Source organism: Triticum aestivum, chromosome 2B (assembly GCF_018294505.1).
Source record: "Triticum aestivum cultivar Chinese Spring chromosome 2B, IWGSC CS RefSeq v2.1, whole genome shotgun sequence".
In the NCBI taxonomy this organism is placed as follows: Eukaryota; Viridiplantae; Streptophyta; class Magnoliopsida; order Poales; family Poaceae; genus Triticum; species Triticum aestivum.
The window spans coordinates 670,175,492-670,247,580 of NC_057798.1; the positions used below are offsets into that span (position 1 = coordinate 670,175,492).

The window sequence follows — 72,089 nt, forward strand, 5'->3', positions numbered from 1 at the left end:
ACAAGTTGCACAAAGGGGGCTGCCCGGTTGCACAAAAATGGCTAAAAAGGAAACAAATCTGCAAACTCCTACAACAACTAACCCTAAGAGCTCTCACATCGCAAACCCTATATAACCACCGCATTTCTCACCAAGCTCCATAGGTCATATACATCCACAAAATTCACTCCTCCAATAACACAAAAAATGAAAACCAATTGCTTAGTCCAGTGAGAAGCCAACTAGGTAGAGCCTCTTGTGCAACTGCACAAGCCTGACTAGCCAACTAGGTAGAGCCTCTTGTGAAACTGCACAAGCCTGACTAGCCAACTAGATAGAGCCTGTTGTGCAACTGCACAAGCCTGACTAGCCAACTAGTTTAATCAAGCACACCAATGCACATAGCGTTTTGTGTAAACAACAGAATCAACTCACCCACCCCGTGAAACACCCAAAAAACCTGCATAATCGGTTAATTTCATGAAGCACCCACAACAAAAGCATCCCTAGATCCCCTGTGGCAAATTGAACGAGAACCCACACGATGTGCCAGCTCCAGCTACAACTCCCACATGCATGGCCGCCTTCCATTTTCGCCGTTTCACAAAGTGAAATTGATCACCGACCTAAAGGAGGCATGGAAAAAGTTAATTGTCTGTGTGTGTGCGCGCGCACAAAAAAAGGTAAACGCACCCACACTACTTGCTTGATACTTACCTCATCATCCTCTGCCTCCCCGTCGATATCAGCACGACACGGCTGCCACTCGGCGGCCGTTTCGAGTTCCGCCGAGAAGAATGGTTTGTAGACCCCTGCAGATAGAACAAATAAAACACAAAACATGGTCAGGAAAAAACCCCAAAAAACAGTTATTATAATTGCGAAACAAAACTGCTATAAAAAGCGACATACCTCTCCTTCACTTGGAATCGCATCTCCTTCCATTTTTGGTCTGTGAAGAAAATGTGAACAAAAAAATTAGTCCTAGCAACCAAACCAAATATATAAAAGAAAAAATGAGCAAAAACAATTGATGTAAAAAACATTGCCATGAAGTAAACAACTAATGCTGATTTTTCAAAGCACGCCTACAAAATAAAACAAAATGTGTGCAACTTGATGCACTTTATGGCCAACAGGGCACACATGAGTGTGCAACCAAAAAATCAGCATACACACTTTTTGAACATGATTTAGGCACTGGAGCCAAAACTAAACTAGCCGTCAACCTTGTAAGTACATAGGCCTTCCCTCTACAAAAGTGTGACTAAGCGCAGCGGACAAGGATATATACTGCTTTGATCTGCAAACTCTTGCATGAACACATACCCTTGACAACAAAGCACACACTGCTTGAACATAGTTTACATAATATCCATCTGAATACCATCAATTGTGCAACGGATTAGCCCTCACTGTGCAACTTCTTAAGTTGGTTGGACAACTGAGATATGTATATATTTGATCCAACTACATTTGCGTTTCTATGCAACTAGCACAAGAAACTAGTCAAGTGGTCACTCATATGCATGGAATGTCAGCGACCCAATTTCCACCAGCAGGAGCCCAAGCAGCAAGGCCATCAGCTCATGGGACGGGCCTAGCTGGGTGCCAATCGAAGGAGGACGGACTACAAGTATCCAGGCTATCTCGAGGAGCCATCTTTAGAAGTAAAAAGCATCCAGAGACACCTACAAAAAGCGATGCAATGCTGGTTATTTGGTATCTCTGCAAGTTTCAAAACGGTAGAGCTGGAGGAGATTTTTTGGCCCTGGAACCTTTGCTTTTCATGCTGGGTGTTTGATTTATTGGGATTGTAGTAACATGAGACCGGTAGTCTCAGCAGCAGAACAACACGGAAAAATGAGCTATCAGGCTCGACAGTCTGACTCATGCTATATCTTGCAGCTGAGGGACGATGCTGAATATTTTATCCATTATGATGCTTCTTTTGAAATCTATTTGAGGAAGTTTACTCTGCTGTGGAACCTGCAGAAGAGTGATTCAGATACTTCAGTTCTTAGTGTCTTTGCTCCAACTACATTTGTGTTTCTATGCAACTATTACAAGAAACTAGCCAACTGGTCACTCATATGCATGAAACTTATGAGAAAACAGAGAACCACACAGATGCATTTTGAGAGGGTTGAGGAAAAACAACGGAACTATCCTCTTATGTACTTCCTTCCTTCTATTCCAACTCAAAATCGCCGTCCAAAAAATCAAAAAATCGCCACACCGGATCTCGCCGAATATGTGTGATATGGAGGTGAGTCGCCATGAAACCCGTATCCACTAAAACACGCACCCTTGACTCCCGATGACGAGACATGAACTCCCAAAATCCACCGGACATGACTAGTTGGTCATGGGCACGGCCTTCCGTGAAAGCTACCTCGTACTCGCCGGACATCCACCGGAAACCCTAGAACCCCTCTCCGACGAGCCCACGAAGGGGGACCCCGACCACGACAGGTGGGAAAATGGGGAAGCAAGAGATGTGAGGCAAAATTGGCGGGCGACCATACCTGCGGCGGCGACGAGAAGCGGATCCCCGCCGCGCTCCAGCCCTTCCCCTTCTCTGCCCCCCGCCTTCGGCTGCGTCGGCGACAGCGGTTGCCTCTCACCGCTGGATTTGGGGAACGAACAGGGCTAGAAGAGAGGGAGGTGGAACAGGGAAGGAGACAGAGGCGAGGCTCACCCTTCGTTGTGTCTATTTTCTCCATGCCAAGTGGGGCCTGTGCCACGGGTGCGAGGCGACGCGAACCATCTGGAGCAGGAGAGCGGCACTTGCGGGCGGGCCCAGCCACGTGCGCGTTCGGTCGCGTCCCGACCAGGTACGACCTGATGCCGAGGACCGCACTATCTGGGCTGATCGAGCAGCTCGCGTTCGGCCGCTCGTTTCGCCGACATAGTGCGTCGTGCACTCTGAAGTATTTCGGCAGAATCAAGGGTAGGCTCAAAATGAAGATTGATAAACTAATGTAACATAAGACGGTAATATGATCTCATGTAGTTTGCATTCACATAAACACTAGACAAATAATGACGAGTAATGTGATCGTAGTTGCTCTCTAACACACACACTCATGCATGTGCATCGCTGTAGACATGCATAGTTAGCTGAATATTATTTGTACAAAATACTTTTGCAATATTTGGAGGGCAGGTTCAAGCCTGTTAAAGCCCCCCTACAAGATTCGCCCCTGCACCCATCCGTTTCCCTCAACAACAACAAAAAGGCCTCCACCCGTTTAAGAAAACAACAAAAATCCCTCTTCCATGTGGTGCGATCTTCTTTAACCAAAATTAGCACTCATTTTCCATTACAGAGTCTTACTAAAACAATTAAGCTTTGTAGGGAATGGCCCGAAAGAAACATATAACGCGCCTAGCAGCCTGGTTATGGGCACTCTGTCTGAGGCCTAAAATTCCAGATTGTAGACTTGATTTTTTTTTTCCATTCATGCGTCAAATTGGGATTTATAATTTTTACAGATTGTAGACACATGTCTTGTGAACATTTACAATTGTTTTTTAGAAGATAATAAAGCATTTAAATTTGTTTTCTTTAAGCTCATAGCGTGGGAGCATTTAAGGTTTCGTTTTTTGGAAAGCCGGAGGCATTTCACGTGTGGGAGTACCTGATATTTTCCCAACCAGATTACCTTAGTTATGGGTATTGTATTGTACAATTACCTCTGTCCTAAATTACCTGTCTTAGTATCTAAATACAGATGTATATATGTATCTAGACAAATCTAAGACAGGTAATTTGGGACCGACGAAGTACCGTATTACGTGTACCAAGGCCATACATATACATAGGGACACTGACTTGTGACGAGTTTTGGGCTCTATTGGCGGCGGTCGATTGGGGGGTGCCCATGTTAAGAGGCCCACACCGACACCGCGGCCCGTGAAACCAAGTTGAGGCATTTGAGGAGAGAAACTAGTTGACGAGCGCTTCTTTGGAAGCCTCCCAATGATCACTTGGTGTGGGCGCTCTCAGCCGCCGTCACACGTCGCGCTTTGGATGCTCCCTCCGTTTTTTTTATTTTTTGTGCATTTTCGCTTTTTTAGATGTTTATTTTACGGTTTTCCACCGGTCTTACTTAGCTTACAGACAAAAGAAATTTGATTTTTTTGCGAAAAAACATGTTTTTTTTTCTTTCGCGAGAGACACGTTTAGTTTTCGCGAGAGGCACGGAAAAAAATACGTGTTCTCTCTTTTTTTTCTTCCATGACAGGCACGGTTTGCTTCCGCAAGAGGCACGGCCGTGCATCTCGGAAACGAAAAAAAACATGTTTTTCTTCTTTTTTTTCTGTGAGAGGCACGGTTTACGAGAAAAACACGTCATTTTTTTCCCTTCTGTGAGAGGCATGGTTTTGCATCCGCGAAAGGCATGATTTAGCTTTCGCGAGAGGCACGGCCATGCCTCTTGGAAACGGAAAACCAAAACGCATTTTCTCGCGGACAGTGTCTCTTAGAAACGGCTTTCAAAAAGGAAAAAGAAAACGTGCTCCCGGTTCAGTTTTCTCCTCCGGTTTATTTAGGAAAAATAGTTCCTTAAACCTATCAACGGGAGATTTAATTTTAAAAATCTCAATGCGAGAAATGCAACGGTGAAAATGGTTCGAGATTTGGACGCTCGGTTTAATGATTAAGCATTTTAAAGAAACAGATCTACGAAAAAAAAGAAGAACTCCCGGGTTGCGACAGGTGGGAGTGATCTTGGAAGGAGTACTCTTTAATTAGTAATTTCGGTTTTTGAGGCTTTCTAGCCTAAAAAAGAGAGAGAAAGAAAAGCAAGTTGATGCTTTCCCTGCCTCAAACAGAGGAACAGTTGAGTCTTCCATTTCCATGCATCGATTTCCCTCAACACCAACAAAAAGCACTCATCTTCTTTAGCAAAAAATATTGACCCTCCTCATTTCAAATCAGAAAAAGAGAATGAAAAGAAAATATTAACCCTCCCTTTCGCTTCTAAAGTCTTCCATAGTTTTGTAGTCTTATAGATAATGTCGTCGAAAGAAACATATTAAGGCGGCAATCAGTGCCCAGTGGCCTGAGCCTGACGATGGGCGCCCTGTCTCAGCCGTGCTGAAACCATGAGACACCAGGTTACGCGGGGCTTACAGCAGCAGTATGTCATTTCACGCATCCATTCCAACCCCACCCCCAACAAACTCGACCGACCCGTCAATCAATCGATCCATTGTCGAGGCGAAGGACGGAAAATCCCACCAAATTCCCTCACATCCAACGACACATCTGGACTAGTTTAATCAGTGAGCCCGGCGCGCCAAGTCACTTTTACCTAATCCCAGCTGAAAGCACTGTGGCGCTGGTAAGGCTGGTCACAGTGAAGAGGAACTTAAGAGTAACATCACACCAATACAACTTTGCTTATGTGGCACGTATTTAATGAAAAGAGAGATGCTTGTGGTAACTACCTAAGTTACCGGAACATCACACACTCCAAGAAACAATGAGTCTATAACCTAATAAATACATCGTTGCATGACACTACATAGATGTTCCTACCCACTATGAAGGTAGTAACATGGTCTAGGGAAGTGTGAAATTACTAGTTTATGTTCTTGCCCATTGTGACCAGCCTAACGCTACCCCTACTGTCTACCTAGTTGAAACTGAGACTTGGATAGGGCGACACGGCCGTATTTGTCAAAACGCTAGCTTCGCAGTTGAACAATAATCATTTGCTGAGCGGTGCCGAGGTTGAAATCTCCTGGACCCTTTCACTCACCTAATCACCTGTACCATGTGCCACGTACTGTCACAGGTTGCAGATGCTTTTGCCTGTGGTGAAAACTCAGGGCTGTTAGCTGTCTTGATCGGGAGTGTCCAAGCTGTGAAACTTTCTACTGGATGATCATTGGCTGCTACTGTCGGTCGGGGCGTCGGCACGAACCAGCAAGTAGCTGGCTAGCTAGGCAGGCAGCTAGGCGTTGCGTGCTCGAGTTACATACAGTACCGAAGACGAAGATGCTCGAAGATGCTGCCCCCTTTTTCACCCCCTGAAAGGAATGTGAAACGGCGAGTTAGTTTTCACCCGTCACTTGGACAAGGTCCTACTGCACCAGTCACTGGATTAATCGATCTGAGGATCTATCTGATTACTACTAGTAGTAAACTTGCTAGTAGACCGAAACCACCGCCGATCACAGGTAGTCGGCTAGTGCACACTATCTTGCACCGCAATGCTGTCCTCTCTCCATTGGTCCTACTGCTGCCGTTGCATGGACGAAACTCATCACGCCGCGGTAGACGACGGTGCGAATAAGGCGCAACAACCTGAGGAGAAGAAATACCTGCGTGATAGTACTACACAAGGAGAATCTGGCCATGCTTGCTAGCTAGCTAGCTAGAGAAACTCTGCGAAGTCCCAAAGTTGCGGATCGGGGTGACGTAGGAGCGGCGACGATGGACACGCCGCGGCGCGCGTCAACGTACGCCCGCCGATGGAGATGGCCACCGGAATCTTTCCGACACCTCGTCAGCGTCCTAGCCGGGAAGCCCTCGCCGTGTTTTCACATTCCATCGTCCGGTCGCTCCCTTCCACTCGGTTAATGATCATTAAAGCATCTATAGCCAGACTTGACAAATTTCATCCCTCAAACGTCCACGGACGCGATCGTACGCGTCCGCAAACAGTGCCTGCTCATGCCTCAAATTAGCTAATATGCATTTCTCTCATATTTCAACCTCTGGATCCATACAAAGCATGCAAAAATATATATTTATGTGTACTACATACCTTAGCTAAGCTTCATCGTTAGAGATGACCACGACATCGGTGTCGCGCACCGTGTGGGCGGGCACGTAGGAGGGCTCCGGCTCCACCTCCTCCTGCTCCGGAGGTAGCCCCGCGGCGATTCGGGCTTCTCGCCTTACCCGGATCTGCTCAAGGAGCTGCAGCCGGTGCTTCAGCGTTAGAAACGGGTAGTCCCTTATCCGGCGGCGTGGGGGCATGGCTACTAGTGGTGGTGGACGGGGAGTGAAAAGTGGCGGCGGCGCCGGACGTGCAGGGGAAAATGTGGAGGGGTAGGTTTTTCGGTGCGGCGGTAAACGGGCTAGGCACCACGCGGCCCGCCGGTGCGACGCCACGCGGCGACATTGGTCCGACAGAGAAGGCGAGCTTCGGACCGCCGGGTTTTCGGGCGATTCCGCGTGGGATCCTGTTGTCAGTCCAACGTGGCGAACGCGCCCGGGCGCCCCATATCTGCCTCATATTTGGGCTGGATATGAGGGATGCCGATCTGCCTGTTGTTTGAGGCCAGTTTAAGACACCAGTTTGGGTCAAATTTTCACAACTTGTCAATGATCGAGTGACCCAATCTAACGTATGATGCGGGTTTGAGGAGCCCGGCCATAGATGCTCTTATCGTGCGAAATTGCCTTCAATCCTGGGTGCCCGGATGCATCAGTTGCAACCTTTGCCACCAACGGGTTGCATGGGAGTCGTCAAGTGATTGTGGAAGAAATGTTTTCTAGGATGATGGTTGTGGGGAAATGTCACTGCTAGATAAGTAAACCACTTTGTCTCTGCCCAACGTGGCGTTCGGCCGTGGTTTAGATACAAATTTACGACAGCCAGTGGGAGACGTGCCGTGTTTCTTCTACCAAGGATAGAATTAGCCATCTCAAAACAAGTTGCCCCATTTAGTCAATCAGGAAATTTTATATTTGTACGGTTTTTAATTATTCTAATCGTACAGACTATTATTTTTACAATTTTACAAGATTCCTGGTACTTGTACAGAATGACAATTGGTTTTTGAACAAATCTCGTCCTTTTCTTTGCTCAGTCTAAGTGGCCTTTCCCCCCTTCTTTCATTAGTACGTAACACCGACAATGTTTAATTGTACGTATACTTGTTGAATTCCCTGAAATATATACTAGTATAGTTCCAGAGTTTTTTGTACAATAAAGAAAAGTCCGCTATACGTGCATCTTGGCTGCAAGAATACAAGACAACTCCAACTTGTTTTGAAGATGGCGCACAACACATGATTAGAGAGAACTAAAGAAAGCTGCCAAGTTGTGCTAGAAAATTCTTCTAGCAACGCCGTGTGCTTCCTTATATGGAGTGACCTGTGAGCTTCCGTAAGTAGACATTCAAACGTCTCGTTCACATGGAAACGGTCGCTCCAAACTCTTAAGATTTTTTATTTTATTTTGGCGGGTAAACTCCTTTTATCGAGTGAAACTCTAAGAATTTCAAAGTACAGACTTGGCTGTCATGAAATTTGTGGACTTGGCCATAGACTAGATTTCCGAAAGTAAACTGGGGTACTATCATTGGTTCGTCGATTCCAACTCCAACTTGCTGAAGATGATTAGAAAACTGAAGCTCTAGTTGGCGAGAAAATGTAGCGACGCCATGCTTTGCTTACGGGGGCGTGACCTCTCAGCTATATCATCGCTTCCGTCCGTAGACACCCGAGCGTTGCGTTCCCATTGAAACGGTCGCGCGCTCCAAAACTTAATTAGAATTTCAAAGCACAGAGTTGGCTGTCATGAATTTTCTGGACTTGGCCAGAGACTTGTAGATGCAGTTTTGTCGTGAACATTTGACCTCCAATGCTTCGGACAAGTTACTTAACCCCTGACGTGCTAAATGATTCATAAGCTTATGTCCTAGCTTTGCTTTGGCACATATAATCATTTCCATAACTACTCAGGACCCACCCACCTGTATTATGTAGCCTCTTGTGCACCTATCTCTCTCCATTGTAGGCAAAGCATATTTCTTTGTGCACTTGTCTTTTTCCATAAATGATGCCAGATTATTTTTGAGTGCATAAGTAATGCCCAGATTGATCTGGTTTATAGGGCTTGCACATATCTTTAGGTTGACAAATAGACCAACGTAATACAAGTTATATATATCACAAAAATATATCCTTAGAAACTTCAAACTGTATACTTTCCAATGGTATAATTTCTAGACTATACAACTCATTTTATGTTGGTCAAATTATAGATCTAGGGATACGCACAAGCCTTATAAACCGAAAAGGGGGTAGTACCAGAAAGTAACTATAGAATCTGTAAAAGATTTCTAACATTTTTATATCAAATATGCATCTAATATATATACCATAAAAAATTTATATGCCCATATATACCACAAAAGTTAGGAGCACTATATATGATTTCTCTGGCTAGATACAAAATACAACACTACTTGAGGGCATATGTCGTGGCATGTGATACAGTGATGCAGACATCAAAAGGTGGTATATATAAATTATCATGAAAGTCTAGAGTTTTTCTACAACATCTCCACAATACTAATGTTAATAGTATTTGTCATGTCATACCATCCAAAAAATCATGTCATAAACTTCAAACCATAATTTGATCGACATTGACAAAAAAATAAAATAAACTATTGAAAATATAAATCTCGAAAAACAGAACATCTTTTTCACTGGAATTTGTGTCATATCAGTGCCTTTGATATACATCTCGGTTATGATTGAAATGTTGTAAGACGCATCATTATATCATGACATATCTAATTATGAAAAAAAATCAATTATTTTGAATGTCGTTGTCAAGACAACGAGAGATTAAGGGGTATCTCAACTTTAGTGGTTACGACACGTTACTGTTGTTTCTATAGATGATTAATGCTACCTTGAGGTGGTAGTAAGAGGGGCAAAGTTTGGTACTCCATGGTGAACAAGGATGAGAGCGTGGTGCATAGTCCATGGTGAACTGCATCTATCTTCAGCTTCTTTCATTTGGGCTTCCATGTTGATTTTTTATCTCTTCTTCTCTTTGACTTATTGACCATAGCTAGGTATTTGAACTTATATTTTGCTAGGTCCTCCTAGGCCTCCAATTTTGTTACCTTGATTGGGGTTTCACAACAAATAACATCCCGCAAATTGGGTGTAGCTCAGATGATTAATTGTTGCGATGGAACCAGCCCCACACTCGTGTTCAAGATTTAGTCTTGCCACGGGTGCTCGCATTCCCCTTGACTACGAGGCTTTCATGGTGACTTCGTCAAGCACAAAGATGCAGGCTTAGTCTCTCGAGGAAGCTCATAAAAAACGAAAATGTATGTGTATTTATAGAGGTGAGTGTTCGTATGTGTATGTGGGAGTTTGCATTTGTACTCCATTTCTAGAACCGAAAAAGGCTATCGCCCCGCTTTATACATAAAGCAACGACCATACAACCCAGCACTTACACCCGACAGCACACCACATGAACCCAAGGGAAGATAGAATGGTACACCACCCAAACCACTAAAAATACACAAACAATAGTTGTGTCCCAAGCTCTAACAATGAGATGGCATTGGTGTTGCTCATCCCAAACTCTGCACTACATGATGTTCCTCTTGCCCACCGTTTCACTGCATCAGCTTCATGTCCACGCTCCAGCTCCTCCCTCTTGTCCTCACTCCAGCAAATAACATCGACGACTGCATGTCCTCTAAGAATGTTCTGCTCCACAAGATAAGCCACACACTCCCGCTCCCAGTGCTAGAGCTTGCAACCATGCTATGAACCCCGCAAGAAAGAAGTGAGAACCAATAAATATTCAATTTCTGCAAAAAAAAATCAATACATTTAGGGTACAATAAGCACTTCCACCACGGTTGAGGCATCTGTAGAACACCCAACTGTCGTGGACATCGATGTGAGAGGCATATTGCTTCATCGGTTGCCCACAGTTCGGACAACCAATCTGGGGGGAGGGGTTCAAGGGGGCGCAGGGCGCTGAGCAAAGCAATAGCAACTGAAAGATGATATCGCGTGCAAGAGAGAGGCGTCGTCCGACAAGGGTAGCGAGTGACGAGACCAATCTTGACCGTGGCGAGCTATGGGGATTTGGGAATTTCGGCACGAGAGGGAAGAGATAGGGATTTGGCTGAATCGGAGGAGCGGTAGGGATTTTGGGCCCGAATGGAGGAGGGGTGGGGATTTTGGGCCCGAATCAAAGGAGGGGTTGGGGATTTTGGGCCTGAATCGGAGGAGGGGTGGGTATTTTGGGCCCGAGTCGGAGGAGGCGATGGGGATTTTTGGGCCCGAATCGGAGGGCGAAGTGGAGATTTTGCGCCCGGAGCGGAGGAGGAGGTGGGGATTTTGGGCCCGAATCGGATGAGGCGATGGGGATATTGGGCCCGAATCGGAGGAGTGGGTGATGTACTGAGGCGAATTTGCAAAAAGAAAAAACAATGCAAGTGGGCCACTAACACCTAGCTGCTGTGTGGACAAGTGGACCGGTCAAAAAGCACCACAATGGCAAAATATGTACGTGGTACATTGCTAAAATCCAATACAGTGACCGTATGAGTCCATGAGAACAAGTATAATTACCGTAACATGTCATTCTTTGAATACAGTGGCCAAAATGATTATGATCAATGAGTTTAATGATCCATAGTGCATTTTACTCAATTTTCTATTCCTGTTCCCAAGAATAGCTGGTTCCACAAGCAAGAAATTTTGGTTTAAAGGTTGGTCGATTTGCAAGGACCAATTGGCCGGACAATCAAAGCCACATACACTATCCTATACGACTTGCATGGAACATAACTTTTCTTTTTATAAACGAGAACGGCATATAAACTGTATCAATCTGGTGGCCTGACATTAGGATGTTGACGGCGATGGATTGTATACTTCACTGCCCAAATGTACAATGCCTTTCTCCGAAAATCACTCCAATAAGACGGTTCATAAGCCAAAAGAACAAAAAGACAGCCCATTTTCTTGCATGTGAAGCATGATTAAAATGATGTGAGTCATTTTTTAGCTAATTTTGGTATATGTGAGAATCACAATGCTTTGTAGATTCGATCGGGTCCAGGTATTGTTTCAGAACTTTGTAAGACGGACTGCCCTTTGACTGAGTAATAAAACCACCCTATTCCCCTGCACATAAACAAATAAATAAATAAACAAGCAAGACGCCTCTTCTTCCTTTTTTTCCCAGTAAAAAGGCAAAAACGCAAGTTGAAAAATGCATTTCTGCTACACCTACTTTTGTGGGGTAGGGAAACCTGGGTCATGTTCTCAAAAAAAGAAAAAGGAAACCTGGGTCATGACAGGCCCAGTGAATGTGTGTGTCGACCGTGACACTCGTGCGGCCGTGCGTCAACTTTGGCATCCCGACACACCGACGATCTGTATGGTGCAACAGCGCTCGTAGACTAGCATGTAGGAGTACTATGTGCTACCCCCAGCCTTTCCGATGATGGATGCATCTAGCCCGTAGGTATGCAGGCAGGCAGGCAGGCATGACATAACCGATGCACGTCCGGGAGCCAACGGGCGACGGTGCCGCCTGCGAGACCTCGCCGAAACCGGAAGCATCCGTCCGCTTAGGTCAACTCCACCGCACGACTCCAATCGAACGTCCGGATTGATCGGATTTTGTCCGTTTGGGGCACCGATGGATACGCCCGTGTCCGGCTGTGTTCATTGGGTCGTGCGTGCGCCCACCGCACGACCGCACCCCAAATCACGTCCGTGTCAGAAAAACAATAAAAAAAAGAAAACATAAAAAATGACTAAAAAGTAAATAAACACAGTTTAATAAAAGATAAAACTTAGTTAGGGGGTCCATGGCCATAAAACGGCCCAGTTTCGTCACATTAATAATTAAACATAAAAAAACGGGCGGCGGACGCGGGGGCGATGGAGAACGCGGGCGGCGAGGGGGCCCGGCGTGGTGGCGATGGCGAGGCCGGCTCCTCCTTCTTCACCGAGCCGCGGCGACGCCCCGATGAGGAGCCAGCCTCGCGGTCGTGCTTGCCTTTGCGGCCGTAGTTCCAGAGCCCCATGGCTGCGGGGCGGCCGGCCGGCGAGTTCTTGGCTAGGGTTTGGGGCCTGGGGCTGTCGGGTTTCGAGGAGGCCGCGGGGTGGTGTGGGGCAGTGTGGACGACGATCGGTCCACGCTTCCCACTTAAAGAAGGACGGCGACCCTTCCATGTGTGGATGACAGGTGGGGCCGCCCGCCCATGCGCATTGATGTGGGCGGGAGGAAGGTAGATGGCCGCCTGCCACGCGGCCCCGACGCGGACGAGGGCGCGTCCGTTTGGTGTCCGCCGCGACCCAAATCCGGCGCAAGTTTGCGCTCGAAATGGGTCGGCACGGACACAAAATGGACAAGATGGGTTCGGGCCGTCGCGCGCTGGGCCGCCTCCTTTGTCCCTTTTACCCCAAACGGACCGGGGCGGACAGGATAGGGTCGCGCGATAGAGTTGGCCTTACTAGCCCAACTCCAGCGCACGACCTCATCCTGTCTGGTTCGTCCGGTAATGAAAAAATCAGATGGCCCAGCGCGCGGGCGCAAACAGACTTTTGTCCGTTTTATGTCCGCTTTTGACCCATCCTCGACCCAAGTTTGGGCCGCTTTTGGGGTGAAACGGACAGCGCGCGGACGGGCGGGACGCACGCGCTTGTTCTCCTTTGGCCTGCCCGTCGGTGGCACAAAGCACCACCCCGGCGCCCATTTCGCGATATTTTCCCCTAAACCCTCCACGTCCCGCCCACCATCCTCCCGGTCCATGGCTGACGCCCCGCCGAATTCCAGCGGCCAGGCCGTGACCCGCCCGGAAAGGTGAAGAAGAAGGCGGCCAAGGGTCTGAGGAAGCCGCAGTCAGAATGCACGTCGGCGGAGCTCGCAAAGATGGACGCGGAATCAGTGAAGAGGAGGAACCGGAGGGCAATCGTCAAGGACAAGAATGCCGCGGCCAAGTTCGCCGCCGAGCGCGATGCGTTGGAGGCCGCGCGGCGCAAGTCCGACGTCGACGAGAAGGAGGACATCGTCAACAAAGCGCACGCCTTCCTCATGCTTGGGATTTGCCGCCCGGCGGGTTTCTCTGCAGTGGCCGTCGGCCCGGCGAGCACAGGCTCGTCGGTCGCCAAGCCTCCGCACTGCCCCTCGCCGACGTCGCGGACCACGCCTTTGTCGCCCAGTTTTCCTCTGCCAAGGCACAATGGCCAGACCCATTTTTCGGGGTCGCCAGACGTTGGCATGATTGCGCCGTCCACCCCGCGCCCTTGGGTTGTCATCGACCTCAACGTCACGCAGGGGTCCAGCGGCGGCGGCCGGCCGGCCGTCGAGATGCAAAGAAAGAAAGCACGACCGCTGTCTACGGGCACCATGTCGTCGCCCCGCGTCCTGTTCGATGAAATGCCAACACCAACACCAATGGTCCACGACCCCTTCTACAACCAATTCATGGAGAATGTCATCTACAAGGGTGGGCATGGCGGTGCCTACGATCCCGACGAGACGCAAAGTCAGAATGGTCGCGCCCAGTACATTGCCGATGAAGACAATGAGGCCCACGACCATACTAACTACGACCATGGTGACTTGTGGCATGAAGATGATGACATCTATTGCGAAGGTGATGGTGATGAAGAAGAAGGCACTGATATTGGGGGCGAGCCATTGTTCATTGACGAGCTCACCCAAAGAGCGGAAGCATAAAAGAGGAAGAAGAGTCGTACGGGTTCATACTCACAAGAAGAGGGCAAGTTGATTAGTCAAAGTTGGATGGAGATTAGTCAAGATCCGAGGACCGGTGCGCAACAAAAGAGACTTGTTTTCTGGACAAGAGTTCACAAAACATTCCATGAAAGACAGTTGTTTGCGCCCTACCAATTTACGGGCGTCCGTGGCATCACCTCAATTCAAAAAAAGTGGTTGTTCATCCAACAAGAATGCAACAAGTATTATGTCGCACTTGAGTGCGTTGAAGTACGGCCCGTGGGTGGTCTCGGTATTGGGGACATGGTATGCTCTCTTATCTTTCGTTGCTACGGCCATGATACTTCGGCCTTCTATATATTTGCATGTTGAATTGTTGTTGATCGTGTGTTGTAGGCATTTCAATCTTTGGAAGCATTCAAGGCCTGACACAATGACATGTCATTCACTGTAACGCATTGTTGGATGCTCATCAACAATTGCCCTAAGTTCAAAGATCAATTCCGTGAGCTTCAAAGGAAAAGAGGCAAGAAGACAGCTACGTTGGCCGGAGGTGGAGATGGTGAGGCATTGAAGAGGCCGAGGGGCAAGACCAATTCCAGGATTGACGACATACATGATGCGTCATCCATGGCCTTGCATGAGACTTTGCACAGCATGATGTCTCAAAAGGATGTGAGGAACGAGAAAATGCGACAAACCAAGGACGAGCAAATGAAGCAATACCTAGAACTTCGAAGGAAGAGCTTGAGATGGAGGAGGCGGCCAAGGAAAGGAAGATCGACATGAAGGAGGCGTCCCGGCAAAGGCAGCTCGACATCTAGGCCGCCAATGTCACGGCCAGGCAGAGGCAGCTTGACATCGAGGCCACCAATGTCGCAACCAAAGCAAAGGAGATGGCCCTAGCGATCATGAGCGTGGACTTGACCAAGATGAGCGAGAAGACGAGGAGCTGGTTCGAGGCCAGGCAGAAGGAGATGTTTGACGCCGACGGCCTGAACTAGGTCATCTGTTCGGTCGTGGCCATTCTTTTTGGAAGCCGGCATATGTGCCGGCCGTTGGCTGTGTGCCAGCGAGAAACCTATTCATTTTGGAGGTTGACTGTGTTGCCGTCCGCTGGTTGTGTTGCCGGCGACAAAACTATTCATTTTGTAGGCTGGCTCTGTTGCTAGCCGTTCAATGTGTTGCCGGCAAGGACGTGTAGGCGGGTTGTGTTGCCGGCGTGAACTAGGGCCGCTGGCATAAACTAGGATGCGGTTTATTTGCGTTCGTAAAAGAAGGCGGGCAGGATACGGCCGTGATGCGTCCGCGCGCTGGATGGGCCACCGCATCCCAGAAATGGTCCGGACACGACCAGTTGCTCTACCTCAAACGGACAAAATCCGAACAAAACGGACATCCATTTGAGTCGTGCGCTGGAGTTGGCCTTACCCTCCGGACGACGTCGCATCAAGAGATAAGAGAAGAATGTGACCACAGGCCTCCTCAGAGCTCAGTGATTCTGGGCCGTTGGATGTGATTTCTGGATGCGTTCTCGTCCGTTGGATCAAGATATGGAGGAACCTGCGCCGTCGGATCGAAAAAAACTACTGCTGAAATGAACAGTAACTCCCTATAACGCCTCCCCCGCTCGTTTTTTACCGCGTTTTTCCCGTTCTGAGGTCGCTGGCGTGTGGGTCCGTCCGCGGGCGGGCCTACGTTGTCAGCGACCGTGGCTTGGTTCCGACCCGGTCGCTCCGTCGCGCGCGTCGGCAGGGGAAAGATCTCGTGCCACCGCACGTAAAATCCTGCCCCCGCCGAGGGTGTTTCGGTCTTTTCGCTCCCGGGGGTCGTGCGTGGCGTGCGGTGGTTTGCTCGTCCGGCTATGGGGTGGGGGAGGGCAGCGACCCACCCTTTCGTGCTCTCATTCGTCCCTCTCGTGGAGATATGATAGCGGGGCCATTAAACCCCCACGGCGCAACGCCCGCTCGCTTCCAAGCTACAGGTCTCGACCGTCAGCACGGTGCGGCACACGTGTCTGGGGACGCACACCTGATCCGCTCCGCTCGCACGGCCCACATTCCCGTCCTAGGCGACGCGCGCCAGTCAAGCGAAACGAATGATGCGGCGACCCTCACCGCGGCCCCGGGCAAGAAGTGCGGCGCGCGCACCCGTGGTTCACACCGCGCCGGGGGGTCGAGGACCCATCGGGGTGAGTTCTTGCACGCGTGGCGGGGTCCCGGCCCATCCCGCTCGATCGCGTGCGACCGTGCGTGCTTCATCAATTCGATCCACCAGCATCGCATCAGACCAGAAATGCCGCGCCATCGCCATCACTCGGCTCGATCCAAGTCATCGCACGTTGAAAATGGGCATCATCATCATCGTTGCCGGCCGCGCAAAAGGTCTCGCGAGGAAAGGAGCGCGCCGTTGAAGCCTCTTTTGGTGCCATGCGGACGGACGGACGGAGTGAAAAACGTCGCGGTGCATGCACGCACACGGCCGGAAACCAAAGGCCTCGTCGTTTGTTAATCTATTTGCTGATCGACTTTTTGGGGCTCGTTACGGTACTTAAAACAGTGTGATCACTTGCCGCATAGTGCTTTAACAGTGTGATCGCGTGTCCTACTCTTGTCCGGAGCAGCCGTCACCTACCGGCACTGAGGCGCTGCCGATCCTATACCGTTTCCCTTTGCGTCCCGTTCCTATTTTTCCGTTCGAAAAAGGCGCACGGAGCAGCGTCCTGCTGTACGGCCGCATTCGCAAGTTGGCACTCGCTGCCTGCCGCCTGGTCATTTGTTATGGAACAGGAATTCAAACGTGCCTCATCCATCTTGTTGTAGTAGTACTAATTTTTTAGTCCTCTTGTTTGTCCTTCTCTAGTCTACTACAGCATGTCAAGCTCCTCATCAAGTAGTACACCGCACCACTAATAAAGGAAAATATTGCTTTTTCGAAACGGCGAGGGAAGTAGTAATGTTTTGGGCGCGCGTGTTTGCAAAAGCAAAGCGCGTGGCCTAGTGTGCCTAGCCTTTTCTTTCCAAATCTTTCTCCGTGCGTACGTGATGAAACATGACAAAAATACACTTGGTTCCTAAAAGTCTAAAACTAGGCCAACATGACCGATATGGCTCCTCACCCGAACCGATTTGATGTTCGACGAATGACCCGATGGTCTGTTTGGCAAAAAACGAATGGAGCCAAAAAAGGGGACATTCAGGTGAAATGGGGAAAAATTACTTTAAGATTTGGGAATATTTGAAAATAGATTCAAATTCCTGCAAAAAATAATAACAATAGATTGAAATATGAAGAAACATTGATAGAAAACCCTAAATTTCGCACCGGAGAATACAGGGTAACAAAAGATGTTCAGTACATTCATGCAAAAGGGGTATACAATGATCTTCCATGAATGCTCATAATTCGTAAATTAGTTGTGAACTTTCTCTAATTCTCTATTTTCCCAGAATACCTATTCCCTATTTTTATTTTATTTTTGAATATTTCCCCTCTGCAACATCTCCATATTTTTTAAAAAAATATGTGGATTTTGCCTCTATTTTCTATTTTCTTGATTCTCTTGTTTTACATGATTTTTTAATTAATTTTATTGACCAATGTTGATTTAAAAAATAAGTAATTATTTCACTTATTAAGTCAAGATTAATTTTATAAATTATATGTTTTATAAATATGTCATTGGTCAATCAAATTTGAGTGAGATAAGGGACTAATTAAAAGTCAAGTTTGGCTGGTTTTTGAGTCTAGGGATCAAAAGCATGGCTACCATAGACAAAATATATATATTATTATTTTATTGATTTTCCTGTTTTATGTGATTTTTAATTAGAGTAGAACAATGTACGTGCGGTACAACAAGATATAAATATTCTAGTATGTTAGCTTGTGATTTGCCTGTCAATAATAATGCGACTGTGTAAATAAGTGTTCATCAAATTCTGACCGTGAATTACCTTATATTTTGGTTAGAAGTTTGGTAAGTAAATTAAAGTGGAATTGGTTCAGAAGGTAAGTAAATTAAGGTGATTGATTATCATATACATGGAAGGTTGAATGAAGGGGTGGTGGGAACAAAGGTGAAATGTGAGTCTTACGTTCTTTTTAAGTAGTATAGAGATTTTAATTTGTTGACAAAAGTTGGTTTTCAAATTAACAAGTGATAGTTATTTTTATAAATCTGCATATTCTTTATTTTATTTATTATGATTTTTGGGGGTTTATTGGTAATCAGATTTGAAAAAATAATATTGAGTGAGATAAGGGACTCACTGAAATTTGAGTTTGGCTGGTTTTCATGTTTGGCGGACTGAGCGTGTCTCAGATAGTTAGGTTCCTTGTGGTGGAACCAACCCATCAAGGTTCAACGGTCCAACTCTTAGACTAGGCACTGGTGGTTGCATTTTTTGGAATTTATTTTAGGCCTTCCGTGGTGTTAGTTTAGTGAGAGGAGAAATTGAACACTGGCCTTATTTTTGGTCCCTAAACTTTGAGAAATTGGAGCTCAAAAGGCGGGAAAAAAAAAGGTAGCAACCCAGCCCCAGGATAGGCACCCTGGCCTTGCCCACACAGCACTCATGGTCGGAGGTGATGTCTCGCCCCCTCGTCTTGCTCATACGATTGGCTTATTATCCATCCTGTCTGTCCGTGCAACATGTCACCGATGAGGTTAGCTAAAATGTCATTCAGATCTAGGTAGGGGATCACACAGTGGCTGCAGCCTGCAGGTCAGGAAAGCTTTAAAGGACTATGGCGGGGCGAGTCCATTGTTTTCTATGCTTCTTTCTCCAGGGCCTGCACGCGGCGACACAATACGAGTCCACAATGCGTCGCGTGATGCATTTTTTCAACATCGGAGAGAAGGCAAGCATGTTGTCAAGGGTTAGGTGCAGGGGAAGGTAAAACGGCAGCGCATGTTGATGTTGGTTACCCTAACCCGAAGACCTGGGCTGCTTGGCCGGGCTGGGGCACACACGCACGCAGCAAAGAATCTGCTGCAGTCTCCGGATGGAAAGCGACCGGTTGTTCAAGGGCACGAGTTTAGTCATCACCAAGAACACATCCCATTGTTTTCTATAGCTTCTGCAATCATCATCGTCGTAGGGTAGCTGGTACCTGGTACCTGGTACATGCATGGGAGCAGGATTGAACAAGTACTAGGTAGTGGTAGAGTAGAATACTTGGTACTACTACTACTAGCTAGTACGTAAAACTTGCACAGCTCGAAATAATTATGTTTGACGTCGCAAAGCTCTCAAGTGACGTAGGATTCTGTTGATGGGCTAGAGATCCCGCTGAGCCGATGCCAGTCATGTACAAAATGACATCCTGAGCCGTTCGTTTCAGTATTGTCTATGTCTCCATTTTTGTCTCCGTTTGGATCAAGGGTTCCAACCGAAACATGGTTCCTCTTGTTCTTCGAAACACTATTTTAGTTTTAGAGACAAGCGTGTGCAGTCTTCACGATTTAATTATGCTTTCTTTTAATTTAAGAAGAAAACGAACGAAGCATGCAGATCCTTTCCAATTGTTAGTGTGAGTCTTGCCAGCTAATATATGGATATATTATATCCGTATATTATACTAGTAGAAACATACTACTATGGACGTGACTAACCACCAGCCGACTGGTGGTTAGCGACAGATCCGCACGATCGGGAACCTGCGTCCCTCCCCGCGCGTGATCCAATTCGGCAGCTCCACCCACGACCCAGACTTCTCTCGCTAGGCCCACCTCCCCCCTACCGCGTCCTTCCCCGCGCAATGCATCGAGGCCCAATTTGGCCCACCTCCCCCCTCCTGCACGTGACTTACCACCCAAAACTTGATTTCTTACCTCCATCGCAAGAAACAGCCACCTGCCCCGATCAGATCTCTCCTCTCTCCCCGACGCGCCACCATCGCCGGCAACACATCGACACCAGATCAGATCCACCAAAAAAAGGAAACCATGAAAAAACACCACCAAAACACAAGGATTTGAGGGAGGGCCCCGGTTTACCACAAGAACGTCACAGGGGTTATCATCAATTCGTCCAAATTTCGTCATAATCAGTCAAAAAAGAAAGGAGGTAAGTGATTCAACCTCTATACCCATGCTGCATTTGCATTTCATACCAATAAAATCAAGGGGGGAAAACATGGGGAAAAAACAACAAGAACTAAAGCATGCAAAAAAAGGTAGTATTTTTACTACATGTGTGTAATTCCTATGTTGAAATTGAGTTACCACTCAAATTCAGTCAGGTTACCAACAAAAAGATTGACTAAATTTCATCTTTTACAGTCAAGTTAGAAAATACATGTATGAATTTTCTCATTAAAACTGACATACCATCTCGATTGAAAATAGATTACCAGAGTGTGTGCATTGAGTAATCAGCATCCTGTAAGACTTATTCAACATAAAAAAAGATCCCTTTCTTCCTTTATATATTGAACACACCCATGTCAGAACAAGTTATCATGCTAATTCATTACAAATTACCAGGAAAAACTCAGAACCAAAGGTGCTAAAAACACTACAAGAATACCATGTGTTGATTTACATTGTTGCCACCATTCTTTTTTGACAAAAAATGATGTTCATGAAATGAGGTTCATAGAAACTGTCGCTGTCATACTCCCATATGCTGGTTACTGCCAAAACGATACCTGTTATAAAACAGAAGTTATCATGGCATTAAAAGGAAAAAAATATAGTTGTTGTGAAAAAATAATCAAGATTGCTAGTAATTATGGAAAATTAATTGGTGCAATCATATGTACTAGCAGGTGCTACGACACAAGAAAATGGCGCATGAACAACAGGGGTAATGTGGATGTCATGATGAGTGGTGCGGGGACAAACCAACAGTGTGAATATGCACACACGGCAAGCTTTGATTCTGCCAAAACAGATAAAGGTAAAACATTTACCATGCTACCACAATTTGGTACAAAAATTTGTTACCATCGTACTTGAATTGCAACTACCACTTTAGGTTATTTACAACTATCACATTCACCATGAAAAAGTTGACAAATGACGTAGCTTGATGCACACAGGTTACCATGAATTTAGGTACAATTACCACACTTACTGCATACAAATTATCATGCAATCTATATTGCAATTGGAATTACATGCTTTCACTGGTTACCATGAATTTAGGCACAGTTACCTCACTTACTGCATACGAATTATCATGCAATATGTATTGCAATTGGAATTACATGCTTTCACTTTACAGCTACAAAAAAACATCTTAATGCATGCAAACTTTACCAAGCAACTGGAGTACAAGTTACCACTAGTTTTGGCATGCAGAAAAATATAACACAAAATAACAACTTTCAAAAACATTACAGGTGCTACTTCTAGAAGCAACCCGATGGTTCGAGAAACAAGCAAAGAACCGACTACTAGCAGCATAGGGGGGAGAGAAAGCTTCTTTGATCATTCAGTCAGCGAGCCAGCGAGTCCAGAAACAGGGGGAGAGAATGCTGAACAGGGAGACAAAAATACCGAGGCATACTCCACACCGAAACCTCCTGATGAAACGATGAAGTTTGATACTTTTGAGGAAGCTTATGAACACTACAGGCAATATGCACAAAGACATGGGTTTGGAATGAGACTGGAATACAGAAAAACAATCAAAGACAATACTGTAAGTAGAGTCCTCCTGGTTTGTGGGAAATACGGCAAGCCAAAAACAAACAATGAAGAGATAGAGGATGTGCAGGACCCAAAAGGCATCATGAAGAAGAGGAAAATAGGGAAGGTTGTGAGGTTGGGATGTCCGGCCCACCTTTACATCACCCACACGAATGCGTGGTGAAGAGTCAAACGCTTCAACGACGACCACAACCACCATCTAATAAGAAAGCCGTCCTTGACAAAGTTTCTATCATCACATAGGAACATTCCAAAAGATGAGCAGGACTTCTTGAAGATATTGCACGGATGCAACATAGAGACAGCCAGACAGATGCAACTAATGGAATGGTTCTACGGGAATCCTAAAGATGTACCATACACAACAAAGGACATCGCAAACCAGCGAGCTAAATTCCGGATGCAGTACCGCCATGCTGATGTGGGGAGCACAATCTCGTACTTTCAAGATATGAAGGCACAAGATCCAGATTTCTATTGGAGAATAAAGCTTGATGATGAGGACAGAGTGGATAATTTATTCTGGATAGATGGTGCGTCACGCAGGGCATATGCTAGATACAATTATGTCATCTCATTTGACACAACATACATGACAAACATGTACAAAATGCCCTGTGCACCCTTCATTGGCATTAATAACCATGGGCAGTCGATCCAATTTGGTTGTGGGTTTGTTCGAAACGAACTATCTGGTAACTTTGTGTGGCTGTTTAATGCATTCTTGCATGCAATGGGTGGAATTACGCCAAAGAACATAATAACAGATCAAGATTTTGCAATGAGGAGTGCTATTGATGAGGTGTTCATCGGGATAGTACATAGGAATTGCCGCTGGCATATAATGAAGAAAGCACAAGAGAAGCTTGGGAAGCTTATGGCTGACAATGACCCACTAAACAATGCATTCAAGGATTGTGTTGACAACAGCCTGACTGGTATTTTACTTCCCACCCCTCACTAGCTTAAAACACAGAAAAATGGGCACATAGAAAATGGGTTTAGATGCATGATAACAACAGTTACCATATAACAAAGTGACAAGTTACCAGAGGATTATAACAAAATTACCTACATTAGTTGCTTTCTGTACTACCCCTATAATGTCCATGTTTGATGTACACATTTCAGTTGTTCACCCCACTAGTTACAACAAAACTTTTCAATCACCAGCTAGTCTGATTGATATGAGTATCTTTTTGTTGCTAGTTAAGAATGTTGCTTGTACTACACACACAGAGTGGTATTCGCTTTCGAAAAGAAAATCTTATCCTGTCTGCAAAGTACTTACCATGATCCTTCAACTAAAGTAACCATGTGTGTGTGACATAATTATCAACAGCATTGGTGTTCCTAGTTACTAGCTATGTTTGAACAGATGTTACCATCCTCCAATACTTGATGTTACCATGTTTATATTATGAATGCAGTTGAGGAGTTTGAGCACAAGTGGTGGGTGATGATGGAAGCGTATGGCCAGACTGACAACGAGCATTTCCAATGGCTGTGGGAGAACAGGAAGTGTTGGGTCCCGGTATACTATATGCACGACTTTTTCCCGTTCTTGCAGACCACGGCAAGAAGCGAGGGATTTAACTCTGTGCTCAAGAAGTATGTCAACCCAAACAACTCACTGGTCGAATTCGCACAATAGTACACTGCGATACAGGATAAGGTGATGGCTAGTGTGTCAAAAGAGCAGTTGGAAACAGTGTACAAAGAAACTGAAATGTACTCGATGAACCCGCTGGAGATGCAGGTGCGGGGGCTATACACACATAACTTGTTTCGCAAGTTCCAGGTGGAGATGAAGGTGAAATCAGCATACAGATGCGACGCATTGGATGATGGTACTTTCAAGGTCAGCTCAGTACGCGGGATAATACCGAAATATGGAGACAGGGACTACCATGTGCAAGCAAACATGGTTGAAGAGACATACTCGTGTAGTTGCTGCAAGTTTGATCGTGACGGGCTACTGTGCGCGCACGTACTACGAGTTATGGACCAAATTGGGGTATACGAGATACCTGAAAAGTACATCCTAAAGAGGTGGACCTGGGATCCAGAGAAGGATCTTATTCAACCTGATTTCGAACAGCCGACAGTTAAGAAGTCGATGCCAGAGGAGGGGAAAAGCGTCATGCAATACACGTCAATTCTTAAAGAATTTAAGGCATCGGCCAAAGATGCTTGCCTAACAGATGACGGGACCAGATTGGCAAGAAAACACCTGTATAATTTCAAGGGGGAGCTTGAAATCCTGAAGAACAATCAACTTAAAAAAGCAAGAAAGGAAAAGGAAGAAGCAAAAGGATCGTTTCAAGGACAGCCGGATCCCTGCTCGATACATGTGGGGCGGATGAATGAAGACAACCCTGTCACACATCACCAAAACGCCCCCGATGCAAGACATCCGGAGAACCCAGCCACACAACAAACAAGTGCCACTAATATGAATCAACAGGAGAACACCGCCACACAACAAGAAAGTGCTACTAATGTGCAGCGACAGGGTAACCCTGCCATACAGCAAGAAAGTGTGCGGGTGACGATACATGCTAGCAAAAACAATCACGCTTTTGTCATCCAGCCCCCACATCCTGATGCAGCTCCATCCTCAAACACAAAGTTGATACTAGACCCTCCCAAGACTATAACGAAAGGGCGACCAAATTCAAAAAGAAAGCAATCAGGTTTTGAGATTGCAAAACCAAAGACAAAAAGGAAATGTGGTGTGTGCAGGGGTCTGGAACATGACAAACGCACATGCAAATCTCCCCTAGCAAGATAAATGAAGAAGGTGCTATTAAAATGGAAGATGGTGGCTGCATTTTTTTTTCATGGACCATAATGTGCAAGCTACGAGCCCCATAACATTCCAGTTATCAGCATTGTATCGTAGATTTTATCATGGCTTTGTAATGCAAAACAAGTGTATCTCTATAATTTAAGCAAGCTATCAGTACCCTGTTATGCCAGTTACCAGCAAATGTTTGATGGGAATTACATGGATTTGTAAATCCAAAATTTTTATTTCTTAACCAAGCTATCAGTACATTATTATGCTAGTTACCAGCAATGTATGATGGAATTGACATGGATTTGTAAAAGACAATGTTTTTATATCTACATTTTTTGAAGGCTACCAGCACTGCATTGTATTACTTATGGACAAAAAATTAGTCCTCCTTGCACTTCTAAAAATTGCTTATGAACAAATTATAATCACAATAGTGAATTATATCATATAGTCAGTGATTTTGTACTGTGTATACTATAGTAAAACAGCATGTCAACACTTTGCTCCATGGCATTGTCATGACAGATTCAAATAAAAAAGTTATCATCACAGTTTGGTAGAACTTATCACACTGTAGTAAAAAAAATATCACCTCATCACCCGCTGCCGAACAGATGATAGCGCCACTGTTTGCATTTGTTTTGATAATGATCTAACCACCTCAATGTCATAATTTTCTGGAGAGCTGGAATTTGTTGATGAGTTAAGGCTGGAACATTTTTGCCATCCCACACCTCAAGGTACGTGCAGGCGAAAAATCCACAATCAATGCTGAAACATTTGTGATGAAAAAAACAACACAAAATCAGTTTAATTGGAGTTTCGGACCGGGTCAAAATAAATAGGGATGACAAACATGTAGTTGGGATGTTAAAAAGAGAGTGAGTAATCCACAACTAACCCATTTTCCTGTTTCAACACATCAACGTACACAAGTTCATAGTCCTCGATCTGCTTATGCGAGTCCTTGTAATTTATCAACCAGGCCTTCTTTATTGCGTTCATGTATCTTGTCGCATGCTCGAGAAGAGAAGGACTATCTTGGTCACGCAATGAATCTAGAACTTCAAACTGCTTCGCCCTAAGATTTAGTGACAACACATACCAATGCCCGTCATCTGGACCGCGGCCCAACTTTTGCAAAGCAGGGAATAGCAGCTGAAAAAATTTAAAAGGCAATAAGCATAAAAGTAGTTGGAAAAGAAACAAAATTACCAAGATAACAAATGGTCATGAAATTCACATGGGAGGCAACTAGAAAAAGAAGTCATCAGGACAAAAAGGTCAAAAGTTACCAGTGTGCATGAAACAGGTTATCATGACATGAAGAACAAACAATATCCGCAAATAACAGGAAGTTACATGATATTATCAGGAAGTTACCAAGACACTAACTGTACAGTTACCAGATCCATCAAACATAACATACCTGATCCTGGTGACTAAGAATGTAAAACTTGTCCCGTCGAAAATACTTCAGTAAACACTTGGATTTGAAGTCTCCTAACAACAGATACACAGAGAACACCCAAGGGAAGATGAGCCTGTTTGGCGTTTCCTTATACTGGAGAACGCGAACATGTAACTCGGCAATGCTGGTTGATAGTTGCCCAACTCCCTTCACACAATTGGCAAGCTCACCAAGGGTAACCCACCTACCATCAATGTTGATGACCCTAACACTACAAAAAACAAAAAAACAAAGAAAGATTTAAAAAATACATTTTAAAAAAAGGCGCACAAAATAATGATTTGTGTTAAGAAAGATGAGAAAAAGGATGGAAACATACTCTTTAATCTTAGAGTTAGAGTCAGTAGTATGCTTGATAACTTCATTGTAAACGTACTCTTCCTCCTCGCTCGGTGTGAGGGTGGCAAAAGGCGGGAGCAGGTATTTGGACGGGTGGGTGACCCTAACTTTTCGAATAAAGGATTTAGGTGTTAAACTGTGTACTAAATGCTCTGTGCGAGGTGGTAACTCTGGTGTAACAAATGTTGGACTTTGGGGGTTGTCTGGTAGAAACAGAAAAAAGGGAAAACCATGAATTATCATCAGATGGGAGAAAGAATTATCAAGTGATGGGTCAAAACATATCAACTGCCACATGTTTTGATTATCAAGTGGTGGTCCATAATTGAAAAAACAAAGAAAGTGGTTTGTGCAAGGGTTGCAATGTTCATGGAGCAGAAAAAAAATCACCTATTTGAACATTAGATTTCCCTTTTAATGCTGGATTGCCATGTTCAAATTCTTCCCACCACATGAGAACCTCATCATCGTCAATCTCAACATCATACACTTGCACACGACCAGCTTCCGGTGTTACTTAAATAAAAAAGAGTGATGAGGACATGAACAATAGTGATAAACAACATAAATTGTTGCAAAAAAAATCAGGTATTAAAAATTGAGACAAGATACAAGAAGTTATCAGGAACACAATATAGAAGATACCAGGCAATATGAATGTGGATTACCAGCACACATGTATGGGTCTTTTAAGGAACAAATTAGATAACACTGGTGCATAACGAGGAACAGCTGTGATATAAACTAATCATCATAACATGTTAAAAAAGAAGACCAAAAAGAATTGTATAGCCCAGAATTGGTAAAGAATGCATATAGCTGGAGTTATGGTGTCAATGGATCATAAATTGACATGATTTGAACATTTGAGTTACCAAGATATGTCATATGGAGTTATCAGGGTGATTAGAAAAAATTGAAGGAGTAATGAAAAAGTTCAGATGAATAACTACGAGTACAATATTGTTTTGTAAGCATGACAATGAATTAAGGAAAATAGATAGGCAATGATAGGAGATGTACGTATCACGCGCTTACTAAAAGTCAGTAACAGATAACATCGGCTTTCAAAACTGACAAAGTTACCGGGGGGGGGAGGAGGATGGACTTATCGTCTATGCTAGCATCGTACAAAATATTGTAGCGGACACAACAGAAATATATATTACGGGTACTGAAAGCACATATGTTCATTTACATCACACAAAGCATAGAAGTAGTATTACATTCATCCATATAAACGGAATGATAGAAAGTTCCAAACACATAAATAAAAAGAGCACACCAAGGCATAAAACAATACGATGAACACTGACATATCTCAATCCATCACTCTCGCGACATAAAAGCGAAGACACAAGGTCTTCACTTACCAGAGTTGTTGGGTGGCGGAGCCCAAGCAATCGGTTGAGCCTTGGTAACTTTCATCACTGCCTTGCCCTTCGAGTCAGCATCAACAGGAGCTGCGAGCCCTAGAACGGCGTCAGGGCCAGTAGCTGGTTCTGCAGGTGGTACTTGAGCATATGGCGCCGCCGCAGGTGCTTCTGGTGCTGCAGGTGGTACTTGAGCAGATGGCGCCGCCGCAGGTGCTTCTGGTGCTGCAGGTGGTACTTGAGCCAACGTTGGTGCAGCTTGAGCCGTTGCAGTTGCTTCAGTAGATGGTGGCACTTGAGGACTCGCACCAAAGATGGCATCCAGCCCAAGAGAGCAACTGGGTGGCGTAAAATTACCATCGTAGTTTCCAGCTCCAGGGGTGCTCAACTCCAATGCAGGGTCAGCTACTGCTTCAAAACATCACAAGTAACACACAAATAAGGAAAAAAGGCATCAGGAAAACATGTAGATGACATTGTATTTGTTAGTGCCAGAAACAATATCTGGAGTTATCATGTATTAGACAGACAAGTTATCTACATAAGAAAATTAAGTTACCAACCTGTGACAACAGGATTATCGGCATCATTCTTTTCACCTCCAGCTGTAGCCGTATCAGTAGGCATATTGTCTCTGGTACTTCCCACAACTTTCTCAGCTACAGGGGAAAAAAGATTAAACACATCGTCAACAAAAAACATCATAAAAATACAAGAAACAAAAAACAAATGTGATGGCGAACAGAACTACCTTCACTTCCATCATGCGCTATATTAGGGACGACTTCATTTTCGCATTCAATAGCTACAGCCACGCTGGCGATATCTTCAACAGCAGCAGTAACAGTTGCTGCTGCAGCTAGCTGAAAGACAGCGTCATCAGAAACACCAGCCGATGTCGCCGCAACAGCATCAGATGCACCCTCGCTAGATGCTGCTGCTTTTTCAGACGGAGATGTCGTCGTGGGAGATTCATCAAGATGGATAACTTCTGTTGTCTCCGATGACGTTGTCTGCGACAATGTTGCCCTTAGTCGTGGAGAGGATCTGGTGTTAGCGAATTTCACCTTTTTCACTGCACTTTTATCTTTTGAACGACTGAAAAAATCGGTACACAAGGGTAGTAGTGAGATTACACATGTTGTTAAACCTGAGTTACCACATGCTTCAATAAAAAAAGGATGTCACATACTTCAGGTATAAGTAGCATCCAGGGAAAAATTACAAAGTTATCAAGGACTAGAAATATAAAGTTATCAAATCATATGAACAAAAAAACCAACAATTATTTTTGAATAACTGCAAACTAGATAGGTATGTGAACACCTTTTTCCTAGTACACTTGGAGAACCCTTAGCAGCAGCAACTTGTTTCATAGGTGCACTGAATGAAAAAATAACCAAATGTTACAAGCACATACAACTATCAAGATTGGTAACTCTAAATTACCAGGGGTGCAAAGTTGAGTTATCAATGTTCATCAACATGAGTTATCAGACAACAAGAACAAAATAACTGCTGAACATAAACGAAAGTAACAATTTGAATACCTTTTCACTGGTGCAATCCCTGAATCCTTAGCAGCAACAGATTGTTTGTCGGGGGCCCTGCAGATGAAAAATAAGCAAGTTGATCACCGGCATGAAATTACCCAAACTACCTTACTCAAACAACTGTATTTACCATGTTGTTTCAGGCACATAATTGATAAGAAGGACATTGGAAAATAATAATTCACCTGCGTGGGGCCTCCTTCCGCAAGGCGGACAGTGGGACGGAGGCACCGGTTCCCTTTTCAGCCACGCGTATACCAAGCTCCTGGACCACAACTTTCTTCACAGCTTCATGAATCTCAGATGCTGACAATGCAAATTGGTGAAGACGGCCTTTGCGATGGGCTGGCAGGCACAACTGGTGAAGTTGGACGGGGACGGGGGGGGGTGATGGCACAGTTGGTGAAGCTGAACGGGGGGGGGGGTGATGGTAGCCTCAGCTTCTTGCGCCTCTGGTAAGCCAAATTTTTCAAAAGCTCAGCACCGCACCGCTTGACTGAAGAGTCAGTGGCCGCCTCAACTTGCGTGTCGGTCAGACCTTGCTGGCTAAGCCCTCGATCACCTGATTCGACGGATGTTGCATGAGATGTTCCAGTGAGTAAGATCTGAGACTCAACGAGATTATCGCCGACAGGGCGGATAGGGGTGTCTTCAACATTTGGTCCTGTGCCATCATGGGCTTTGACAGTTGCACCATCAAGATGTGTGGTCTCATCATCAGCTGGACCGCTGCCCATGTCTACATCCACGGTACCACTGCCTGAAGCAACAAAAGGATCTTTAGGGCGACGACGAACAACTCGATAGTCATCATCATCATCATCGGAGTCAGCGTCAGAATCAGAATCATCGCCTCCGTGATAATCGTCATCGCTGTCAGAATCTTCAGCCACATTCTTTCCAGCACTTTCTGTCCGCCTGCCTTGCAATGACCGCGTAGTCCTTGACGTCGTACGGGCGGCAGATGAGATAACGTTCAATCCAGCGTCTAGCTGACGGGATGCAGGTGAATGGCCCTCATCATCTAAAGCGGTGAATGATTCCACAAGATTGCCTAGGATGCCAGCCATGGCGGACGTGAATCGAGCAACTATCTGAGTTGATTTGGCAAATTTCTGTTCAACATAAAAAAATGAAAAAAGAATGGAAATAACTAGTAAGTTATCACAAAAATGCAACAAAAGTTATCATGAATATCAAGTTATCACAGGAATGCTACAATCATCATAATAAATGCAACCAAAAGTTATCATGATATCAAGTTATCACAGAAATGCTGCAAAGTTATCAAGGCATTGCACTAATAATTATCACATGGTTGCATCATAATTATTATTTTATATAGAGGATATGCCACAATGGAAATCATCCAGATTAGTAAAGAGTGACAAGTTGGCAACAAATCAGGGTAACCACAATGGGTGCAAAAAATAATTTATCATCCAATGAAAGAACATAAAATAGCAAAAAAAATCAAGAAACTAGATTACATGCTCACCTCTTCACTGCAGCTTGGGGCAGTATGAACACGCATAAACTTGTCAAAACCTTCCAGACCACCAAACAGACAGAAATTCATGCCAAACTCAGGCTTCAACTGGAAAAAAATGTAGCCATCACAGATAAGTAACAACAAAAAAACAATAAAAATAAAATGCAGTTGCAAAGCAGACTGTGAACTGAAAAACATAGATATATATTACCGGTAGTTTCCCAAAAGAAACTTTGTCAGCCTGAACATCCTTGTTGAGGACAAGAGTTATCAGCTTCTTTGTCCATACATTGATAGGAAAAGGACCATCAGGCAGTTCGATGCCAAGTCCAGAAAGATCAATCGCATGAATGTACAATAGCTGATAAGAAAAACACAAGCGCCATGGTAAACACTTACAAAAATCAGCCACAAAATGACAAAGAAAATGACAAATGACAAAAGAGAAGGTAAGAGGAAAGCATCGTCACTTACATTGTAGAAAAGAAGGCAACCCCTGGTAGGCTTGCGTTTCAACAGCGCCTTGTGCAGTTCATCAGCAATAAATTTGGACCAATTGAGATTTTTAACACCATTGATGTCACGCTGCAATATAAAAAACAACACTGAAGTTCACCGAATGCACCACAAAAAATATGAAAGTTATCACACTGACATATAGTAAAGTTATCAGGCACACAAGAAAGAAAATGACATATTCACAAAAAAACATACCAGCACATCATACCAACGGGGGCTAACTTTGTTGGAGGTGGTCGGGGCAATGACTGTATTCCCCGCAAGCAGAAGCCACATACGCTTGAAAGTGTCATCAGAATTTTCAGAACCCTTTATGAGATCAACAAGATCACTCATTTTAGGGGCATATCCGAGCTCGCCAAACAACTCAAGCCCTAACTCAATATCAGTTTTAGATGGGAGGTTGTAAGGGACATCATTCCCTCCACGCGGCACACCCATAACACGATGCACGTATTCTTCATTGACCGGAAGCCTGCCTCGGCCTGGTACGACCACCTCACGCGAATTGGGGTCGTAGAGATCAGCAAGCCACACACTGAGATTGTTGAATAGATGGTCACATTGGATATTTCGAAGGCTAGTTAAATCCATATCATTAATGGCACCCTTCCTGTCATCATTCATGTCCTTGCATGCTAGAAGAAGCGAACTGGGTGAGGCTCTGTTCCGCGGAGGAGGGTGTTTCGCCTTTTTCGAAGGAACCTCATCGATTCCATCGCCATCTCCTTTACGCTTCCTCGGCATTGTCTCCCTCACACGTAGGAAAAAAAGGAATACATTGTTTATAAAACCGGTGTTTGACAAAGCAATAATACAGCTGATAAAAGGAAACAAGCAAACTGCAAATTGGTCGCACATGCTAAAAAAAGTAAAACAGATAACACAGGTATATAAAAAGCACGTGAGACTGATAATTGAGGCACAATGCAATTGGTAAGTTACAACCAAATTACCAATGATAAGAAATAGCATTCACACATGCTCATTAATAACCCAACCAAAACAAAATGAATGAGACATAAGCGTTGTGCTGCATATAGTTAGTCTAGCAAAAACTTATGGTAACTACGGTAAGATGACAGAGGTAAGTGTAAAACCATCACCATGATAATTCAACCATAACAAGACAACACTGATAAATAACAGAGTTTAAAGCATCTGGTAATTTGAGTGCAATATAGTTGGTAAGTTCAATATAGACATCATGATAATTGAACAGAACAAGACATAACAAGCAAATCAAGCATTGTAAACAAGCTAATTGGAGCAGCACAAAAGCCTAATCAATGGACAAACCGCATCTAACAAAACCAACATAAAACAACATTATGTGAAAAAACTTAGGGTTGCTTTTTAAATCCTCATTCACTGATGCACAACTTGAAATCCATAAACACCAAACATTATTGGATGTCCTAAACAACCACATCCACAACAGTAACACCATAACAAAATCCCTATTAGAACCAACCACACTTACCACCACTAAGACCTATCCACACCCACGATTACCACAAAATTAAACCAGATGTCTGAACCATATTCAAACTGAACTTAGAAGGCGACATAACCTAGCCTAATAGCAACAACAACCGCCAGAATCAAAGAGTCCGAGCACCAAAAATCAACGGCGAAGCATGGAGGCGGAGCAACAGGAAATACAGAGCGGGGCGGGTGGATGGGTGGGGGAATGGGGGAGCAACGTCGACTCAGAAATTAGAAGCCGGCCTTAATCTAACCTAATAGGAACAACAATCTACCAGATTCGACGGCTCCAACCTAAATCAATGGCGGACCAGAGCGGCGGAGCAAAAAGAGGAAGGAAAACAGGGGCGGGGAATGCGTTCCTCACCGCGGATTCAGACGCCGTCTGCCGCGAACCGGAACGCGCCACCAGCAGCAACTGTCGCGCACGAGGGGGAGGGGAGCGAGAGGAGATTCGAATGGACAGGCCCGAAGCAGAGGAAGAAGAAGTAGTGCGGGCGAACGGCGAGAGGGGGCGAGTGGGGATCGTGGCATTGGGCGATATGGGCGGTTCCAGTGGACCCACTAGTCAGCGACACAAAGCGATGGTAACGGCTACCGCCACCCGCGCTGCGCGCACCAGGGGCGACGCGGGCCGTTGGATCCGGATCGGACGGCTATCGAGTCGTGCGGATTTGAAGCAAACCGCCAGTCGACTGGTGGATAGATTTATCGTACTACTATTACTATATCACATCGAAATGATGAGCGAGAGATAGCGTTCTTGCTGTCTTGATTCCCTCGTGAACCAAATAAGAACGGCGACTCGGCACCGATCGTGTGTGGCCGCTCCAGCCCATGTGCATGGAAGGCAGATGGATGGTCAAAGCGCTCTCTTGCTAAATTGGGCGCCCCAGTTAGTCTACAGCCAAATTGCTTGCTATCACGAAACTGCCTGTGATTAGAGGTAACAGCTAGCTCCGGGCTCTGAGGTGACAATTTCTTCGTTTAGGGTTTCCGACAAGCATTATTTGCCGGACACATGGGCGGTTGGATGGATAATGGGGTGAGGTTGAAATGCAATCCCGCCTGCAGCTCCAGTAAACATCATCCCGGCCGGGCATGAAACACACACAATAGACAATACCGATTGTGGGTCTGTTAAAACAACTACTAGAGTAGTATGCATGTATTACGTGTGCTTACGTGGATCAGCTCAAGCAGTTCGAGTCAAATATCAGTTGGTTAATAAGAACCACTGGGAGTAGCCGTCAAATTGCAGCAATTCTATAGTTCTATATGCGCTTTGAGAACACATGATAGTAGAGTCTAATTTACTGACGGAACATTTGAACGGCTAGTTACCACCACATATTCTCCCAAATCCGTACTTAAGTGGGGATATTGAAAACTTCGGCATTCAGGCCATTCTTTTTTTTCTTAGCGAAAAAACTTTCGATCTATTCATTTTCAATTATGGCAGTACAATGAACAAACAAAAATAAAAAATATTACATTCAAATTCGTAGACCACCCGGCGACGACTACAAGCATTGAAGCGAGCTGAAGAAGCGTTGTCATCATCGCCCCTCCCTCGCCGGAGCCGGCCGAAACTTGTTCTAGTAGACAATTGGGAAGTCGGCATGCTAAAACCCCATAGGACCGGCGCACCAGAACAACAACCGCTGTCGTTGAAGAGTAACGTAGATCGGAAAGATCCAATTTGAAGACGCACGAACGTAGACGAACTACGACCAGATCCGAACAAATCCACAAATGACAGATCTGCCGGAGACACATCTCCACACGTCCACCGACGATGCTAGACGCACCACCGGTACGGGCCTAGCCCCATTCAATAATCATACCATATCCGTACTTGATTGGGGACGTTTTTCCCATTGAATTAAAAACAAGCAGCAAAAACATGCGCTCCAATTATGATCATCGCTTGCGAGCTTAACTGTTTGTTGTGAGGTTGCAGTCCAGCACCGTCCTGCAGTTCGCCGGGGCTGTTATAATTGAAGAAAAATGGGATGAATTAGACAGCAGGTCTAATAAATCGTAGGTGCAAATAAAGCTCTGTTGATTCACCTATCGCAGCTCCCAAACAGTGCGTACTGTTGCCCAATCTTGGCGATAAATTTGGTTCGAAGCAAAGCCGCTTTATTTGCTTACTGTTCCCCACCATTGAAAACTGATTTGGACGAGTCGTGCAAAGGATGAGATCCGTTCCACGGTCCATCCCTGTCCCGGTTAACCTACTTTTTTTGTGTGTGTGTTTTCGCCATTGCCAGATCATGATCCACGGTCTGCCGGATGCCGCCGTGTCGCCGTGACGCGGATCGCCGGGGCGGAGCGGCGACACACGTCCTGTCGTGGGGCAACCACGCGATCCCGTCGGTCCCAGGCGGACACCCAACTAGGCACGAAAGAAGAGAAGAACCCCACATCCACCTAGCTAGATCGCGCCGATGACCGCGCGCGCCGGCGCAACGTCGGCACGCTCGCTCGCGGCCGAGGAAATCGGGTGACCGGGAAATGAATTAACCCGACAGACTCACAGACACACGCAAGGCCATCCGCCACCTTCTCGTCGGGGATGGATCGGGACGGATGGACTCCGGTGTGCAGTGTAGTGTAGTGGTGACAAGTGGGGCCGGGGTTTTGTTTTTGACGGCCAAGTGGGGCCGGGTTTGGTGAGCGAGTCCGCGCGGTGGGGACAGGGACACATAAACACACGGACCAAGGCCGTGGCTGGCTGGGTGTCACCTGTCGCAGGGTCAGGGGACGCGCAGCAGCGAAAGTTTCACCCCGCCCACGCCCGCGTGTATATATACCGGCGGCCCTGCCAGTGTCCCGGTTGCAGCTTGCACATGTCCGGTACAAGAGAGAGCAACAGCTAGCGCAGAGACAGGCCATCGGCCGGCGACCATTCGAGCTAGCTAGCTAGCTGTTTGAAGCAGCCGGATTGGTAGTTCGTAGCTGGGAGGGAGGGGTCGATGGGGAAAGGCCGGGCACCGTGCTGCGCCAAGGTCGGGCTCAACAGGGGCTCCTGGACGCCCGAGGAGGACATGCGCCTCATCGCCTACATTCAGAAGTTCGGCCACGCCAACTGGCGCGCCCTGCCCAAGCAAGCAGGTAATGCCCCGCGGCCGTCGATCGATCGAACAGTAACATGAGCTCTTTGAGTTCATGCCAATTTTCCTTAAGAGAGAACTCGACTGATTCATGTGGTGTGTTTTGGTTCGACAGGTTTGCTCCGGTGCGGGAAGAGCTGCCGGCTCCGGTGGATCAACTACCTCCGTCCCGACCTCAAGCGCGGCAACTTCACCGTCGAGGAGGAGGAGACCCTCATCAAGCTGCACAACATGCTCGGCAACAAGTACGTTCATCACTTGCCTAACGATTGCAACACCCTGAAGAAAGCTCCATGCATGTGTCATGTGTGATCAACTGCAGTGGGCTAACAATTGCTGTCGGACTTGTGTTCAGGTGGTCCAAGATCGCGGCGTGCCTGCCGGGGAGGACCGACAACGAGATCAAGAACGTCTGGAACACGCACCTCAAGAAGCGGGTGGCGGCCAGCGCCGGCGAGCAGAAGAAGGGCGGGGCCAAGGGCAAGAAGAAAACCACCTGCGTCGACGTGCCGGCGCCGGCGCCCTCGCCGTCTCCATCCTCTTCCACCACCACCACAACGACGACGACCACCAACTGCTCCAGCGGCGAGTCCGGCGAGCAGAGCAACAGCAGCAAGGAACTAGAATTTGAGCTGGACAAGATCGAGATCCCCATGCTGGACCTCGGCTTTGACCTCGACATGCTTCTGGACACGGTCACCAACACGCACTGCCCGGCCATCCCGTCGGCGCCGACCTCGCCGTGCTCGTCCGCGTCCCCGCCCTGCGTGGTGGACGACGGCGCGCTGCTCGACCTGCCCGAGATCGACATCGTGCCGGAGCTGTGGAGCATCATGGACGGCGAAGGCGGCGCCGGCGCGTGCGCCGAAACGGCACAGGACAATGCGGCGCCGTGCCACGGCAAGGGAACAGAGGCGAGAGCCGCAACGGCGGACGACGACGACGGAAAGGAGTGGTGGTTGGAAGATTTGGAAAAGGAGCTGGGCCTGTGGGGGCCCATCGAGGACTACCAGCACCAACAACCGGACCCGCAAGGTTGCGTGGACCCGCTCTCCGCCAGCGTGGACGACCCTGTGTCGTGCTACTTCCAAGCCGGGCCCGCCAGGGCAACGTCGGCCGTCCAGGGACCCGAAGCCTCTGCGGTTCTAGCAAACATCCCGATGGATTTATAAGATCTCCATCACCGCCCGTCCGATCTCTTAGTTTAGAAACAAGCAACGCGATCGGACGGCCAAGACTGATGCTAGTACAGCATATATATACATGTACAAACTGTACAATTGTACGCCTGCAACAGGAGTACGTACGCACGTACAAACCCAGCACGAAGACTATACAAAAAAAGGGATATAGTTAGGCTAGGATGCACACACAAGAGGAGATGCTTAAAATAACTTTTCCATATACGTTGTACACACTGCGACTACGTTGTGCCGAAGCAGCAAAGTGGTGCAACGCAAACTAGTCAAAAACGGGTCAAGGTTTCCGGTGCTAATTAACCCGGGATGTAACTCAACTTCAACTGTCAAATGGTGCACACAACAGCGACCAAGTACGGGCGCGTGTGTGTATCAACGCATGCCGTCACGGTGACGCCAGCGCTTTATCATCGAAATTCCTACTACGGTTTTGTCCGGGCCAATCGGCTCCAACACCTTTGTGCTTTTTTGACAAAAAATGATTTGGTGAAGCCTGTCTCCCTCTACCTTTCCCATTCGCTGCTCATGTTTTCTACTTCCTCGAACCACTTTGGCTCTAGTTTACATTTGCTGTCGTGTCCTTGAGTGAGCAGACTGCATGATTGATTCATTTGTTAGTAGGGCGTCATCGCGGATCATGACATGGAGGTAGGTTACCTAACACGGGATCCAGACAAGTTACGGCCGGGTCGTATTGGGCGAGTACAGTTTTATTTGTATTGTAGGATAAAAAAGGTGACTCCTGGACTTGAGTGCTCGGGGAAGAAACTAGAGTACCACTACGGCCTATTTGTCTTTGATAAAACATATGTAAGCTGCCTTGTTGTCGATGGACTATGGCCCCAAATCTCACGTGGTGGAGATGAATGGTATGCCTCGTAGAATATTCCGCGCCCCTCACCTAAGCTGAAGTACACTATATGTTTCAGTTTTTTTAGAAGAACATCATCAAGCATAGCGCAGCAGCAACCCTTATTTTGTCATCCACCGATACCGGAGCAAGAAAATAGGCTTCATCATTATGTCGCAAATGATTTTAAAAGCATTGAAATATTGTCTAATTTAGGTCCATGATAATATATATATTTTCTGTGACACGATTTCTTATTTCCCGGAACAAGACTTCACAAGCGCAATAAAATTCATCTACACTGGAGTTATCGAAAAAAAAAAATCATCCACACTGGCTAATCTTATTTTTTTGATGGGCCGGAAGGATTTAACACATCTAACCACTGGGCCAACCTTATGGACAACAGAATTGTATTCCGACTTTAGGTCCACCAAGGACAATTGTATTTTTTTAGCACAGACAATATATTTCGTAGTCTTGTCAAAAAGAATATTGGCAAAAAAAAGGTAGTTCTTCTCCCCCCTACAACAACAAACCCCCGGAGGAGCAAAAGCGAAGCGAACTCCACCCCACTCCAGGATTCCGGCTCCCGCGACAACTCCGATCGAGCTCCGTCCATGGTGGCTGCGTCCGCCGTCTCCTCCTCGTCGAGGGCGCTGGGACCCCACCGCGAGTTCCCGCCCAGAAGTTCTCGGCCGAGGCATTCTCCTCGTCCTCGTCGCGCCCCGTCGAAGCGAGGCCGGTGTCGTGTGGCGGCGGCGGCGGCGAGGATGACGTGCTCGACCTGGACTCCCCGTGGGTGGCGGAGGGCGAGGCGGAAGCGAGGCTGGAGGCGGCCGCGGCGGCGGGACCTCACCTTCGCGCCGAGGACGAGGGGGACGATGATGCGATACGAGACAACCGGCAGCGACAGGAGGACGAGGTCTGGTAACTAATCAAATTCGGGAAACTTCGCTAATCTCGTAGCATTGGTCTGTGATGTGAGGAATTGCAATGCAATTTCTCCGTTAGTACGACTATGGTGCTGACCTGCTGAGTTGGGAGTATTTGGAACTACCAGGATTTGGGTGAGGGTTTTGCCATAGACCGCAAAGAGAACTACGAAATTCTATTAAGAAATACAGTAGTATATTGCTGGTCCTTCGCTCTATTTCACTTTGCGGCTTGTAGCATTTCAATTTGAGTTACTCCTGTCCCGCAAATTGATTTTGAATTACTTCTGAATCCTGATAAATTGCATACAAGGGAAGGAAGCTCTGTTTACACGTGTATTGAATTTAGGCTGTGTTGTTTCTGAATTTATGAGTGTCTCCACTTCATCCAACATTGTTACTTTGCACTATCGTATAATTGGTCATTTGTTTGCTCACTTGATCTTATCATTTACTGCAGTTGATGGCATTGGAAGCGATATATGGGGATGACTTGGTTGAATTTGAAAGCAAAGGAGGGCTCCATTATTTCCAGGTTTCTTGCGCTGGCCATATGTGATTTTTTTTAAATTGCCATCAGTGATATTTCCTCTTCTTCGCAGGTAGTGAAAATTTGGGTTTAATGGGCTTTTCTTCTTCTTTAATCACAGATTTACATACATTATGATCTGCACGATGGCGCTGAAGTGTGTGCTAAACTGTCTTCAGCTAGTGGAAATCGAAAAGATGGTGGATGTCCTAATGATTGTACAGAAGAACATGATGATGAACCAGACGAATTCTCTTACATGTGCAACTTTGAGCACCTGCCTCCTTTGATACTGACATGCTTGCTTCCAAAGTCCTATCCAAGCAAAGACCCCCCATATTTTAGTGTCACTGTTAAATGGATGGATGGGCATAATGTTTCTCAACTCTGTGAGATGCTTGACACCATTTGGGCAGAGCTACCAGGGCAGGAAGTGGTATACCAGTGGGTTGAGTGGATACGCAACTCTTCTTTGTCATATCTCCTGTTTGATGGTAAAATCACATTAGGTTCAGATAGTCCAACCCACAAAGGAGATAACCGTGCAATCTCAAGAAGTCTCTCGCTGGAGTCTGTGATCCCTTCAATGCTTAATTACAGCAGTAAGAAGCACTATGAAGCTTTTCTGGAGAATCTCCATACATGCAGGATATGCCTTAACCAGAGCAAAGGTAGGCCTTCTCTTTTTTTGATTGTTTGTGCAGCCATACCAAAGGTTATTCCATTTTAATCGATTGGCATGGGCCTCCTTTTGAAGGATAACACTTACTCTATGGCAATTATTCCACACTGTACTTTGTAATCTTGTTTAACTGTGCCCTTGTGGTAACCAGTACCTGGCTGATACGTTAATGCTTCATAGTAGAGAAGAACTAGTGAACCTGTTATTTACTTCCAGTCAAGTTTCTTAAGAAACTGAATTAGTCTCATTAAATTCATTCCTTATAGAGTTATAGTAAACTAACTTCAATTCTGAAACAACCAGGTTCAAACTTCGTCAGGCTTCCATGCCAGCACTTATTTTGTGTGAAGTGCATGGAGACCTTATGCAGGATGCATGTGAAGGAAGGTACTGTGTTTCATTTGGTGTGCCCTGAGACGAAATGCAATGCTTCTATTCCACCATATTTGTTAAAGAGGCTTCTGAGGGAAGAAGAGTTCGAACGTTGGGATAGGCTTGCTCTTGAGAAAGCATTGGACTCGATGTCAGATGTGGTTTACTGTCCCAAGTGTGCGATCGGTTGCTTGGAAGATGAGGATAACAATGCACAGTGTCCAAAATGTTCCTTTATCTTCTGCTCGTTTTGCAAGGACCCACGCCATCCAGGGAAACAGTGTCTAACGGCAGAACAAAAGCTCCAGCGCAAACAGGTAAAATATCAGCATTGGAGGGAAACTTAGAAAGTTAGAATCTAGGGTATTTTCTTTCAAACTTGCATTCATATTTAACTGTGCAGTTCATATGCGTCTTGGTAGAGTGTAGCTCAATAAAAGTCTTGTGGTTTAAATCCTTCAATGATACAATTAAGATCTTTGGACAGTGCCTTGCACCTTTGGACCTCTTTGCTGCGGAGTTACTTATCAACTGTTGACATGTCCATCTGTTGTTGCCTATTTTATGTTTGCAGGCGTCAGGCAGGATGACTGAGTGGGAGATGGTAAAAGAAATGCAGAGTATAAAAAAGCTGTATAGAGATGCTATATTATGTCCAAAATGCAAGATGCCCATCAGCAGAACTGAAGGGTGCAACAAAATAGAGTGCGGCAACTGTGGTCAGTTCTTGTGCTTCCGCTGTGGCAAGGCTATAACTGGCTATGATCATTTCAGGTAGGCCATTCAAAATTCAAAGTTACCAGGTTCCTTAAAAGAAAGGGAATCCATTCAGGATCATGGGCTTAATTATCTTTATGCATGTGTGATTTGACAAACTATAGCGTAAATCCATCCACTGTAGGAGTAAAGGTTGTCAGCTCTTTGCGCCTGTTGACAATGACACAACGGTGTGGCAGAGGCGAATGGAAGTGCTGAAAAATGAAAGAGGAATGCGAGCTCAAAGGCGCCAGGTAGCTGGAAGCGATATAGTGAAGTGTCCAAAATGCCGTCAAGAAGTACTCAAGGTAACTAAACCTGTCTTTCAAATCTGGAGTATGACATAAGTGGCATCCATTCTGGTCCGTTTCGCAAGGGTGGTCACTGATGATCAATTTAAACATCGTCGGTTTATCTGTCTATGGATGATCTAACCAATGACCATATGCATCCAGGATGATGATAAATACATTTACTGCTGGACGTGCCGAGCCAGCTATTCCACACGGCCCAAGCAGCATGGTCAGGGCAGCAGCAGGTCGAGGATGCGAGGCAAAGGTGCCATCAAGGATGATCAGGGGGATGCATAAAGCTGAAAAGTTTGTAGAGCTGTTCGTGTGCTATCGTTGTCACAGTTTTGCAGCCGAGGATTTTGCCGTTGCCGTCGAACGCTGGATCTGACGCTATGTGTAGCTTGTAAACTATCGATGGGAAGCGTATCACCACCCGTAGGTGGCCGCGTGGTATATATTGATTGAGGCAACAAGCCAGCCGTGGCGTACAAGTTAGGAACTATCGCATGGATGCGTTCCAGATTACAGGAGACCGAGAAGGAGAAGTTACAGTCTTACAGAAGGAAGGATAGAAGTTTGAACATGAATACATGATTCTATCTCTACCAATCTATATGAACCCCCCCCCCCCCTCCCCCCCCTCAATCTAAACCCTATGAAACTTTTCCTAGGTTAAGATTGTACTTAAAATCATCTAACCTTCTCATTGTGAGAGGTTTTGTAAAACCATCAGCTAGCTGATCCCCAGTTGGAAAGAACTTAATATCAAGCAACTTGAGTTACTCTTTCTCTGACAAAATGAAAATCAACTTCAATGTGCTTGGTACGTGCATGGAAGACAAGATTGGCTGAGAGATAGGTAGCACCAATATTATTGTTGGAAATATGTCCTAGAGGCAATAATAAAATGGTTATTATTGTATTTCCTTGTTCATGATAATTGTCTATTGTTCATGTTATAATTGTACTAGCAAAAGAGCCCGTGCGTTGCAACGCGAGGGAAAACATAACACACACTCTTAACCCAACAACCATCACCCAAGACCACAATAGGTCCATCTCCTTTATTTTTGCGAGACATCATATTTGTGTTGCCGCTTATCCTCCTTCTCACACTCGTCGGCGATGGCCTCGGTGTTCACACACAAAAAAACAAAAAAAAAACGTGTTTGAATAGGTTTAATCCTAAGGCGTCTCTCTCTCCCTCTCCCTCCCCCCTCTCTCTCTCGCTTTCTCTCACTCTCGCAATGAGAAATCTGTTGTTTTTCCATGTGACATTTTTCAGAGGTATGCATATGTAGTTATTGATGTTTTCTTTTCCCTATATTGTTATAGTGGGATGTTTATTTGCAATCCGGGTCGCCGCCGGTACGAAAGGAAAACGGATCTTACGCTATAAATTATAAGTTTGCTCCCAAAACGATATTTTAAAAATATTTAACAGGTAAAATTAACATCATATTTAGATTCCAAATATTTTTCTAATAAAATTTCATATATAATATGTTAAAATTGAAGTTACGGTTTAAAAGATACGGATAATTTAGAAAATCATTTATTTGACTTAAATATATTCCAAAATAATATTTAAAAGTACTTAACGGGCGAAAATAATCTCATATTCATATTCTACATATTTTTCTAATCAAATTTCATATATAACATATTCAAATCGGAGTTACGGTTTAAAAGATATGGATGATTTAAAAAAACATTTTTGACTTAAATATGATCCTCGGATGAATTACCTAAAACATCAGGGGGGTTATCGAAAAATGTAAAATAACGGTTCGGGTGTGACCTTAATTCGGACTGCGGGTTGATTTCAACAAAACACAGGAACTTTTGTGTAAAATGTCATGACGGACGAAGGAAACCTAATTTGCTTTATTATTAGGTAAAGATTAACTGGAAACCGTAATACATGTGTGAATACATAGACCACAACATGTTCCTAGTGAGCCTCTAGTTGACTAGCTCGTTGATCAATAGATGGTTATGGTTTCTTGACCATGGACATTGGATGTCATTGATAACGGGATCACATCATTAGGAGAATCATGTGATGGACAAGACCCAATCCTAAGCATAACACAAGATCGTGTAGTTCGTTTGCTAAAAGCTTTTCTAATGTCAAAGTATCATTTCCTTAGACCATGGGATTGTGCAACTCCCGGATACCGTAGGAATGCTTTGGGTGTACCAAACGTCACAACGTAACTGGGTGGCTATAAAGGTGCACTACAGGTATCTCCGAAAGTGTCTGTCGGGTTGGCACGAATCGAGTCTGGGATTGTCACTCCGTATGACGAAGAGGTATCTCTGGGCCCACTCGGTAATGCATCATCATAATGAGCTCAATGTGAATAAGTAGTTAGTCGCGGGATCATGCATTATGAAACGAGTAAAGTGACTTGCCGGTAACGAGATTGAACGAGGTATTGGGATACCGACGATCGAATCTCGGGCAAGTAGCGTACCGATTGACAAAGGGAATTGCATACGGGATTGATCGAATCCCCGACATCATGGTTCATCCGATGAGATCATCATGGAAAATGTGGGAGCCAACATGGGTATCCAGATCCCGCTGTTGGTTATTGGACGGAGAACGTCTCAGTCATGTCTGCATGATTCTAGAACCCGTAGGGTCTACACACTTAAGGTTCGGTGACGCTAGAGTTGTAATGGGAATAGTATGTGGTTACCGAAGGTTGTTCGGAGTCCCGAATGAGATCCCGGACGTGACGAGAAACTCCGGAATGGTCCGAAGGTGAAGATCGATATATTGGACGAAGGGTATTGGAGTCCGGAAGTGTTCCGGGGGTACCAGGCTAAGGCCAGCATGACCGAAAGGTGTTTCGGGGGCCCCGGCAAGTGTTGTAGGGCCTCATGGGCCAAGGGAAGGGGGCAAACCAGCCCACTAAGGGGCTGTGCGCCCCCACACCCTTTCCCACGTTGCTTGGGGAGGTGGGGCGCCTCCATCTGACTTGGGAGGCAAGCCTCCACCTGCTTGGCTTGGGGGGCAAGTCTCCCTAGGGTTTCCCTAGGGAGATCTAATCTGCCCTGGCCGCCGCCCCCTAGGGGAAACCCTAGGGCGCCTCCACCTCTTCCCTTCCCCCTATATATAGTGAGGAGGTGGGAGGGCAGCCGCGACCCTTCCCCTGGCGCAGCCCCTCCCTCTTCATACATCTCCTCCTCCTCCGTAGTGCTTGGCGAAGCCCTGCTGGAGAACCACGAACTCCACCAACACCACGCCGTCGTGCTGTCGGAGTTCTCCCTCAACTTCTCCTCTCCCCTTTCTGGATCAAGAAGGAGGAGACGTCCCCGGGCTGTACGTGTGTTGAACGTGGAGGCGCCGTCCGTTCGACGCTAGATCGGATCTTTCGCGATTTGAATCGCCGCAAGTACGACTCCATCAACCGCGTTCTTGTAACGCTTCCGCTTAGCGATCTTCAAGGGTATGAAGATGCACTCCCCCTCTCTCTCGTTGCTAGTATCTCCTACACTGATCTTGGTGACACGTAGGAAAATTTTGAATTATTACTGCGTTCCCCAACAGTGGCATCATGAGCTAGGTCTATTGCGTAGATTCTATGCACGAGTAGAACACAAGTTGTTGTGGGCGTTGATTTTATTCAATATGCTTACCGTTACTAGTCCTATCTTGTTTCAACGGTATTGTGGGATGAAGCGGCCCGGACCGACCTTACACGTACACTTACGTGAGACAGGTTCCACCGACTGACATGCACTTGTAGTATAAGGTGGCTAGCGGGTGCCAGTCTCTCCCACTTTAGTCGGATCGGATTCGATGAAAAGAGTCCTTATGAAGGGTAAATAGCAATTGGCATATCACCGTTGTGGCTTTGCGTAGGTAAGAAACGTTCTTGCTAGAAACCCATAGCAGCCACGTAAAACATGCAACAACAATTAGAGGACGTCTAACTTGTTTTTGAAGGGTATGCTATGTGATGTGATATGGCCAAAAAGAATGTGATGAATGATATGTGATGTATGAGATTGATCATGTTCTTATAATAGGAATCACGACTTGCATTTCGATGAGTATAACAACCGGCAGGAGCCGTAGGAGTTGTCTTAATTTATTGTATGACCTGCGTGTCATTAAATAATGCCATGTAATTACTTTACTTTATTGCTAAACCGTTAGCCATAGTAGTAGAAGTAATAGTTGGCGAGACAACTTCATAAAGACACGATGATGAAGATCATGGTGTCATGCCGGTGACGAAGGTGATCATGCCGTGCCTCAAGATGGAGATCAAAGGCTCAAGATGATATTGGCTATATCATGTCACTTTATGATTTTCATGTGATGTTTGTCATGTTTACATCTTATTTGCTTAGAACGACGGTAGCATAAATAAGATGATCCCTCATAAAATTTCAAGAAAGTGTTTCCCCTAACTGTGCACCATTGTGAAAGTTTGTTGTTTCGAAGCACCACGTGATGATCGGGTGGGAGGATTCTAACGTCCGCATACAACGGGTGTAAGCCAGATTTACACATGCAAAACACTTAGGTTGACTTGACGAGCCTAGCATGTACAGACATGGCCTCGGAACACAAGAGACCAAAAGGTCGAACATGAGTCGTATAGTAGATACGATCAACATGAAGATGTTCACCGATGATGACTAGTCCGTCTCACGTGATGACCGGACACGGCCTAGTTGACTCGGATCATGTATCACTTAGATGACTAGAGGGATGTCTATCTGAGTGGGAGTTCATTAGATGAACCTAATTATCATGAACATAGTCAAAATGACTTTGCAAATTATGTCATAGCTTGCGCTTTAGTTCTACTATTTTAGATATGTTCCTAGATAAAATTTAGTTGAAAGTTGATAGTAGCAATTATGCGGACTGGGTCCGTAAGCTGAGGATTGTCCTCATTGCTGCGCAGAAGGCTTATGTCCTTAATGCACCGCTCGGTGTGCTGAACCCGGAACATCGTCTGTGGATGTTGCGAACATCTGACATACACGTTTTGATGACTACGTGATAGTTCAGTGCGTAATGTTAAATGGTTTAAAATTGAGGCACCGAAGACATTTTGAAATGTCATGGAACATATGAGATGTTCCAAGAGGCACCGAAGACATTTTGAAACGTCACGGAACATATGAGATGTTCCAAGAGCTGAAATTGGGATTTCAGGCTCGTGCCCACATCAAGAGGTGTGAGACCTCCGACAAGTTTCTTAAGCCTGCAAACTAAGGGAGAAAAGCTCAATCATTGAGCATGTGCTCAGATTGTCTGAGTACTACAATCACTTGAATCGAGTGGGAGTTATCTTCCAGATGAGATAGTGATGGTTCTCCAAAGTCAGTGCCACCAAGCTACTAGAGCTTCGTGATGAACTATAACATATCAGGGATAGACATGATGATCCTTGATAAATTCGTGATGTTTGACACCGCGAAAGTAGAAATCAAGTAGGAGCATCAATTGTTGATGGTTAGTAAAACCACTAGTTTCAAGAAGGGAAAGAGCAAGAAGGGATACTTCATGAAATGGCAAATCAGTTGCTGCTCTAGTGAAGAAACCCAAGGTTGAACCCAAACCCGAGACCAATTGCTTCAGTAATGAGGGGAACGGTCACTGAAGCAGAATTACCCTAGATACTTGGTAGATGAGAAGGCTGGCAAGGTCGACAGAAGTATATTGGATATACATTATATTAATTTGTACTTTACCAGTACTCCTAGTAGCACCATGGTAATAGATACCGGTTCAGTTGCTAAGTGTTAGTAACTCGAAATAAAAGGCTACGGAATAAACGAAGACTAGCTAAAGGCGAGGTGACGATATGTGTTGGAAGTATTTCCAAGGTTGATGTGATCAAACATCGCATGCTCCCTCTACCATCGGGATCGGTGTTAAACCTAAATAATTGTTATTTAGTGTTTGCGTTGAGCATAGACATGATTGGATTATGTCTATCGCAATACGGTTATTCATTTAAGGAGAATAATGGTTACTCTGTTTATTTGAATAATACCTTCAATGGTCTTGCACCTAAAATGAATGGTTTATTGAATCTCGATCGTAGTGATACACATGTTCATGCCAAAAGATATAGGATAGTAATGATAGTACCACCTGCTTGTGGCACTGCCATTTGGGTCATATTGGTATAAAACGCATGAAGAAGCTCCATGTTGATGGATCTTTGGACTCACTCGTTTTTTTGAAAAGTTTGAGACATGCGAACCATGTCTAATGGTATGTGTGCATGAAGAAACTCCATGCAGATGAATCATTTGGACTCACTTGATTCTAAATAACTTGAGACATGCAAATCATACCACATGGGCAAGATGACTGAAAAGCCTCGTTTTCAGTAAGATGGAACAAGAGAGCAACTTGTTGGAAGTAATATAATTTGATGTTGCTTTCCAATGAGTGCCGATGCATGCAGTGGACATCGTTATGTTCTTACTTCACAGATGATTTGAGTAGATGCTAAGTGTATTTACTTGATGAAACAAAAGTCTGAATCATTGAAAGGTTCAAGTAATTTCAGAGTGAAGTTGAAGATCGTCGTGACAAAAGGATAAAATATCTATGATATGATCACAGAGATGAATATCTGAGTTGCGTGTTTGGTACACAATTAAGACATTGTGGAAATTGTTTCACAACTAATGCCGCCTGGAACACCATAGTGTGATGGTGTGTCCGAACGTCATAGCTGCACCCTGTTGGATATGGTGCATGCCATGACGTCTCTTATCGAATTACCACTATCGTTTATGGGTTAGGCATTAGAGACAACCGCATTCACTTTAATAGGGCACCACACAATTCCATTAATATGACACCATATGAACTATGGTTTAGAGAAACATAAGCTGTCATTTCTTAAAAGTTTGGGGCTGCGACGCTTATGTGAAAAAGTTTCAGGCTGATAAGCTCGAACCCAAAGAGGATAAATGCATCTTCATAGGACACCCAAAAACAGTTGGGTATACCTCCTATCTCAGATCCGAAAGCAAAAGGGATTGTTTCTAGAATCGGGTCCTTTCTCGAGGAAAAGTTTCTCTTGAAAGAATTGAGTGGGAGGATGGTGGAGACTTGATGAGGTTATTGAACCATCACTTCAACTAGTGTGTAGCAGGGCACAAGAAGTTGTTCCTATGGCGCCTACACCAATTGAAGTGGAAGCTGATGATAGTGATCATGAAACTTCAAATCAAGTCACTACCAAACCTCGTAGGTCGACAAGGATGCGTACTACTTCAGAGTGGTACGTAATCCTGTCTTAGAGGTCATGTTGCTAGATAACAATGAACCTACGAGCTATGGAGAAGCGATGGTGGGCCCAGATTCTGATGAATGGCTCGAGGCCATAAAATCCGAGAGAGGATCCATGTATGAAAACAAAGTATAGACTTTGGAAGAACTACTTGATGGTCGTAAGGCTATTGGGTACAGATGGATTTTAAAAGGAAGACAGATAATGATGGTAAGTATCACCATTAAGAAAGCTCGACTTGTCGTTAAGATGTTTTCCGACAAGTTCAAGGAGTTGACTGCGATGAGACTTTCTCATTCGTAGCGATGCTAAGAGTCTATTGGAATTATATTAGCAGTTACTGCATTATTTATGAAATCTTGTAGATAGGATGTCAAAACATTGTTTCCTCGACAATTTTCTTGAGGAAAGGTTGTATATAATACACCCATAAGTTTTTGTCAATCCTATAAGATGCTAACAAGTATGCAAAGCTCCAACAATCCTTCTAAGGACAGGAGTAAGCATCTCGGAGTTGGAATATACGCTTTGATGAGATGATCAAAGATTTTGGGTTTATAAAAAATTTATGAGAAACTTGTATTTCCAAAGAAGTGAGTGGGAGCACTATATAATTTTTGATGAGTATATGTTGTTGACATATTGTTGATCAGAAATGATGTAGAGTTTCTGGAAAGCATATAGGGTTATTTGAAAAGTGTTTTTCAATGGAAAACCTGGATTAAGCTACTTGAACATTGAGCATCAAGATCTATAAGGATAGATCAAAATCACTTAATAGTTCTTTCAAACGAACACATACCGTGACAAGATTTTGAAGGAGTTCAAAATAGATCGGCAAAGAAGGAGTTCTTGGCTGTGTTATAAGGTGTGAGTATTGAGTAAGACTCAAGACCTGACCACGGCAGAAGAGAGAGAAAGGACGAAGGTCGTCCCCTATGCTTCAGACGTAGGCTCTACAGTATGCTATGCTGTGTACCGCACCTGAAGTGTGCCTTGCCATGAGTTAGTCAAGGGGTACAAGAGTGATCCAGGAATGGATCATAGGACAGCGGTCAAACTTATCCTTAGTAAATGGTGGACTAAGGAATTTTCTCGATTATGGAGGTGGTAAAAGAGTTCGTCGTAAAGGGTTACGTCGATGCAAACTTTGATACTAATCTGGATGACTATGAGTAGTAAACCGGATTCATATAGTAGAACAGTTATTTGGAATAGCTCCAAATAGCGCATGGTAGCTACATCTACAAGATGACATAGAGATTTGTAAAGCACACACGGATCTGAAAGGTTAAGACCCGTTGACTAATAACCTCTCTCACAAGCAAGATATGATCAAACTCCATGGGTGTTGATTCATTACAATCACATAGTGATGTGAACTAGATTATTGACTCTAGTGCAAGTAGGAGACTGTTGGAAATATGCCCTAGAGGCAATAATAAAATGGTTATTATTGTATTTCCTTGTTCATGATAATTGTCTACTATTCATGCTATAATTGTATTAACTGGAAACCGTAATACATGTGTGAATACATAGACCACAACATGTCCCTAGTGAGCCTCTAGTTGACTAGCTCGTTGATCAATAGATGGTTATGGTTTCCTGACCATGGACATTGGATGTCATTGATAACGGGATCACATCATTAGGAGAATGATGTGATGGACAAGACCCAATCCTAAGCATAGCACAAGATCGTGTAGTTCATTTGCTAAGAGCTTTTCTAATGTCAAGTATCATTTCCTTAGACCATGGGATTGTATAACTCCCGGATACCGTAGGAATGCTTTGGGTGTACCAAACGTCACAACGTAACTGGGTGGCTATAAAGGTGCACTACAGGTATCTCCGAAAGTGTCTGTCGGGTTGGCACGAATCGAGACTGGGATTTGTCACTCCGTATGACGGAGAGGCATCTCTGGGCCCACTCGGTAATGCATCATCATAATGAGCTCAATGTGACTAAGTAGTTAGTCGCGGGATCATGCATTATGAAACGAGTAAAGTGACTTGCCGATAATGAGATTGAACGAGGTATTGGGATACCGACGATCGAATCTCGGGCAAGTAACGTACCGATTGACAAAGGGAATTGCATACGGGATTGATTGAATCCCCGACATCGTGGTTCATCGGATGAGATCATCGTGGAAAATGTGGGAGCCAACATGGGTATCCAGATCCTGCTGTTGATTATTGGACGGAGAACGTCTCGGTCATGTCTGCATCATTCCCGAACCCGTAGGGTCTACACACTTAACGTTAGGTGACGCTAGAGTTGTAATGGGAATAGTATGTGGATACCGAAGGTTGTTCGGAGTCCCAGATGAGATCCCGGACGTGACGAGGAACTCCGGAATGGTCCAGAGGTAAAGATCGATATATTGGACGAAGGGTATTGGAGTCCGGAAGTGTTCCGGGGGTACCAGGCTAAGGCCAGCATGACCGAAAGGTGTTTCGGGGGCCCCGACAAGTGTTGTAGGGCCTCATGGGCCAAGGGGAGGGGGCAAACCAGCCCACTAAGGGGATGTGAGCCCCCACACCCTTTCCCACGTTGTTTGGGGAGGTGGGGCGCCTCCACCTGACTTGGGAGGCAAGCCTTCACCTGCTTGGCTTGGGGGGGGGGCAAGTCTCCCTAGGGTTTCCCTAGGGAGATCCAATCTGCCCTGGCCGCCGCCCCCTAGGGGAAACCCTAGGGCGCCTCCACCTCTTCCCTTCCCCCTATATATAGTGAGGAGGTGGGAGGGCAGCCGTGACCCTTCCCCTAGCGCAGCCCCTCCCTCTTCATACATCTCCTCCTCCTTCGTAGTGCTTGGCGAAGCCCTGCTGGAGAACCACGAACTCCACTAACACCATGCCGTCGTGCTGTCGGAGTTCTCCCTCAACTTCTCCTCTCCCCTTGCTGGATCAAGAAGGAGGAGACGTCCCTGGGCTATACGTGTGTTGAACGCGGAGGCGCCGTCCGTTCGGTGCTAAATCGGATCTTCCACGATTTGAATCGCCACGAGTACGACACCATCAACCACGTTCTTGTAACGCTTCCGCTTAGTGATCTTCAAGGGTATGAAGATGCACTCCCTCTCTCTCTCGTTGCTAGTATCTCCTAGATTGATCTTGGTGACACATAGGAAAATTTTGAATTATTACTGCGTTCCCCAACAATTATCACACTATAGTCTTGCAGCTTGTGGAGCTTTAATTCCTAGCTCATAGAGTAGAGTCTGTATCCACATTATTTCAGTTGTAGCATTTGCCAAAACTTTATATTCAGCCCCAGTACTTGACCTTGAGTCAGTAGTTTGTTTGCTTGCACTCCATGATACAAGATTTGTTCCCAGGAACACAGGAAAGCTACCTGTAGATCTCCTATCGTCAACACACCCTGCCCAGTCTGCATCAGAATAGGCACTAACAAGCATAGTTGGTGATTTGACAATCTAAAGTCCAAGTCCTTCTGTAAACTTTAGATACCTCAAAATCCTTTTAACTGCAGTCCAATAAGCTGAACTAGGAGCATGTAGACACTGACATACTTTATTGACAGAACTAGAACATGAAGACGCGCTTTGCCGCGCCCGACCATATTTAACACCAGTGAGTTTTTCAATCCCAAGAATATTTGAACAGTTTACATGAATTCAAATATAAGCGAGACATATTTTCCGAGATAGTAGTAGATTAAAGCTTTTAGAAATAAACGACAAAACAATCACACGTAGTGGTTTCTATCGGTGCATCATAGTGGTGCGCCAACACAAATCACAAACTCAACCTCGACACAGATGGACGATTATGCCAAATTATATAACATATAACTTTGGAACTGACAACTGACTCCCCCGGCTAGTAAACAAAATAGAGTGACCTAAACAAAACAATTAGTTGATTCATGTCCGAATTAGTGCAGCTTTAATCCTCATGGTGCATCAGGCACACAGGAAAAGTCAGATCCAAAAGCCATGCTATCGATTTATGCTGCCGAGATGACAGTAATTTTGGGCAGTGAGAGGATGTTGTAACCGGTGGGCTCTTGCCTCACAGCCAATGATGCCGTAGATCGTCAGCATGAGCCTGGTTAAATCCTTCTAGCCAAAAAGGAATCCCTCTGGGAATAGATAATTTACCAATTTCATGTCATTTGGGGAAGCAGAAGTAAGATTAGGCTCAGACTTGCAGCTAGACACTATGACCTCTCATAAAATCACACATACTCATCTAGCATATCATCAAATAACTATGCAGACCAAAGTGGAGTATATCAACAACAAAGCCAAGCACGCCATGCTAATAATGGTCGTTGCCAGCAAGAAGTTTCATGGCTACCATTTTCCCCCTCTTTTTCAATCCAGTGCCAGCCTCAATATCTGCTATGTTGTAGCAGTAGCACTCAAAGATTAAGAAAAGTTGCTGCTATCGCAACATTGGTACAGGAAATCTGAAGCAAATTATCACTGTAATTTTGGAACTATAAAAGACTACTTGGAGCACTTTTATGACATTACTGGTTGCCTGCAATACCTGTAAGAAACAAGATTCAGGTCCCTAAAGCTGAGAATAAAATAGATCAAGCAGTATAGATACATTGCAGTAACATTGGGCTGAACTTCACTGACATACACTTTTGGGTATTGATTGTGCATATAAACTATTGAGAAAGAAAAAATACTTCTTGGAATAAATTGTGCATATCAAACATTTCAATAGTATAATATGCAAGAAAAATAGGGAAGTGAACAGCTATTGTTTTAATTAGAAGTGTAAACATATTGCACCCTGCGAGTGAACTTTTCCAGAGTCAATCAAGCATAAAAGATGTTGGTCCTAATCGGAGGAACAAATCTACCATAAGTGTGGTCATGAAAAAAATGAAATCCTCAATTCGATAGATCACCGCATCATCAGCATTTGATCAATGCAAAACTCACGCCAGGATGGTGTGACTCAGGCATAAATCACACTCACATGGACAATTTTCATGCTAATAGGGGATAACGGAACAAAATCGCAAGTTCACAACCCAACATGATAGCCATGTATAATTTATAATTTCAGTACCGATTCTTGGCCTTCCTCATCACAAGGATATTCTCTCACGTGATTTAAAACCTAACTCACTGTTTTAGCAATATAAAAACGAAACAAAAAGTTTATCAAAGAACATGCAGAAAAAGAAAGAACAGTCACCTGGAAGAAGAGAGGCGGACAGATGCGACAAAGAAGACAACGCTACCATCGCCACCCGAGCCCATCCAAGCAGCTTCTCGTCCGTTAATTTACAAACAGTATCTGCACAAGTAGCCGGATTACAGTCAAAATAGGGATAGGCTTCTATCCACACCAAGGAAACAACGAAACAAAATCAGGAAATTTGCAAGAAAGAGCTAGCAAGAATGGTTGCGAAAAGCAAGGGGAATGAAAATAGTGTGGAACTCTAATCCATATATAGGGGGGAGCAAAGGCAAACAATGAGTAACGCACCTTCACTCCCAGCAACAGAAACGAAAGGAGACGGCCGAGCTACCTCGCCATTATTCCTCTGCCGCGGGGATGCACAGCGTCGGGACAAATAGATCGCTAGAGAAGGATTGTTTTTTTTAGGGTAATCGAGAGAGAGATGGATTGCACGGTACGGGCCTTGTTTACCAACCTTTTGGGCCTATCTATTAGTTAAACAGTCAGTCGGCCCGATTAAGGAGAGGTTGCCTAGGTCGGCCCTCAGAGTAGCGGCCCCTTGATGCGGGAAGGGACGCAGACGCTCAAGTCGTGGGACCTGTAGGATCTGGAGCGTTAAATAGCACGATCCGACGGCTAACAAGATGAAATCGCTGTGGTGAGCCGTAGCTAGCTGCGGTATACTGTTTTGTAATATGAAATATCAAGACGAGTAAGAGTAAGATATTGCAATGCCCCTACAACACTTCTATAGTTTGTTGCATTCTCTGGTCCCAAATTTTCACCACTCTCAATTGTGAGTTTTTCTGAAGTTGAGATTGGTGTACTTACTGGTTTGCAATCTTCCAATCCTACTCTCCGGAGTATGTCAGCTGTATATTTTTCCTGTATAAGCAGTATACCATCTTTTACCTGTTTGATGTCACATCCCTAGTTATGGTCTGCAGTATGCTAGCCCTTCATGTGTGCATCATGTTTAAGTTTCAATTAAAGTTGAAATGGGGATTGCTCAAACCCTAGCACCAGATCAAATCAACTAGGTTCAAATAAAAATATTCTCAATAAACCCAAAATGCCCTTCACAAAAGTTCATCATTTTTGAATTGGTCTAGATCCTCTCCCAAAAATGGTGCACATTTTTCTAGGCCATTATGGATTTTTGAAATAAATCATATGATATTTGTATTTGGGCATTTAATTGCTAATAATATTTTAAATGCTCAAATAATCACAAACTGAAATATTTGCTGTTGGAAATATTCCTAACAGTGACATTAAGCAGTTTCATGATTTTTGAAATGCCCTGGCATTTTTATTAAAGCCAAACACAATTACAGGAAATAGAAAATGGAAATAAAAGGAGAGAGAGAGGTTCCTGTGCAGCTCACCTGGCAGCCCAGCCAGCCCACCTGGCAGCCCACTGGCCGGCCCAGCATTGTGCTGGCCCGTGCCAGCCACCTGCTTCCTCTCGCCAGGCAGGCAGAGAGGAGCGCGCCGGCGCGCGCGCGGGCGCCACGCCACCTCCCTGCTTGCCTGCCTCACCAAGGCGCCTCGAGGCCCTTCCGACGCCACGAAGACGGCCACGCAACCCCCCCAGGCCCTCTCACTCTCTCCCCGAGCTCCTCTCCTCCTCTGGCTCTCTCGCACGCAACCACCGAGCGCTGTCGCTGCCGCCGACGAACACCACCGCGGCCATCGCCTCTCCCCCGACTCTCTGTGCTGTCCCGAGGCTCCGCCTCGACGCCACGGAGCCCCAAGACGAAGCACGCGCTCGCGGGACGCTCGAAGCAACGCCATCATGCTCATCCATGCCGTCGGCCGCCCCGCTTGCTCCGACCCCTCCCCGAGCTCACCGACTCGCCCGTCGTGATCTACGTGAGCTTCTGATCATCCTCCCCCTCTCCGTTCTCTCTCTGGCACGCCGTAGCCGCCACACCCCTCTCACCCGGATGCGCCGCCGCCCCCACTCGTCGCCGGTGATGCTCCGGTGACCATTTGGTCCCGGGCATGCGCCCAACGCGCTCCCCGCATCGCGTAGAGCCTCCGTGGCACCTCGCCACGCTTGTTTGCGCACCGCAGCCCCATCCCCACTTGCACCCGAGCTTCGGCCGCCACCGAGCTCGTCGCCGGCACCACTCCGGCCACTCCCCGGCCACGCCACCACCACAGTTGGATGCGGACGAGCGTCCGCATCCCGTAGCTGTGCTTCGTGCGCCAAACGGCGCCCTGTTGGCAAATCCCGCAGCACGCCGCCGCGTCTGGCCTCGCCGGCGGCTAACCGCCGGCAGGTTTGACCTGCTGACTGTTGACTGGGTGGGCCCAGTTTGACCCTGGGTCACTGACGTGTGGGCCACCCTTGTTAGTTATTACTTAGGTTAGTTTAGCGCTAATTAACCTAGATTAGTGCTTAACCTAACACTAACTAACTCTGTTTAGTTAGTTAACTAACCACTGACACGTGGGTCCCACATGTCAAGTTTGACCTGGCCGACCCAGTTGACCGCTGACATCACAGTGACGTCATGCTGACGCAGTAAAGCATTTTCTGGATTTAAGTTTATTCAGGAAAATCCAGAAAATTGCCTAAACTTCAAAAATTCATAGAAAATCAACCGTAGCTCCAAATCAAACAAGTTATATATGAAAAATTATCAGAAAAAACCAATCTATCCATCTGTACCATTTTCATGCATGTTAGAACAACTTATGACTACTGTTTAGGTCAAATCATATAAATGGCATTTGAATTTCACATCTGGAGTTTGGATTTGAACTTAGGGTTCAAACCAACTTCATTTAACTTTGTTGCTAGCTGCATTAGCTCAAAACACCAGCATATTGCCATGTCACACTCATGCATCATATTGTTGCATTGCATTGATTGTGTTCTTTCTCTGTTGCCGGTGTTTGTCCCCTCTCGATAGACGTGGTTCCGACGATGAGATCATTGACACTGATGAAGACTCAATGCTATCTTCAGAAGTGCCAGGCAAGCAAAACCCCCTTGTTCATTCCGATACAATCCCACTCTCTCGCTCCTGCTCTCTTTTACTGCATTAGGACAACAATGATTCATTTGTTACTTGCTGCGGTAGCTGAACCCCTTTATCCTCTGCATGACCTGTCATTGCCACAGTAAATAGATGAAATGCACTAGCATGAGTAGGAGTTGTTTGAGCCCTGATGTGCCTACTCATTCATGCTTGTTTGTCATGCCTGCTATTGCTTAGAGTTGTGTCAGGTCTGATTCATCGGGGATGAATTGGAATGTGGTGAACATGTCCTACTGTTGAGAGCTAAGTGTGTGAACACGATTTGGTAAAGGTAGCGGTGAGAGGCCATGTAGGAGTACATGGTGGGTTGTCTCATTGCAGCCGTCCTCAGGAACTGAGTTCTGTGTTTGTAATCCATGAAAATAGTTACTACCACACATTGGGCTCCGGGCGCTCCAAGCTCTCTTGACTTATTAATCAAATTGATCTCTGTCCAGGAGTTGCAACTAGTTTCTGGTGTTTGTAGGTAGTGTTAGTAGTCTACCAAGTGGCACCCGGTACAGGTGGGCTTGGGACAGACTAGGCATAGTGGCACGGTGTACCAAGCGTAGATCCACCCGTCGAGGTGGGCTTGGGAACCCTGCACACATCGTTTGGGGCCGTGAGCGAACCCCGGCCGGATCTCCTTGCGGATGGAACCCGAATAGGTGATAAACCTGGACGAGAGACTTGTGTGGTTAGTCAGGTCGTGGCCGACACCCTCGCTGGGCTTCCGCTTGAAGGTTGCCGAGTACATGTCGTGTAAATGGCGGTAAGTGGTGAGAGCGTGTGTGAAGAAGTACACCCCTACAGGGTTAAAATGATCTATTCAAATAGCCATGTCCGCGGTAAAGGACTTCTGGGTTGCCTGTACAGTTCATAGATAACTTGAAGTGGATACTCTAAAATACGCAAGATAAGCGTGAGTGCTATGGATGGCGTTCTCGTAGGGAGACGGGAGCGGATCCATAGTGGTGTATTGATATGGTGAATATGTGGACTCGTGTGCGTCACCTCAAAAGAGTTACTTGCAGTCGTAGCTCAGGATAGCCACCGAGTCAAAGCTGGCTTGCTGCAGTTAAACCCCACCATCCCCTTTGTTGATAATGATGCATATGTAGTTAGTTCTGATGTAAGTCTTGCTGGGTACATTTGTACTCACGTTGCTTAATTTATGTTTTTGCAGAGAGACTTCAGTCTCGCTAGTAGTACCGCATGGACTTCGATGTTTAGCTTGTTACCTCAGCTACGATCTTGTGCCCTCGGCAGGATCTGGTAGATAGTCAGGCTTTTCAGCCTTTTTCATTTATAGATGTCTGTACTCAGACATGTTAAGCTTCCGCTTGTGTTTGACTTGTTTGCTCTGAATGTTGGGTCATGAGACCCATGATTATAATATCTCGCTCCTCGGAGCCTATTGAATAAAATGCTTGAGTTGTAGAGTCATGTTGTGATATCATGTTGTATTTGCACATATCGAGCATATTGTGTGTATGTTATTGAAATGCTTGGTATGTGTGGGATATGACTATCTAGTTGTTTATCCTTAGTAGCCTCTCTTACCGGGAAATGTCTCCTTGTGTTTCCACTGAGCCATGGTAGCTTGCTACTGCTCCGAAACACTTAGGCTGGCCGGCATGTGTCCTTCTTCGTTCCTGTGTCTGTCCCCTCGAGGAAATGTCACGTGATGAATTCCGGAGTCCTGTTAGCCCGCTACAGCCCGGTTCACCGGAGTCCTGCTAGCCCAGTGCTACAGCCTGGATTCACTCGCTGATGACCGACATGTTCGTTGCTGGATCATGTATGCCTGTCCCTGTAAGTTAGTGCCACTTTGGGTTGACGACTAGCCATGTCAGCCCGGGTTCTTTGTCATATGGATGCTAGCGGAACTATCATATATGTGAGCCAAAAGGCGCAAACGGTCCCGGGCCAGGTAAGGTGGCACCCGTGGGAATACCGTGCGTGAGGCCGCAAAGTGATATGATGTGTTACATGCTAGATCGGTGTGACTTAGGATCGGGGTCCTGACAGCTTTGGTATCAGAGCTTGACTGCCTGTAGGATTACCAAGCCAAACTGGTCGAAGTTGAGTCTAAAATTTCTTTAGTTATATGTAGGGGAATTGATTGTGGGATGGAACGTAAGGCTCTTTTTACTCCTTTACCTTATGCCCTTCTGATCTGAGTCATCTTATTTTTTCCTACGGGGTTAAGGAACTAGGCTTTCTCTTCTCTCTATTAGGATCACGTGTTACTAATCCGTAGACTTATAAGATTGTTGGATTTAAGTCTCAGTTCAGTTCCTACTACTTCCGTATGTTAATTGTTGATCTCCAAACCTTGATATTGTGCTTCTGAGTGGTTATGCCACCATTTTGTAGGATGTCTCAAATCATTTTGAGCATTTACAGCCGTTATGCTGTCCGAGTCATCCCAGGTTTCCAAAGAGTCTGATGCATTTGCAAAATCCTTTCCCTCTGGTTTCAATGTCTTTTTAGGCTAGGTTAATCACACTAATTGCGGTCTGTTGAGGTACTCGATTGCCTCGACATATATGTTGAAGCTATTATTATGACCCTAGATGTCTTAGGGGATCATCTAGTAATCTAGCCATGCTTTGTGTTCCCAGTGTGATGATTCTGGCCATCATTCTCGAAAGCATCCCGTGATGCCACTTAGTAGTAGGTATTCTATTCCTAGGGTTTTGAACTCAAGATTCACCCTACTTACCTCATGTTGATAGTGTTTGCTCGTTCCTTTAGGTTATTAGTAACCTTTGCGATAGTCCTCGAGGTCCGTGGTATTTCTTTCTTCCAAATACCATGAACTGCTTGGCAGAAGTTCTTCTGAACCAAAAGATCACAACCAGAGTGCTCTTAATGGGTTCTCCATCCTACATTGTGATTCTGCCAGTTCTACCTTCTCCGCATGGGTTATCCGGAAGAAATATGTTGAACTCGTTCGACATGCTAATCCATGCATCCACAACTCAGAAAGTGATATGTTCCTTTGAGTTGTCCCTCTGTAGTTGTATTCTGACCCCTGTCTATCAATTGATAGTCAGGACTAGTTATGCATTCGTGTTATCGATGCCTATTATTCTTGTGGTCTGTCAAGCCATTCTATTCTAGAATGACTAGGAGAAACAAACTCCAGAACCTCATCCATATCTAGGATTGGGTCAAAGTAGTTGTGTTCCGCAGATCAAAATGCAAATCCACCTTTTGTTCTGTTCTACCCTGGAGTATTACCCTCTTTATGTCAAGAAAGACATAGGAATTGCACACTATCCTATGAACTCTTGATACAATGATACTCTCTCCATCATTACTCATTTCTCGGTTCCCGTGTTGTTGCAACCGGAATGTCGACAAGTGAATCATGATGTGTGAAATCTATACTCCTAGCAACTCTGTTGCTTGGTAGTTAAAGGGCAATAATTACATCCTTATCATGTTGGTTATTGAATCACCATCCTAAGGTTGATCGTGCTATCTAGTCCATATTCCTGGTGCACTCCTCGATTGATGAGTTAGGATTTTGTCAAATCCTCGCTCATTTGATCATATCATCTTGCCCTGAAAAGCAAGATTGTTCTCGAGCCTAGTGACATATCGGTGGTTCATGATTTTCTGAATATCTTCTCGGAAGTATCACCAGGTTGTCAACTGACTGTTATGTTGAGCTCGTGATCAAGTTGGTTTCGTGTAAACCACCCCTTCTCCAAGAGTCTGTGTTGGACACCCCTGAGCTAGTTGGTTAAGCTAAACAATAACTTGGAGAGTTGGAAGATAAGAGCTTGTCCGACTCAGTTCATTCCAAAGGGATATCCTTGTGTGTGTTTGTTGAAGAGAGATGATATCTTCATCGACTGATCCCCATGATCAGTTGTTGGGTGTATTGTCTTGTCCAAACTTTGATTGAGTATGGGCTATTGTCAAATCAAATCAGAACCAATGATATTCGTAATGTTGTCTTACTCGTGGTTGTTTCCTCGAGCATACACCATTATATTTTTCGGGTCTGACCAATGCTATCACCGTGTTCACATAATTATGGAATTCCATCTTCATGGAAATCTGGATGACATGTTGTTGAGCCCATCGACAACATTTTTACCTTCCCCATGATTCGTGTTAAACATCCAGCTAGTATTGGAAACTTTTATAATCATTATCTTCATGACTCGTCCATGAAGCATATGTTTGGACGAAAGAAGTGAGTCCCTCTAATTCATGTGCACTTGATGCCAGTTGCCGCCATGAATTTGAGAAGGCTTGTTTTACCTCCTTTGGAATCATCCCAAGTCAGTCATGCACATGCAAAGTATTATGTGGTCTGTTAGACTGATCATCTTCATTCCATATGAACTCCGTAGCACACTAAGCCACTGATTGACTTGTTCAAGGAAAAGGAGTTAAGTGCTAATCCATGGTAATGCACAAGACTTCGATATCCCCGATGATGGTTCCCTACCAGAACTCGGTAGTGTTCTATTGTAAGACTACCATGTGATCATGTTTGTCTGGGACAGCGTGTTCACACGTGTGTAGCAGAACCAGCTCATGTCTTGGAGCTTGCTATTGTGGTTCATTCCCCGAGAATCTCGCAACATCATCTCGTCGAATTGTGTTGCAAACTTTCATTTTTCTTTCTAGACTCGATGAGTCTGGAATATCCTGACACCAACCAGATCTGAATCTCAGGCAGATATGATGGTTGGAACATTTTCCCAAGAACTATAATATTGGTCCCTCGATAACCGGTAAAGTGGATGTCGTGGCCAACACACCCAACCGGAAGACCTATTATTGTAGTATCTTGTTTGAGGAAGTTGGCCACCTCCCCATAAGGATTTCGTAGGATCTACTCCCTAGTTGTTCCTTATGGATTTTTGTGTTCCCAAAGTCTGACCTTTTACTTGATGTTCTAGATATCAAACCATATGAATGGGATACACTAGCACATCAAGGAGAACATTAGAAGCGGAGTGCTAAATGTCTCTCGGTCGATCATCCAGATTTTATTCCCTTGGCCCGCTAGGTGAACTTTGAGAAGCTGTTATCTTCCTATGCATTTGCATCGTCCATCACTATCCATCATGGTAGTATGTTGTGTTGCCAGGATCCTTGACACGGATGTTGGTAAAACCTTGATGAATATGGAAATGCTCAAGTTCTTGAGAGCACGCGCAAGCAAAATCATCCCTTGTGTTGTTTTCAACAAGGTAATCCACATCATCCATTCTAATCCGGGTATGCCATTCTACCAAACCCCTCCAAACGATCGCTCGAGAATTGCCTTAGGCTGGTATAAAGAGTTTCGATGATCTCTGAATCAAAGGTAATTCTTTTTGCCACTTAAGGGATATTCCTACGAGTCACCTTCCCTAAGGTGCCCCGTTATGGTATCCTGGCAATTCAACTCCTCGCTACGTTGACAACCGATCACCACATCCTTAAGTCTGGAATTGTTGTCTACCTAGCGAGCCCTCGTCATCTGTCTCACTCCATTTCTTCGGATCTATGCTTCGTGTCTCAGCTCGAGAGATGTGTCAATGTCTCATCCCGTGAGTTGATCCTGAGTTGTTCGTTCCTCGAGGAGATCTATCCTTCTAGGGTCTTCACTTTCCTCTTGCTGTCATGCTAGTTGGAGTTCTCAGAGCAAGACGACGGGACAAAGATGGTGATCGAATCAACGTTCTCATGAAGAGCAATTGGATCGTGAAGATTGTGTTAGTTTGCGTTCCCTCGTCATCTTACCCTACGCTTGAATCTCGGGACGAGATTCTTGTTTAGTAGGGGTGAGCTGTCACATCCCTAGTTATGGTCTGTAGTAGGCTAGCCCTTCATGTGTGCATCATGTTTAAGTTTCAATTAAAGTTGAAATGGGGATTGCTCAAACCCTAGCACCAGATCAAATCAACTAGGTTCAAATAAAAATATTCTCAATAAACCCAAAATGCCCTTCACAAAAGTTCATCATTTTTGAATTGGTCTAGATCCTCTCCCAAAAATGGTGCACATTTTTCTAGGCCATTATGGATTTTTGAAATAAATCATATGATATTTGCATTTGGGCATTTAATTGCTAATAATATTTTAAATGCTCAAATAATCACAAACTGAAATGTTTGCTGTTGGAAATATTCCTAACAGTGACATTGAGCAGTTTCATGATTTTTGAAATGCCCTGGCATTTTTATTAAAGCCAAACACAATTACAGGAAATAGAAAATGGAAATAAAAGGAGAGAGAGAGGTTCCTGTGCAGCTCACCTGGCAGCCCAGCCAGCCCACCTGGCAGCCCACTGGCCGGCCCAACACTATGCTGGCCCATGCCAGCCACCTGCTTCCTCTCACCAGGCAGGCAGAGAGGAGTGCGCCGGCGCGCGCGTGAGCGCCACGCCACCTTCCTGCTTGCCTGCCTCACCGAGGTGCCTCGAGGCCCTTCCGACGCCACGGAGACGGCCACGCAACCCCCCCAGGCCCTCTCACTCTCTCCCCGAGCTCCTCTCCTCCTCTGGCTCTCTCGCACGCAACCACCGAGCGCTGTCGCTGCCGCCGACGAACACCACCACGGCCATCGCCTCTCCCTCGACTCTCTGTGCTGTCCCGAGGCTCCGCCTCGACGCCACGGAGCCCCAAGACGAAGCACGTGCTCGCGGGATGCCCGAAGAAACGCCATCATCCTCATCCATACCATCAGCCGCCGGAGATCCCCCTCGCCGCCCCGCTTGCTCCGACCCCTCCCCGAGCTCACCGACTCGCCCGTCGTGATCTACGTGAGCTTCTGATCATCCTCCCCCTCTCCGTTCTCTCTCTGGCACGCCGTAGCCGCCACACCCCTCTCACCCGGATGCGCCGCCGCCCCCACTCATCGCCGGTGATGCTCCGGTGACCATTTGGTCCCGGGCATGCGCCCAACGCGCTCCCCGCATCGCGTAGAGCCTCCGTGGCACCTCGCCACGCTTGTTTGCGCACCGCAGCCCCATCCCCACTTGCACCCGAGCTTCGGCCGCCACCGAGCTCGTCGCCGGCACCACTCCGGCCACTCCCCGGCCACGCCACCACCACAGTTGGATGCGGACGAGCGTCCGCATCCCGTAGCTGTGCTTCGTGCGCCAAACGGCGCCCTGTTGGCAAATCCCGCAGCACGCCGCCGCGTCTGGCCTCGCCGGCGGCTAACCGCCGGCAGGTTTGACCTGCTGACTGTTGACTGGGTGGGCCCAGTTTGACCCTGGGTCACTGACGTGTGGGCCACCCTTGTTAGTTATTACTTAGGTTAGTTTAGCGCTAATTAACCTAGATTAGTGCTTAACCTAACACTAACTAACTCTGTTTAGTTAGTTAACTAACCACTGACACGTGGGTCCCACATGTCAGGTTTGACCTGGCCGACCCAGTTGACCGCTGACATCACAGTGACGTCATGCTGACGCAGTAAAGCATTTTCTGGATTTAAGTTTATTCAGGAAAATCCAGAAAATTGCCTAAACTTCAAAAATTCATAGAAAATCAACCGTAGCTCCAAATCAAACAAGTTATATATGAAAAATTATCAGAAAAATCCAATCTATCCATCTGTACCATTTTCATGCATGTTAGAACAACTTATGACTACTGTTTAGGACAAATCATATAAATGGCATTTGAATTTCACATCTGGAGTTTGGATTTGAACTTAGGGTTCAAACCAACTTCATTTAACTTTGTTGCTAGCTGCATTAGCTCAAAACACCAGCATATTGCCATGTCACACTCATGCATCATATTGTTGCATTGCATTGATTGTGTTCTTTCTCTGTTGCCGGTGTTTGTCCCCTCTCGATAGACGTGGTTCCGACGATGAGATCATTGACACTGATGAAGACTCAATGCTATCTTCAGAAGTGCCAGGCAAGCAAAACCCCCTTGTTCATTCCGATACAATCCCACTCTCTCGCTCCTGCTTTGTTTTACTGCATTAGGACAACAATGATTCATCTATTACTTGTTGCGGTAGCTGAACCCCTTTATCCTCTGCATGACCTGTCATTGCCACAGTAAATAGATGAAATGCACTAGCATGAGTAGGAGTTGTTTGAGCCCTGATGTGCCTACTCATTCATGCTTGTTTGTCATGCCTGCTATTGCTTAGAGTTGTGTCAGGTCTGATTCATCGGGGATGAATTGGAATGTGGTGAACATGTCCTACTGTTGAGAGCTAAGTGTGTGAACACGATTTGGTAAAGGTAGCGGTGAGAGGCCATGTACGAGTACATGGTGGGTTGTCTCATTGCAGCCGTCCTCAGGAACTGAGTTCTGTGTTTGTGATCCATGAAAATAATTACTACCACACATTGGGCTCCGGGCGCTCCAAGCTCTCTTGACTTATTAATCAACTTGATCTCTGTCCAGGAGTTGCAACTAGTTTCTGGTGTTTGTAGGTAGTGTTAGTAGTCTACCAAGTGGCACCCGGTACAGGTGGGCTTGGGACAGACTAGGCATAGTGGCACGGTGTACCAAGCGTAGATCCACCCGTCGAGGTGGGCTTGGGAACCCTGCACACATCGTTTGGGGCCGTGAGCGAACCCCGGCCGGATCTCCTTGTGGATGGAACCCGAATAGGCGATAAACCTGGACGAGAGACTTGTGTGGTTAGTCAAATCGTGGCCGACACCCTCGCTGGGCTTCCGCTTGAAGGTTGCCGAGTACATGTCGTGTAAATGGCGGTAAGTGGTGAGAGCGTGTGTGAAGAAGTACACCCCTACAGGGTTAAAATGATCTATTCAAATAGCCGTGTCCGCGGTAAAGGACTTCTGGGTTGCCTGTACAGTTCATAGATAACTTGAAGTGGATACTCTAAAATACGCAAGATAAGCGTGAGTGCTATGGATGGCGTTCTCGTAGGGAGACGGGAGCGGATCCATAGTGGTGTATTGATATGGTGAATATGTGGACTCGTGTGCGCCAGCTCAAAAGAGTTACTTGCAGTCGTAGCTCAGGATAGCCACCGAGTCAAAGCTGGCTTGCTGCAGTTAAACCCCACCATCCCCTTTGTTGATAATGATGCATATGTAGTTAGTTCTGATGTAAGTCTTGCTAGGTACATTTGTACTCACGTTGCTTAATTTATGTTTTTGCAGAGAGACTTCAGTCTCGCTAGTAGTACCGCGTGGACTTCGATGTTTAGCTTGTTACCTCAGCTACGATCTTGTGCCCTCGGCAGGATCTGGTAGATAGTCAGGCTTTTCAGCCTTTTTCATTTATAGATGTCTGTACTCAGACATGTTAAGCTTCCGCTTGTGTTTGACTTGTTTGCTCTGAATGTTGGGTCATGAGACCCATGATTGTAATATCTCGCTCCTCGGAGCCTATTGAATAAAATGCTTGAGTTGTAGAGTCATGTTGTGATGCCATGTTGTATTTGCACATATCGAGCATATTGTGTGTATGTTATTGAAATGCTTGGTATGTGTGGGATCTGACTATCTAGTTGTTTATCCTTAGTAGCCTCTCTTACCGGGAAATGTCTCCTTGTGTTTCCACTGAGCCATGGTAGCTTGCTACTGCTCCGGAACACTTAGGCTAGCCGACATGTGTCCTTCTTCGTTCCTGTGTCTGTCCCCTCGGGGAAATGTCACGCGATGAATTCCAGAGTCCTGTTAGCCCGCTACAGCCCGGTTCACCGGAGTCCTGCTAGCCCAGTGCTACAGCCTGGATTCACTCGCTGATCACCGACACGTTCGTTGCTGGGTCATGTATGCCTGTCCCTGTAAGTTAGTGCCACTTTGGGTTGACGACTAGCCATGTCAGCCTGGGTTCTTTGTCATATGGATGCTAGCGGCACTATCATATATGTGAGCCAAAAGGCGCAAACGGTCCCGGGCCAGGTAAGGTGGCACCCGTGGGAATACTGTGCGTGAGGCCGCAAAGTGATATGATGTGTTACATGCTAGATCGATGTGACTTAGGATCGGGGTCCTGACATTTGACCTCTATGCCAAGGAAGTAGTGCAGATCTCCCAAGTCCTTTAGAGCAAATTCCAACTTCAAATCTTTAAGCAAATAGGTAGTAGCGTCTGTAATAGAGCTGGCAACAATAATATCATCTACATAGACAAGAACAAATATGATGACACTGCCTTTATTGTAAATAAATAGTGAGATATCCGCCTTAGATGGAGTAAACCCAAGTTGTTATAACTGTGTGCTCAACTTTGAGTACCATGCGCTTGCTGCCTGCTTTAGTCCATATATAGCTTTATCTAACTTGCAGACATAATCTGGTGTGCTTTTATTTTCATAACCTGGTGGCTGCCGCATGAATACTTCTTCCTCCAGAACACCATGAAGAAATGCATTCTGAACATCTAGCTGTTGCAAACTCCATCCTCTGGAAATAGCAATTGAAAGTACAAGTCTAATGGTAGCTGATTTTACAACAGGACTAAAAGTATCCTCATAATCAATCCCAAACCGTTGTTTGAATCCTTTTGCAACCAACCTAGTTTTGTACCTGTCTAGACTTCCATCAGATTTTCTTTTGATCTTGTAAACCCATTTACTTCTCCCTGGTGGTACTAGGTGCCAAGTTCTATTTTTCACGAGTGCATGATATTCACTATCCCCTTGTTCAATTCTTCATGAGTAAGAGCATCATTCAAATGAGTTGGTTCACCAGTACTAGTAAGAAAAGCACGTTTAATCTTATCATACATTATCGTATCATTTGTGTACTGTTTTTGTTGGAGAACGCCCGTCTTAGACCCGGTAACCCATTTGGGAATTTCTGGCACATATGGAGAAGCTGTTGTTTCTGCTACAGAAAATCCGGGGGTAACATGATCTATAGCCGAAGGGTCCGATGGCTCCTGACCCGAGAGCGAGATCCGCCTGGTGATCCTTTTGCCAATGGGCTCATGACAAGCAGCGCTGGCAGGAGAGGCACGTGGGGGCATGCGGTCTGGAGAGTGGAGCCTGGGCCACGCCTTGGTCGCCCTGTCCCCCGCCAGCCCAGCCCGACGGGCGTGGCACGAGGTGAGCCGCGCAGCTGCGCATTGGTTGGGCCTCTGGGCCCCATGCCGTCGGCCACCGCAGGTACCTCAACTATTGGCCTTACATGGCCTAACATGGGTATTCCCTCTTTCTAGTCCCACTCTTCTCCAACAGAGATCCCTCACACAGCGAGCATTCGACATTCCTAGTATGCTCCACTCATTCTATGCACCCTCCTACATCATGGGGCGGGCCGCTGCACGCGAATCCTCCTCAGATCACTCGTTGGCAGGCGCAGGCGCATCAGCTCTAGATCCTGTGCTGTCTCCTCTGTTTGTATCTTCACACATAAAATGATGACCTGCACACTTAGCAACTGAATTAAAATTCTCCTTTACCGTTTCTTTTTGTGACTGAATCACATGATCAACCTTAGTTAATTCACCCCCGTGATCTGGATTAGGCATATGTCCAGGAAGAAGAGCGCCTGCATCCGGGTGAAGCTTTGCAAAGGGAAATAAGGTTTCATCAAAAACAACATGTCTAGAAATATAGATGCGTCCGGTTGCAACTTCAAGACATTTATATCCCTTGTGAAGATTGCTATAACCAATGAAGAACACTGAGTGGAACGAAGTTCAAGTTTGTGGCAATTATAAGGACGTAAATTTGGGTAACAAGCACACCCAAATATTTTGAGAGAATTATAATCTGGTTTTTGATGAAACAATCGTTCTAAAGGAGTGTAATTGCCAATCACTTTACTAGGTAAACGATTTATGAGATAGGTGGTCGCAATGAAAGCTTCATCCCGATATTTAAGAGGCATTGATGCATGAGCAAGAAGGGAAAGACCAACTTCAACAATATGGCAATGTTTATGTTCGGCAGAGTCATTTTATTGATGAGCATGTGGGCAGGATACATGATGTTCTATGCCTACATCTCGAAAGAAAGAGTTGAGTTTCTCATACTCCCCTTCCCAGTCACTTTGGACTGCAAGAATTTTTCTGTCAAATTGTCGCTCAACAAGTTTTTGGAATTCTTGGAAAATAGAGAAAACTTCATATTTGAACTTGAGCAAATATATCCAAATGAATTTACTAGTCTCCGATAAAACTAACATATAGTATTTCTTTCTTCCAAAATAATCTCTTGCATGACCCCATACATCACTGAAAATAAGCTCTAAAGGAGCATGAGACACACTAGTTGACTTAGGATAAGGGAGTTGATGACTCTTGGCACATTGACAAGCATCACAAACAAAATCTTCACTTTGACTATGAGACAACATAATATTTCCTTTATTCACTACTTGCTTAACTATGATCGATGACGGATGTCCTATTCTTTGATGCCATCTTGCCAAGGAGGGCTTGACGATGGAGTAGACTTGACGATGATGAAGACTGAAGGAAATATGCCCTAGAGGCAATAATAAAGTTGTTATTTTATGTTTCCTTATTTCATGATAAATGTTTATTATTCATGCTAGAATTGTATTAACTGGAAACTTGATACATGTGTGGATACATAGACAAAACACCATGTCCCTAGTATGCCTCTACTTGACTAGCTCGTTAATCAAAGATGGTTAAGTTTCCTAGCCATAGAAATGTGTTGTCATTTGATGAATGAGATCACATCATTAGGAGAATGATGTGATGGACAAGACCCATCCATTAGCTTAGCATAATGATCGTTCAATTTTATCGCTACTGCTTTCTTCATGTCAAATACATATTCCTGCACTGCGGTGATCGGATGAACTGCGTAGTGATAAGTTTGACGTCGGACCTCCCTCCTAGCTCTCGCCCTGCTGTCCACCTTGGCCGTGGCGTAGCTGTGCTTGCGCCACCCAGGTGCAGGTCCCCACCGGCTCCCCTTGCCTTGGTCCACTCCGGGCATGGCAGCCACTCCTCCATGACCGCGACCCAGTTTCGAGGTTGCTGGACCGAGTTACTCCCCCGGATCGGTGTAACCTGGGGAGCACGTCTCTCCGTCTGAGCCGGCGTCCGACATTGATGGCACTCCGCTATCCTTGCCTCAGATACTTGCGCGTGCATCCTTCGCTGAGGTGGTCAGGCTGCCTCCTTTTGCGGCTGCGGCGGACGCCCTGCCTGCCCTGGCGAGGCCGCGACTGCTCTCCTTGGTTGTGGCGCCACCAGCACCCCAGTTCAGCCATGCACCTGCGCCGTGCATTCATGAGCCTGGTCGCACCTTGCCGCCCCACGCCACGGCTAGTGCTGAGGGTTGGCAAGTGGTCGGTCGCAAGTCTGGACGGCATGGGTGCGCACTTCCCTCTCAAGAGGACGCATTCAAGGTGCACCAACACTGCTCTATGGCCGACAGTAATGGTGCTGGCGGCTATAAACTCGGCCTCCTCGGCCGTTGCTTCAGATGTCTTGACAAGAACCACAAGGTGGCCGCTTGCCGCAACCCAACTCGCTGCCTCCACTGCCTCCAAGAGCGACACACGGCTCGCTTCTGCCACCGCAAGCACCTTCCTCGTGTGCCTCTCTCCGAGCTCGACAATCCTTCACCGCCTCCTCCTTGCCTCCGAGCCCAGCCTACGGTTCTTTCTCGGCTGATTTTCCCACCGGAGCATCCAGTTTCCACTCGCCCCCTCGTGCACTCGCGCCTCTGTTTCCCTCTGCCCTGCCACGTTCCCACTGTTACTGTCCCCGTGGCGTCAGTACCTGATTTCGGAGCGGCACCAGCAATGGACGTTGGCAAACTGCTGGCCGCAGCTGCATGCAGGGCAAGAAGGACAAAGTGCCTCGTCGATCAAGATGAGGAGATGGATGTCGAGGAGGCGCGGCTCCGAGGGTCCGCCCTCATGCTCATCATAGCCGGCACACGCCCCGCCCTTGTGCCGGCGAACATCGCAGACAACATCACCGCGGAGTTCCCGGAAGTCCCTCCTTCCGCGTTCCAGGTGTCCCTCCACCAGGACGGATTTTTCGTCCGCTTCTTCAGCGACCGGTGGTTCTGTGCCGTCGCCGAGAAGAACATGCTGCACTTCCATGGCATCCCTATCCTTGTGCGGCATTGGACTGGCCTCTCCTTTGCCTCCTCTCATGCCAACTGATACATCATGCGTCTGCTTCTGGTGGACCTGCCGCCACACGCCTGGTCCATCAACAGGGTCCAAAGGGTGCTGCCGGAGTGCCTCATCTACCACATCACCATTGAAACGCTCGACATGGAAGACCTCTCCTACTTTGTGGCCATGTCATGGGTCGAGGACCTGGCGGTGGTGCCCACAGTTGCCACTCTGACGGTGCGCGGCAAGCCTAGGCCATGCTCAAATCCGCTGGCGGACATCTCGGTGCCGGTAGGCTTCTCGGAAGACGGTGGCATGGATGAAACCTGCGCCTGCACTGACCATGCCATGCGGCTGGTCCACCACAAGGTCCTCGTTCATATGGACTCAGTAGCCTACCACCCTGCCAGGCTAGCTGGGGCGGCGAGGCGTTCTGGACCTCGCGGTGATCGCGACGAACAAGATGACGAAGACGACGGCCCGCCGCCGGATGTGCACCTTGTGCCATGGGCGCGCGGCTTCGCGGATGACGACTACCGATGCTTCCTACAGGCGCAGGCGCGCCGCCGAGCTCATGGACGGGGCGGTGGGGGTAGCGGCCGCCACCGCGCTTGTGATATGCATCTGCCGACGCGTCAGGCACGCTGACTGTGCATGC

At 46.0% G+C, this 72,089-nt stretch overlaps 2 protein-coding genes and 1 pseudogene across 2 annotated transcripts; 2 read left to right on the forward strand and 1 right to left on the reverse strand.

Annotated features, from left to right (window-relative positions):
* Positions 1–36,025: 36,025 nt before the first annotated feature.
* LOC123041988 (myb-related protein Zm1) lies at positions 36,026–37,984 on the forward strand. The gene is made up of 3 exons (XM_044464524.1): positions 36,026–36,292; positions 36,407–36,536; positions 36,647–37,984. The coding sequence occupies exons 1-3, from the start codon at positions 36,154–36,156 to the stop codon at positions 37,461–37,463; spliced, it is 1,086 nt and encodes a 361-aa protein (XP_044320459.1). The 5' UTR covers positions 36,026–36,153; the 3' UTR covers positions 37,464–37,984.
* An 871-nt stretch (positions 37,985–38,855) lies between these two features.
* On the forward strand, positions 38,856–42,674 carry LOC123041990 (E3 ubiquitin-protein ligase RNF14-like; annotated as a pseudogene).
* A 10,864-nt stretch (positions 42,675–53,538) lies between these two features.
* Positions 53,539–70,293, reverse strand: LOC123039380 (uncharacterized). The gene is made up of 4 exons (XM_044462575.1): positions 70,183–70,293; positions 54,681–54,858; positions 54,387–54,488; positions 53,539–53,720 (listed from the first exon to the last, which is right to left on the reverse strand). The coding sequence occupies exons 1-4, from the start codon at positions 70,291–70,293 to the stop codon at positions 53,701–53,703; spliced, it is 411 nt and encodes a 136-aa protein (XP_044318510.1). The 3' UTR covers positions 53,539–53,700.
* Between the last annotated feature and the right edge of the window lie 1,796 nt (positions 70,294–72,089).

Excerpts from the sequence above, each read along its gene's own strand:
- LOC123039380 (XM_044462575.1), bottom strand. The coding sequence starts at position 70,293 with ATGCCCGGAGTGGACCAAGGCAAGGGGAGCCGGTGGGGACCTGCACCT. Across the intron at positions 54,859-70,182 it reads GGGCGAGAGCTAGGAGGGAG|GCCCAAAAGGTTGGTAAACA; the intron begins GTCCGACGTCAA and ends ACTAATAGATAG. Across the intron at positions 53,721-54,386 it reads GTCCGCCTCTCTTCTTCCAG|GTATTGCAGGCAACCAGTAA; the intron begins GTGACTGTTCTT and ends TGTTTCTTACAG.
- LOC123041988 (XM_044464524.1), top strand. The coding sequence starts at position 36,154 with ATGGGGAAAGGCCGGGCACCGTGCTGCGCCAAGGTCGGGCTCAACAGG. Across the intron at positions 36,293-36,406 it reads CGCCCTGCCCAAGCAAGCAG|GTTTGCTCCGGTGCGGGAAG; the intron begins GTAATGCCCCGC and ends TTGGTTCGACAG. Across the intron at positions 36,537-36,646 it reads CACAACATGCTCGGCAACAA|GTGGTCCAAGATCGCGGCGT; the intron begins GTACGTTCATCA and ends ACTTGTGTTCAG.